The 72089-nt window shown below is 35.5% G+C and overlaps 1 protein-coding gene, 3 long non-coding RNA genes and 2 pseudogenes across 5 annotated transcripts; 4 read left to right on the top strand and 2 right to left on the bottom strand.

The window, feature by feature from the left end:
* Positions 1 to 8261: 8261 nt before the first annotated feature.
* On the top strand, positions 8262 to 13236 carry LOC139769514 (uncharacterized; annotated as a pseudogene).
* Positions 13237 to 33899: 20663 nt separating this feature from the next.
* On the top strand, positions 33900 to 35300 carry LOC139769312 (uncharacterized). The gene is made up of 2 exons (XM_071700258.1): positions 33900 to 34674; positions 34764 to 35300. Exons 1-2 carry the CDS (start codon positions 34252 to 34254, stop codon positions 35124 to 35126), a joined length of 786 nt encoding a protein of 261 aa, XP_071556359.1. The 5' UTR covers positions 33900 to 34251; the 3' UTR covers positions 35127 to 35300.
* Positions 35301 to 42997: 7697 nt separating this feature from the next.
* Positions 42998 to 44790, bottom strand: LOC139769321 (uncharacterized). Its single transcript, XR_011717533.1, has 2 exons — positions 43901 to 44790; positions 42998 to 43566 (listed from the first exon to the last, which is right to left on the bottom strand). It is a non-coding gene; the product is annotated as an uncharacterized lncRNA (long non-coding RNA).
* A 170-nt stretch (positions 44791 to 44960) lies between these two features.
* LOC139769322 (uncharacterized) lies at positions 44961 to 45725 on the top strand. Of its 2 annotated transcripts, none has more exons than XR_011717534.1 (3): positions 44961 to 45107; positions 45201 to 45347; positions 45521 to 45725. It is a non-coding gene; the product is annotated as an uncharacterized lncRNA (long non-coding RNA). The 2 variants fall into 2 exon arrangements; XR_011717535.1 differs by having other exon boundaries at positions 44969 to 45107; positions 45179 to 45347.
* Positions 45726 to 50943: 5218 nt separating this feature from the next.
* Positions 50944 to 54658, bottom strand: LOC139769320 (uncharacterized). Its single transcript, XR_011717532.1, has 6 exons — positions 54536 to 54658; positions 53665 to 54067; positions 53478 to 53529; positions 51562 to 51696; positions 51322 to 51468; positions 50944 to 51148 (listed from the first exon to the last, which is right to left on the bottom strand). It is a non-coding gene; the product is annotated as an uncharacterized lncRNA (long non-coding RNA).
* Positions 54659 to 60376: 5718 nt separating this feature from the next.
* LOC139769319 (2-aminoadipate transaminase-like) lies at positions 60377 to 71248 on the top strand (annotated as a pseudogene).
* The last annotated feature ends 841 nt before the right edge of the window (positions 71249 to 72089 follow it).

Raw genomic sequence — 72089 nt, 5'->3', positions numbered from 1 at the left:
ACACTGAGAAAAATGTCCAGCAACGTTAATCGGAAAAAAGCGTTCAACTACTCTTTCCGATCTATTTCGAACGGATTTGGAGTTGTCCGATGAAGCAACCCGAGTCGAAATTTTAGACCTATTTTCGACCTGAATTTTCTAACATCTGTAGATGCTAGAGGATCAATGTAGGTTTAATTTACACGGAAACTTTAGTCCTACTTAGCGTCTCTAAGATAGCAAAAAACGCACAAAATGCCGCTTGTAGGTTCTAAAGAGGACTTCAGTAAAGCCTCGTAAAAACCTCCAGGTCCTCTGGATGATCAGGTCCAGAGGACCCGGAGGTTTTCACGAGGCTCTTACTGAAGTTCTCTTTAGAACCTACAAGCGGCATTTTGTGCGTTTTCTGCTATCTTTATAGAGACGCTAAGTAGGACTAAAGTTTCCGTGTAAATTAAACCTACATTGATCCTCTAACATCTACAGATGTTAGAAAATTCAGGTCGAAAATAGGTCTAAAATTTCGACTCGAGTAACATATGTTGCAATAATTAGTTGTGGCGCGCGCATTATTTAGCTATAAAAGATATAGTTTTGCAAAGACAACAATAAGTGTTTGCAAAACTTATACACAGAAAAAAATATTACCTTATTTAGAGAATATCTTTATTTTTGACATGTAAATCGATCGAAATCGAATTTGCTTTTCGCTTCGCAGACGGGTCTGCTTATATACGCGGCTGGATGTATTTTAAATGTGAGAAAACTTTTCTCGCCATGCGCCGCCTAGCGGCGTGTTGCAAACTACCGTCGACTGACAAGGGAATCTCGCAAACTCGAAAATTCTGATTTTAACTAAACTTTCCACACACGTAAGGAGAAGGAGGGTAAAAAATGAATTGAAAAATTTTTCGTTGCTGCTCAAAACCGTTCTAAGGGGTGAAACCACCCCTCATATGTAGAGCTTTTTACTTTTCTCGATATATCTCGAAAAATATTTGAGATATCAACAAATGTTTTATATGAAAGTTTTATGGTAAAATCTCCTCTATTCAATAACATTAATATTTTTAAAAAATAATTTTTTAAACAAAATTTTTATTAAAAATTAGAATTTTTTTTTCAAAATCTCATTAATGTGATTAATTAGAGATATTAACCATAAGTTTTATTTACCATAAAACTTTTATTTGAAACATTTTTAGATATCTCAAATATTTCTCGAGATATATCGAGAAAAGTAAAAAGTCGCTCTACATATGAAGGGTGGTTTCACCCTTTAGAACCGTTTTTGGGCAGCAACAAAAAATTTCTAAATTTATCTTTTTACTCCCCTCCCCCCCTTACATGTGTAGAAAGTTTCATTAAAATTAGAGTTTTCGAGTTCGTGAGGTTCTCCTGTGATAGAAACATGTCAAGAGACACGGTAGTGTCTCGTGCCAAGTACACGCGGAGCGAGACCGACCGTGACTCTTTTACGCGACGCGACGGGTTGCGAGTACCCAAGATGTTGAGATCTCGATAACGAGTGAACGGATCAAGTTCTAAGTAGGCTTGATCGATAGCTTGGGGTCGACTTTGGGGGGGTATCTCCTATAATATTTTCCGCTACGTGCCCTACGAGCGGAGATATTGCGACGCAAAGTCCAAATGTGAAAATTTATTTTTAAGATACGGAGATACGTCGTCGTCTCTCAATCAATATAACATATATATATCAGAAAATGTCACTTTCACTTTTTCGACGCTGGCGGCGCAGGTATCGCCAGTTTCGATATCGCGCGCGTATTTCGATCGATCTAGTAGGCAAATTAAATAAGGTCGATAGACTTATCGGTCAGGAGGAAGATTTCTATTTAGGTAAATTAGGTATTAGGTATATAATACATATTGAGTCAATTGCTTCATGTTTATCTGGAGAGATTTCGTATCCTTACATCGTATTACCACCGCTGCCGGAAAAGAAGGTTCTCTACGCTTGGCAGAAAGTGCCGCTAGGGAATTTTTAAGTCGATTCTTATGAATCAAGCTTGAATTCGACGTCTAGGTATCCCAGGTTGCCGATGACGAGGTCCAGATAGTGCGCTTCATAGTTTTCGGTGTCCAGGTGTAATAATACGTTGAATTCGATGTCTACGTGTCCCAGGTTGCCGATGACGAGGTCCACATAGTGCGCTCCGTAGTTTTCGGTGTCTACGTGTATTAATACTTTGAATTTGATGTCCACGTGTCCCAGGTTGCCGATGACAGGATCCAGATAGTGCGCTTCATTGTTTTCGGTGTCCAGGTGTAATCGTACGTTGAATTCGATGTCTAGGTGTCCCAGGTTGCCGATGACGAGGTCCACATAGTGCGCTCCGTAGTTTTCGGTGTCTACGTGTATTAATACCTTGAATTCGATATCCACGTGTCCCAGGTTGCCGATGACGGGATCCAGATAGTACGCTTCATAGTTTTCGGTGTCCAGGTGTAATCGTACGTTGAATTCGATGTCTAGGTGTCCCAGGTTGCCGCTGACGAGGTCCACATAGTGCGCTTCGTAGTTTTCGGTGTCCAGGTGTAATAATACGTTGAATGCGATGTCTAGGTGTCCCAGGTTGCCGATGACGATGTCTAGATAGTGAGCTCCGTAGTTTTCGGTGTCTACGTGTATTAATACGTTGAATTCAATGTCTAGGTGTCCCAGGTTGCCGATGACGAGGTCCACATAGTGCGCTCCGTAGTTTTCGGTGTCTACGTGTATTAATACCTTGAAATTGATGTCTAGGTGTCCCAGGTTGCTGATGACGAGGTCCAGATAGCGCGCTCCGTAGTTTTCGGTGTCTAGGTGTAATAATACCTCGAATTCGATGTCTACGTGTCCCAGGTTGCCGATGACGAGGTTTACATAGTGTGCTTTGTAGTTTTTGGTGTCTAGGTGTATTAATAACTTTAAATCTGAATGTAGGACACGTAGATATCGAATTCGAGGTATTAATACACGTAGACACCGAAAACTACGGAGCGCACTATGTGGACCTCGTCATTCGGCAACGTGAGACACCTAGACATCGAATTCAACGTATTATTACACCTGGACACCGAAAACTATGGAGCGCACTATCTGGAACCCGTCATCGGCAACCTGGAACACGTGGACATCGAATTCAAGGTATTAATACACCTGGACACCGAAAACTATGGAGCGCACTATGTGGACCTCGTTATCGGCAACCTGGGACACTTAGACATCAAATTCAAGCTTGATTTATAAGAATCGACTTAAAAATTCCCTAGCGGCAGAATTAAAATTATGTCATGACATAATAAAAATTCGCTAAATTAAAATTATGTCTAGACATAATAAAAATTGGACGAATAATAGTAACCTTTCGGAAGTAGAGGTTTTAAGCTTGAAATTTAAATTTTATTCATTTTTAAAGATAAATTTAGTGTTCCTTCAATTTTTGTGAGAAATGTATAATTTACTTTTACTTAAATATTATTAATTTTTATGTATTTTTGGTATTGCTAATTTTGTGAATAATTAAAAAATAAAAAATAAAAATGTTTTGCAGATCCTTGCTTAACACTACAAAATAGGTGATATCAGTACAAAATTACCTTTTTCAAAAAAGGTAAAAAAAAGTGCCAAGTACACGCAATGTATTTTGTAAATTCAAAATTTAACCTAAGTGGTAGCTTTATATCTTTTTCACAAAATTATATTATCTAACTTAACTCAAGTGACATGTATTTAAAAAAAAAAGATGTAAAATCTTTAATTTCTTCTTCACAAAATTATATTACCTAACTTAACTCAAGTGACATGTATCTAACCTAAGTGGTAGCTTTATATCTTTTTCACAAAATTATATTACCTAACTTAACTCAAGCGACATGTATTAAAAAAAAAAGATGTAAAATCTTTATTTTCTTCTTCACAAAATTATATTACCTAACTTAACTCAAGTGACATGTATTTCAAAAAAAGATGTGAAATCTTTAAATTAAATTGCGCCAATTGTAAAGAGAATATGTATATTGCTTTGAAAGATAATTGTTATGCAACTACTTTAAAGAAATAAAACCCAAATGGTATCTTCGTATTCCTATTCAAGGGTCTTCCTATTCTAAACCCAAGTGATAATAGCTTCTTAATTCTCTTTAACAAATTTTTAATATTACAAAGAATTATTTTAATTACAAAGAATTAAAGAAGTAACAGTACAAAATAAAAATATTTAATTAAAACAAAATAAATAAATTTTTCTTGTAAAAAAACTTGGCGCTGCTTTTTTACTCCTGTCGCATTCTTCCCTAAATTATGTTTATTGTTTTTTATTCAATCAAAAATTAGTACTAATGTTTAAATTTTAATGTTTAAATTTCAAAGTCTAACAGCGCCAAGTTTTTTTACAAGAAAAATTTATTTATTTTGTTTTAATTAAATATTTTTATTTTGTACTGTTACTTCTTTAATTCTTTGTAATTAAAATGATTCTTTGTAATATTAAAAATTTGTTAAAGAGAATTAAGAAGCTATTATCACTTGGGTTTAGAATAGGAAGACCCTTGAATAGGAATACGAAGATACCATTTGGGTTTTATTTCTTTAAAGTAGTTGCATAACAATTATCTTTCAAAGCAATATACATATTCTCTTTACAATTGGCGCAATTTAATTTAAAGATTTCACATCTTTTTTTGAAATACATGTCACTTGAGTTAAGTTAGGTAATATAATTTTGTGAAGAAGAAAATAAAGATTTTACATCTTTTTTTTTTAATACATGTCGCTTGAGTTAAGTTAGGTAATATAATTTTGTGAAAAAGATATAAAGCTACCACTTAGGTTAGATACATGTCACTTGAGTTAAGTTAGGTAATATAATTTTGTGAAGAAGAAATTAAAGATTTTACATCTTTTTTTTTTTAAATACATGTCACTTGAGTTAAGTTAGATAATATAATTTTGTGAAAAAGATATAAAGCTACCACTTAGGTTAAATTTTGAATTTACAAAATACATTGCGTGTACTTGGCACTTTTTTTTACCTTTTTTGAAAATATCAATTAGCTGAGATAGCTAATTGTATGTTGCTAAATGAAATAATCGTGTTAGTTACAGCAGCAAACACAGTTGCAGCAAACTATGATTAGCTGCGGTAAAGAATAATTTTTTTCCGTGTGGATTTCTCATTAAAACGGTTAATAATTTGTAATATTTAAATTATTATATAATATTAATTATATATATCAGTTAATAATATTATAAAATTTATGTAATAATACTTTTTCTTATAAACAGTAAAAATCTGTTAATAAGAATAAATATTGTAAAATAAATTTTATAATATTGATTGATACACAATATTATATGAAATTATACAATATTTTTTAATTGTAGCATACAACTCACAGAATTGTGAGTAAGAAAATAATGTGGCGTGTATGCAAAATATCTTTGACGAGATTCTTATTAATTTTTTTTGGGTTATTCCTGAGGTGAGGGAAATTTAGGTGCCTTCTGCACAAAAAAAAACATTTTTATTTAAAAAATATCTTCATTATCAAGAAACTATTAAATTTAATGTTTGATTCAAAATATAGTGCACAACCTTTTTCACTTTATGCAGTTAAAGATATTATAAATAATAAATTAACGTCAATAAAACCGCCACACTTTGTTCATCGCAAAATACGTTCCATCGATGAGTTACTTCATTGGAAAGCATCAGAATTAAAAATGTGGTGCTTTTTTTATTCCATTCCTGTCCTTAAAGGTGTGATGCGACAGGATTATTTTGAGCATTACCTTCTTTTAGTGACAGCAGTAACTCTACTTAATTCTGAAAAAATTACGTTATTTATGATAGATGTAGCTTGGGATTTTTTAAACAAATTTGTTAAACAATTTGAAACTTTATATGGTTTAAAGTTCTGCTCAATTAATGTACATCAATTACTTCATTTAGCAGACTGTGTAAAAAGACTTGGACCATTATGGGCGTTTTCGTGTTTCGAATATGAAAATATTAATGGTCAATTATTGAAATTAATTCATGGAACAGGCCACATTGATACACAAATTGCTAAATCTCATGATCGCTATATTAAAATGATACGATTAATAGATGAAGTACCTGAAGGTCCTATCCGAGATTTTTGTGTAAATCGAAAAAAACAGGTTAAAATTATTGAAAGAGTTTCCGAAAGTTCTTTTAGTGTCGGTACATATCAAATTATACCATTAATACCCAATAATCTCATTAATATATTACGTAATCTTCGAATTCCTGAAAATGTAGTAATTCATAAATATTTTTGTTTATTAAAAAATGAGAAATTATACATATCACAAACATACCAAAGAAATTTAGAAACTCAATCTTATATTATTCAATATGTAAACAATAATCTATTTCTATTAGGATCAATTATTTATTTTATTAAAATTAGTAATTGTAATTGCATAAGACTTTGTCGATGTAATGGAGATCATTACGCTGTAATTAAAAAAATTATAAGACTATATATTACATGTTGAAGGGGATAATTTTATATACGATAGCAATACTTTTTTACATAAATGTCACGTACAAAATAATATTAAATTAATTCCTATTGACAATATTGTTGCACCTTGTGTTCACATGATTATTAATAATGAAATGTATGTAGGTATTCCTGTAAATCAACAAGAACTTGAATAATGATGTTAACTTAACGATCAGAAATTCTCCCTGCAATTCTTAAATTGTAATAATAATTATGTCTTCAATAATTTTATATAATAAAATATTTCTGTTTTATAAAAACTAATACGTTTTGCTTGTCTTTCTTATAAATATTACATATTTTAATATATTTAAATTTCTATATTTATTTTATTTTATTGTAAAAAAAATCAAAAATGATTTAAAAAAGAAGAGAGTTTTGATTAACTATATTTAATTTATATTACAAAAGATTAAGAAGAATTTAGAAGTATCACAGTAGGATGAGTACCAATCCATCAAAATAAAATTTATAGGTTTTAAGTAGTAGCTGTAGGTTAAATAGAATCAATAGAGGTTGTTATAGGCTTCAGAGTACTAAAGTAGACGTTAAGTTGAATCTGAGGTCGAAAGTAGGACCAAAATTTCAACTCGTAGGCTTCAGAGTACCAAAGTAGACGTTAAACTGAATACTGAGGTTGAAAGTAGGATCAAAATTTCGACTCGGGAATGCATGCCTTTATCAGATGAAATGTAATTTCCGATAATATGTGAATGGAAAATGAGTCGCCGTTTATTTAGTCGTTCAAATTTCATCGGATTAATATCGGACATTGATTTCATCGGGAAAAAACGAACTATTTCATCCGATTAAGCCTAATGTCCGATGTAATATAATCCGATGTAATATAATCCGATGAATATATGTTATATCCAATCAAAAAATAGCCGATGAAATATAATAGCCGATAAAATCGAGTGATATGCGATGAAAAATTATCCGATGATGCAGACATCTCAGTATAGATCAGAAGAAAAAGACACGTTACACTTTACTGGGGAGGTTATGTCAAACACCGTTGATGTTTCCACGCTGCCTCTTACAGCAGGGGTAGGTCTATCTATCACTATACGTTTACACGACCCGATTTACACCGAAAGTTATAACATCGATATTATGCCGCGTGCAATGTAAACGCTCTTTTATGACAAAGTTATACTACATCGATGTAATAATTTCGTCGTAAAAGAGCGTTTACACGGCATTTAACGTCAGCAGTTATAACATCGATGTTATAACTTCGGTGTAAATCAGACCGTATAAACGTATAAGTCTACATAAGGCTAATATAATTTTTTCGTATTTTTGAAACTCATATTTCGCGCGCAGACATGCAGACATCTTGGCTAGGGCCGAGACCGCCGAGCCCGCCGAGCCGGCGGCGCGGCCGAGCGACAGCCGAGCGTACGCGTACACGGTCGTCCCTTGTTTCTGGCCTCTGCTCGGTCCTCGCGGGAATCGCGGATCTCGTGTCTCGTGTCCTGCGTTTCGATCTCGAATCTCAACGTCTGAACAGTGGGCACGGATTGCCCACGTGCTGAGTTAAGTTCCGTTTTGCAAGTGTAGTTTTGCAAGTAATTTTTCACCTGGAGTCTGACATCGCAGTGGCGCGGATTGCATCATCTACGCGCGCGAGTTGGCGAGTGCCGGTTCCCGCTATAATTTTCCGTTATAAGTTTGCATCATTCTTTTTTCGTGTAATGAGCGTAACAATGAGTGATTCTATTAACCGTCTAACAACAATGAGAGCTGTGCTGGAAAACTTGAACGTGGAAGAAGAAGTTATGGACATTCTCGTAGGTGAGTAATATTACGTTTCTCGTATGCATATTCAACAATTAATAGATATACTAATAATTAATTTTTTACGGGTTTTGTCATACATGCTTGTTTTAACAATAACATTTTCATGTGCATGCATTGTCTATTCTTACTTTATTTTATTGTGTTTTTTTGTTCATAAGAGTTATCTGTACTAAAATAAGTCAAGGATCGGAAAATTTAAAGAATCGGAAAATTTCCGATGAAAATTGTCAAAAAGATCGTTATATTCCGATAAAAGATATCAAAAAGATCGAAGAAATTCCGATTACAAGAAATAAACTTTCAATGTAGAATAAAGCTCGACTAATATATATTCGAATATATATATATATATATACATATCTTTTTTCCACGTAATTTTTCAGAGGAAGATATAACGATCAACGATTTAAAAAGCTTTAGAAAAATTGACCTTGATAACTTAATAAAAAAATACGGCCAAAGAAGGAGATTTGGAAAAATTTTAGTGGAATGGATGTCGGCATGCCATCTTTCTATAGACCCCGAACTTTTGATGGTATATACCTATATAATTTTTCTCTCTATTTTATTTCTTTATTTACTCTATTATCTTCTCACATTAGTATTTATTGTTCTTTAATTATTTATTTGTGGTTTACTTAATTCTATACTTATTATTACTTTTTTTTATAAAAGAAGCACAAGTTTAAACAATAAAATAATAAAAATAAAAAAAATACTTTCCATATCTTTGATCTATTGTTTAATTTTTTTGCTTTGTTTCTAGTAATTTTTGCTTCAAAGTACTTTTTAAATTATTCTTGTGAAATTAAAATGTTTTTTAATAATACAATTTTGCATTTTTATTTACAATTAGTGCTACATTCTAACTTTATTTTATAACCTATTTTTACTATTAGTACTTCTTTATTTGTATATTGTATTTATTACAATAATTGTAACTATCGTTACTGTGTTAATACATAAACCACATACGAGTCGGTGGTCCGTCGTGCGTCGGGTAACAGTGGACGCGTTCGCGCTGTATATCGAATCGGATTGTGTTTCGCGTCACGCCGTCACCGTCACCCGCGGATCGCTATTCTCCCCAACCCCGTCTCTCGGTACGTTGACGGCTGCGGGCTGTCGACGATCGGCCAAACGGACGGAGTTCGACGAGACGGAAGAACGGTGCATGGGCTCGAACGTCCGGAAAAATGCGCGCGCGATGTTACATCGATGCGTTTCTCTCGCTTAACGCATGGATCTCGTTCTGTATGGATTAGAACTTAGAGGGTCGATTTCGTGACGAGTTCACGACCGGTACTCGATTCCGAAATGAAGTGCGTCGAATATCAAGGGATAATCGGAGCGCCGGCGAAGTGCGGATTCCATCGTTCGCGCGGATAAGTGTGCGCGTGCTCCGAATCGGTCGATTACACGAATTGACACGAAATCCAAAATGTTACAATGGTGCCACGTGAACCGCCAGTGACCGTGCGCGAGGGTGATTGACGGGACAATCGAGGATCGAGGCGTTCGAGAATCCGAGTGTCGCGTGAGGGAGAGAAGTAGCGCGCGAGGGGGTGCTTCGGGGAACGACGTGAAGTTGGCGCGGTAATCACGTGACTGCGCGGCGGGAAGGCCCGCGGATTCGCGAGAGCGAGATAACGCGCGCTCGCCGGCGTGTCGAATTGTTAATAGTCCGCGCGTTTTTGCTCGCGGGACGAAATGAGGGTGGCGACGGAGCGGCGCGGCCGTCGATGAGCCCGAAGTGGTGGAACGTGGGGGCCCGTGGCCCTGCAAGTCCGTTAGCAGCCCCCAGGCTCGTACGCCGCTCGCCGTCGCCGTCGGCCCGGGCATGATGCCACGAGGTCTGCCGACGACGAGACGTGGCCTGCGGGCGCTGGCGCTCGTCATCGCTACCGCCTGCGCCACGATTCTCCTCTACCAGGCCGTCGCACCGCGCCAGTGGGTCGACGAGATGAACGTGGCGAAAGTGAATAGCCGAAGCGTGATAGTGGAGGTGCCGGCGTTGAGAAAGTTAATCAGCGAGGAGTCGGCGGTGACGCCGCCGGTGGCGACGGCGACTATGGCACCGTTCGCCACGAATCTCGACGACGTGTTTATCAGCGTGAAGACCACCAAGCACTATCATCACTCCCGCTTGCCGGCCATCGTCGATACGTGGTTCCAGTTCGCCAAGAATCAGACCTGGTTCTTCACCCAGGGTGTCTAGTCGAGTCGAGCGGTAAAATTCCCTGACTTTTCCAGGTTTTCCAGGCTAAAAATCTTAATTTTCCATGACCATTTTCTAACAAATATCTATGTTCACGAGGGCATTAATCCATAATTTGAAAGTTAATAGAAAAGTGACTTTTCAGTAAAATACAGATAAAATAAATTATAATACTCCAGAACGGAAGAAAACATTGTTTTATTGGCGAGGAGTGTTAATTGTCAGAATTTTACAACACATTACATCATCAGATTATCAAAATAAACATTAATATTAGTGTTTTTTAACACTTAGCTATAATTTGTTTAAAATAATTTTTATATAAACACTCGTTTAAACATTTTATGATTAACACTTAAAATAGTAGTATATTTTTCAATCGAAAAATTACTCGTATCATATCAAGTACCAATTCAACTAGTAATAGTATATGTCAACTGGCGAACTAGTGAAGAAAATCATATCTCATGTAAATTACATAATGAGATTAGAAGGCTTAACATAATAGTGATTCGTAATAGTAGTAGATTCCGTAATAGTTCCGTGATTTATTTGCGATGGTTAATCGTGGAAAGAATGCACTCTTCGGAGGGTCGAGAGACACTCAAACAATTTATTCTTGCATATCTCTTTCCTTGATTTTCACGTGCAAGCTCCTCTTTGTACCACATATGCGCATTACGAGCTGCATGTATCAAATCTTTCGTTATGACGAAATTTTCAAGTCCTCCCTTGGCATTGACTGTATCATAGATGGTTCTTTGAGCGATCAACGACTTTTCTTTTTGATTTTCGATGAAACATTGCTTATTTACGGAAAAACCTCGTTCTACGGCAACGTTTCCGTGAGAAAGAATCATAACGCTTTTCATGAAACTTGACAAATTTTCGTAATCTTTCTTACTGCAACTCGTGATAAGATCGACCCAGAAATGATCCAAACGAATCTCGGATCGCTTGAAAGTTTTAAACTTCTCTTGAACGACGGGGATATTATACTAATGAGATGTCCGTACTCGCGGTCAATTTTATCAACCGTTATTTCCGATATCAAATTATTTTCCACATAAATCCGTAATGCGAAAGACAACCGCTTATAAGCGATTTCTCCTCGACTCGCTATGGCCGGATCCATGCAAGAAACGGCTTTTGTTAGAGGAAATTTGAGAGGAGAGCGAACCATAATCTTCTCTACAAAGATTTGAAGACATTGGCGTACTTGGTTTTTAAATTGTAGTATTTCGAGATCCGAAATGCCTTTTTCGTGTTTGAGTGCAACTTCAGTCGCATATCCAACTTTTATGTATTTCGTTGTACCAAATTATCCTTCTTAGTAACGTCGATTTTGGAAAGATCCGTTTCCTTCAAGTTCAGGACATCATCCTTTACGAATCTCCTCATGATAGATCACAAGTGCATAAATTTCATCGTAAAGAAATGAAGTCAACGGATGATCGGATTGAAATTCGGACATAAATAGCTGTACATCGCTCGCGAGGGATTGAAAAAAGGTCAATTTAGGAACGAGTAATTTGTCATCTAACGCGGTCGAAACCGTTTCAAAACTAGCGCATTTTGGAATCTTTTTTTCTTTGATAACTTTTGCCACGTATTTACATACATTCGGTAGAATGCCACGAGCTCGTTCAGCAACAGCGATATTCTCCAACCATCGAATTCCACACAAAAAAAATATATATATACACGTCATCGATGTCGTGACTCTTTCTGTCTCAAAGTTTCTGATTTTAATAATTTTTTGCGAGATAAAAAAAGAACAGAAAATGTCATTTTTTAAGTTTTTAACGAAATTCCAGAAAAGTCACAAAATTCCATGACTTTTCCATGACTTTTCCAGGAGCACGCAAATTCCCTGACATTTCCAGGTTTTCCAGGTTTCCATGACCGCTAGACACCCTGGACTCACCGACAGTGATGACCCTTACTTCCAAAATCAAACCAACAGCCACATGATCAACACCAAGTGCTCATCCTCGCACAATCGGCGGACCCTTTGTTGTAAAATGTCGGTGGAATTCGACAGATTTCTCGACAGTGGCCGAAAATCGACTAATTCAAGACGTTCCGGTTGGATAACGAAGGCAAGTAGATACTCACGTAAAAAGGAGCAAAGAAGTAGAAGGAACAATGGAGTTAAAGTAGAGCAAGACGAGGAAGAAAGGAAGGAACATAAAAGAAGAACGGAGGAACAAGTGAACATGGAGGAAGAATCAAAAACGCAAAGAGAACGGAGTAATGTGGAATAGAAGCGACCGAAAGAAAGTGAGGTTAAGAAGAGGACAGGAATGAAGACGAGGGAGAGAGAAAAGACGCCAGAAAAAAAACCGGAAACAACGAGCGTAGGAAGGGTGAAAAGAGATGGCACGGAAGTGAGGACTAGTAGATGGCAGCAGCGGTGAGTCTAGCGATAGCCGAGTCAGTGTGGGGTGCCGGCCTCTCCAAAAGAGTAGGTTGGCACCACCGCATGACGTGAGGCGAAGCATAGGACAAGCAGCGATAGAGGGCATAGCCAAAGCCGGGGCGGTGCGGGGTGCCAGCCTCTCCAAAAGAGTGGGTTGGCACCACCGCGCAGCGTAGAGGCGAAGCAAGGACAAACAACAACAGAAGGCACGAAAATAACCAGGAGCCGGGAATGGAAGGAAGCGAAGGATAGGTGGCGGAGAGGTGAGAGACAGCCAATGAGAGTGGCGGGGAGAAGAGAGAGCGGGGGGCGCAGCGCAGGATGAAAAATGAGTTGACAGAAGCAGTTGGTACACATGGAAAACGAAAGCCGTGGCATCAAAACAGAGAAGGAAAGGTTAGAAGTAGTAAATAAAAGTTAAGAACGGTAAGGTTAGAAGGCGGTCGAAAGGCAAGAAATGAGAAGAAGAAAGATTGCGGAGGTACAACCTGAGGAAAGTAAGTAATAGCCAAATTTGAAAGGTTAACAAGGAGAGGACAAAGAAAAGAGAGAAGGGGAAAAGAGGGAGGGGAAGGAGGGAAGGATAAAATAAGCACAAGAATAATATATGATTCCCCTTATTATAGCAATAGGAAAAGAGAGAATGCAGAGGACAGAACAAATAATGGAAGAGAAAGAATGGAGGAAAGAAATACTGAAGGAGATAAGAAAGGTAGGACAAGAAGTCAAGGAAGATATAAGGAAGGAAAGAGAAGAATTCAAGAAGGGAATAAAGGAGATAAGAATAAGGTTGGAAAAGCTAGAGAAACAGCAAGTGCAAAGCAAAGAGAGCGAGGAACAGGAGGAAGAAGAAGAAAGGAAGGAGAGGGAACATGCCAGGCAGAGTCAAAGGGAGAGAGAGAGATAGCAGAAGCGAAAGAAAGCAGCAGAAAACTGAAGAAAAAGAGAATGGAAGAAGAGATGGTGGAAAGCAGTGAAGAAAGGTAGAGCGAAAGCGAGTGGGGAAGAGACTGGTGGGAGGAAGTGGCGAACGAAGAAGAAAAAAGAAGCAGAAGAGGAAAAAAGAACAACGAGACAGAAAGAAGAAGGAAAGAAAGTGACAGGGAAGAAGGTTATACGACAGGAAAAAGCAGAGCAAGAAAAATGGCAGAAGAAAGAGAGGATGAAGTAAGAAGAAGGAGAGAGGGGAAAGAAAGAGAGAAAATGCTGAAAGAAGAAAGGGAAAGAAGAGAGAAAGCGGAAAAGAAAAAAAGGACAATATGGAAAAGAGTGACAGGGGAAGAAATAAAAGACAGGAAAGAACTAATAGAAACAATAATGGAGAATATAACAGGAAAGATAGTACCAATAAGAAGAATGACAGAAGGAACAGGAGCAGATAAAAAAACAATAATTTTCACAGAGTTAGAGGAAGAAGAAAATAAGGAGGAGATAATAAGAAAAAGACAAGAAATCTGGAGAAGATGGGAAATAGGAGTGGATGAAGAACTAACGCAAGAAGAAAGGGCATATAGACACAAGCTAGTGGAAAAGGCAAAGGTGGAAAGGATAAACGAAAAAGCGGTAGTGCTGACGAACAGGAGGTTATGGATCGAAGGAAAAGAAATAAAATGGGACGAGGAGAAAAAAAAATGGAGGAGAGTATGGAGGTCAGAGGAGACGAGGGAGGGCTGTTTCTATTGAAGGAAGGAAGGAGGAAACAGAAGAATAAAAAAAGAAACGGGAAGGAAGTAGGAAATAAGAACATAATGTATAATGTATATGTGTGTATATTTTGGTTTTCAGGAAAGAACGCTGAGTACAAAAGAAAAAGGAAAGAAGCTAGAGGAAAAGGAAAGAAAGAAAGGAAGGAGGCAGGGAACACAAGAGACAGCAGAAAATAAACAGAGCAAAGGAAAAAATGCTGGAAGGAACGGAAAGAGGGAAGTCAAAGAAAGGAGTAGGAAAGACATAAAGGAGAAAAGTTAGGGTTCAGTATGTAAGGTCGCAAAATGGCCAGGTTAGATGGAACAGAAAGAAACCGTACAGGGTTGGGAAACGTCCCTACAAAACGCCATTGTAATCCGAAAGGAAACAATAAACCTTGAATTGAATTGAACATAAACCACATACATTGTAAATGTAAAATTTACTAAGTATTTATGTATTTATGTATTTATGTATTTATTTGCACATTTATGACAAGCGTTCTTGAACTTTCCATATCAATTTAAAATTTATAAAGTGTATATGTATTTATATTATTATTTCTGCACAAACGTTTTTGAATATTCCATAAAAATTTCAGTTTACTAAGTATTTCTATTTTTCATATATAAGTTACTAAGTATTCCTGTTTTCATTTGTTATGAGTGATTTGTCGAACTTTCTTTACGAAACTGTTTGCTGCTTGAATGTTTGTGCTTTTTCTAACATTTTTTTCAATGAGCGAGCTAAATGTTTTGCTATGATGGGAAATCAGTTTCACAATACGACTCAGACAGTACAGATCGAAATATTGTGTCAGCATTCAATACAGTAATTTTATTTATAATAAATAAAAATATATAATATATATTAAAATACTTGTATATTAATAGAAAATTACTTTAAAAAATATATGAAACATATACTTTTAAATACTAAAACAAATGATTTTTTTCAGGGAATTTGGATGTCCAAGTTAGAGTGACTGGAGCTTTACTCCTTCTCCCTTTCATATTTTCCCATGCTTTTGTGGAGAAAACGTGGAAACCAACAAGGTTAGATGTAGTAGATTCCTTCATCGCTAAAGTTTGCAGCGAAGCGGGCGTTAAGGGACATATTGAGCGTCGACGTAAGTCACTGTCCGAAATAAACAGATCAAGTAAGACCTTTCATTCCGTGCAACCGTATATGTTTTTGGCAGTAGGCCCAACGTGGGAGGATATTAGTCACGTGCATATAGTAGTAGATGAAGTTTTATATACGTGCGATACTGTAGTTGAAGCGACGGAACTATGTTTTAAGTTATTTCATGCTTTCCATTCCGATTATCCCGCTGAAAGTAGGCATGTGTGGCAACTAATACAACAAGGTTTTTATAAATTGTTTATCAAAGATCACGATTTACACAGACAAACAATTACCAAAGCCTTAGCTGATATTGGTCTTGAGTTGCATATAAAAAATAAGAAAACATTAAAATATAAAAAAAGTAAAAAAGTATAGTTCTGATATGTTTTAATTTCATTTTATGTTTTTACGTGTCTTACATTATTTACATATTACTGATAAGTAACTGTTTTTTCTTGTGCTAGTATATCGTACATTTTCCATTCTTTTCTTTTTTTGCCACATTTGCTAACTTTTCTTACTTTTGCGAATTTATCGAGCGATTGTCACAGTTTTTTTTCTAATTTGTTCTTTGAAAATAATATTTCCATTTTCATTTAAAACATATTTTGATTGCTCTTTCTTTTTTTCAAATATTGCTGCTTTTCGTGCATTATGTTAACGTGCTACTATTGTTCAGCTAAGTTTAAAGTCACTTCAGACCTATTTCAGCATTTTCAATATACTTGTTCCAATTTTTCTATTTCAAAGTCTTCACGTGTTCAACGTGCCAACGTCTTCCATACAACTAAGACCAGTGGGTGCTGGGACTGTCCTCTTTTGTGGACAGAGTCCGCACTGGTCTTAGTGTGCTATGGAAAACGTTAGCTTATCTCATCATGTCCACAGGATATTATGAAGCGATAAGCCAATGTCTTCCATACAACTAAAACCAGTGGGTGCTGGGACTATCCTCTTTTGTGGACAGAGTCCGCACTGGTCTCAGTTTTATGTGGAAAATGTTAGCTTATCTCTCTGTGATGTTTCTTAAGAGAAAATTATGGTAATTGACAAATGAGCAAACGTTGCATTAAGTTGTAAATCGGAATAGTTCAAGAAACAAATTGTAATGCGTTGATTCGAAAAACATGTTAAAATATAAGTAATGCCACAAATTCCAAAATTTTCTAAAGCTAAAGTTAAAATATATCATTTATTGATCTTATTTAGTCGCGATACCTGAGAAGGTAAAGAAATACAATTATATTTCCTTTGCTATTATTTGTTTATTTTCTGATTTTTCAGAAAAACGACTATTAGGTCACGATCACGATTCAGACTTTATGATTTATATTCAATTCATTATTTTTTTTATTGATACCTCCTTTGATCTTACAATTAGAAACAATTTTTGAGACTTTTTAAAATAAATAGTCTGTATATATGTTATATATGTTATATATATCTATATATCTATATATATATATGTTATATATATATATATATATATATATGTTATATATATATATATATATATATATATAACAGACTATTTTTGTTAAACCAAATAAGTTTATATAAGATGTGTGCGTATGTATATAATAAATGTATTAAGCATGTAACTGATGTACGTTTTATTTAAAAAAGACATTAATTTTTCATGTTAAATACATAAATATAAAGATATGCAGTTATTATGTATTAAATTAGAATTAAGTTTATACTATCAAAATATTATGCGCGTTTATGTAAAAAATTATATAATACATGTAAAAATGCAGTTTTCGTGATGATTAATAAATATGTAATTTTTATTTTTATTTTCAGTGTTATATTTCTTCAGCGTACAAATAGCCTGAGATATTCCTAAAATATCCGATAAAATGTGATCGTATTTCTATGTAGAAATTTCCGATCAGGTCTATTGATCTATTGATCGGATAAGATATACTCGGATTATCCGTCCAAAAATTAACAAACGGATTTTTTGGATCGGATGTTTTTCAATCGGAATTTTTTGATCGGATGTTCTTTAATCGGAATTCTGGAATCGGATGTCTTTGGTCGGATATAATTTCAATCTGATCGGCTTTCTTTTCCGATCGAAAAGATCGGAAATATCCGTCTGTTAATTTTTGGACGGATTATCCGATTATTTCGATCGGAAAAAGCCTGGATTTTTTTCTCAGTGTAGTTAATATTGATTTATTTTATTACTGTTTTGACATCTTCTCAATTTTATGTATTTTATAACATAATTTGATCAAATTTATTCTTTTACGTTTCGAGGAAGACTAATTATAAGTAATAACGAATTCGATTGTATTCTCAAAGTGCGCACTAATGCACATTGAAGCCGTACACAAATTAACGTAAAGTGTATGTTTAATATAAACGAGTTAAATAACGAAATGCTCAATATTCTTTATTGTGCTATTTAGTAAAATATGTATTGAGTATTTTATCAGTCAGGGTATTTGTATTTTACTTTAAAGATTAGAGGTTAAATCATCAGTGTACAACGGCCGTAATATCCACCGGTGCGCAATGAGTACATCCAATCGAATTCGGTATAAGTCAAAACGTAAACTATTTGTATTTGTTCGGATCCGTACTCCGAACGACGCGCCTGCGAAAGCGGCAACCAGTTCTGCGCTGTCAGGCCCGCCAAACCGGGCGCACGCGGAACTACCCCACTCCAAGCCGCGAGCGCGAGTAACACCTGTCGCTGCGGGGCGGCTGTCATTACTCGCATTTAAAGTTTGAACGGAAACGTTCATAAGGGCGAGCCTGCCCAGAGGGAAAGCATTCTTCTCTCGCATTGAAACTCCTCCGGGCGTTAAATATAGCGGCTGTAGAGACTGCGATCGAGACGAATACCGCACCAACCTGGAGCGAGCGGAATACGCTTCCCATTCTTCGGAACGACGTGCGAGGGACCAGCGCCTGCTGTCGAGCCCGGAAGAGTCCGCCCCTCCCACCCGCCGAACAAGACACGTTCGATCCGTGGTGGTAGTAGCGAAGGGCCACTCTGCCCGAGGCTCCAGCAGAGGACGCCGACGACCAAGACCAAGGAGAGCCAGGAGGGTCCTCGCGGGCCGGTCGTCGCACGAGCCCGGTTTGCCGTACGGCGCCTCTGCCCGTCGACGACGCGTCGTCGGGATCTCACCGCTTACGACGGCACGGCGTCTAACGGTCGAACATGAGTTTCGCGAGTTCGATGTCGAGACTCGGAATCGTCTATAGACGACTTAGGTACCCAAGGCAGGACCGGCGCCTCCACCAGAGCCGTGGTGGCCTTTGATCAGAATAAGCCTCCCCGAGTCGCATAGACGACTCACACGCCCACCAGAGCTGAGTCTAGCGCCGGGTGACCCCAGGGCGCGAAGACCCCTACCATCTGAGGCCTGGAGGACCGTGGGCACCCAAACCGAGAAGAGGAAGAAGACGAAGAGGAGCAGCGAACCGAAGACACGCGAGCCGGCCCTGCCCTCCCCTGAGATCCCGGAGTTGCCCCTCGATCGAACTCCCACAACTCCGGGAAAGACTGTAGACGTCAATAACAACGACGATAAATCAATAACAGCTAAGCAAGCAGCAAAACACAAGCTCTTGCTTTAGACCCTTTCATTTTTTAAGAAGTCCGGCGCCCTTGTGCGCCGGCATGAGATAAGCCAAAAATAAAGACCGATTTACCTTGTACATACTGACGTAATAAAGCTCACTTTTACCAGAGCTTCGAGATTCAAGTTTACTCTCCTCAGACTTCCTAATTCCCTGCCGTTTCGAAACAATATTATTATAACAAAATTGTATTTTGTTGGTTTAAACTAGCATCCTTCGTCTTGCTCGAAAGTTGGCCGTTCGATTTTTACATTTAGCTTTGCTTTTATCAAACGTAGAGTTTTTTATTTATTGTATATTTAACATGTCATCCATGTAATAGAAGGAGGAAAAAGAGAGCTACAAGAAGAGATAGAAAAAGGAATGTCGAGGATAAGAAAAGTAATAGAGGAGAATGAAATTGAGGATGGGAGAATGGCTAACAAGAACAGAAGAGTCCCTGTAACGCCATGTAAAAAATGTAAAATGTATGTTGTATGGTCGTTGTACAGGGTTGGGTACGTCCCTTTAAAACGCCCTTTAAGGCCCCTTGGGGCGAATAAAGTATCTATATTCATTCAGAACGCGAGGATAGAAAACGCGTAGAATATGATGAAATTGTTACAGAAAGTAGCTGGACTACGTGGGCAGAAAATATATTCCTTGAAGCTCAAAGATCTGCCACACTTTCAAAAAACGGAACTGTCGTAAATGCATTTTATAATGTCGAAGCCGCAAAAAAAATAAAATATCTTATATGTTACCTTCCTTTGTAGACAGGCATAATGAGATCGCATTTCAAGCGTGGTTCACAAATCGCTACGTCATCTTTTGTTGAGGCTGAATTTGCCGAATTAAAGACCAGAGTCTTTAAAAATCAATTACCCATGCGAATAGATAAATTTATATTACGCACGGAAAAAACAACCATGGTTGAATTAACAAGATGCGTTTTGTTAAGCAATTTTTGGTTAAAATAAACAGAATTTCTGGTTATTGTAATCAAATATTCTGGTACGTAACCAGAATGTTTAGGTATGATACCGTTTAAAATTTGGTTAGTGCATTTGTAGTAATAATATACAAGTCTATGGTCCGTAACCTCAGTAGGGGCATGGTGGAAGAAGTGGTGGAAGTATAGACCACCATGAGTAGGGGAAAATGTCGTCACCCGGTCCGCACTCCGTGGGAAACTCGCGCAGTTACCAGCAGTTACGAAACGACGAAGGGCCGCTGACTCGTCCGTCCCACGAATTGCTGGTTGGATTCGCCTCGCAATCAGGACGAAGGACCCTATAACGTTCACGCCGATCATGCCCAAAAATGACAACGTGGACAAGACGGTGTTGAACACGCCTCAGCCGCAGGCGTCGTCAACCGTTTGCAAAAAAACACACGTACGTTTCTCATCCTCTCAGGCGGTCTGTCAAAGAAAAAAAAGTCCCACCTCCGCGAATCAACAAGCGTCAGGGCCTTTCCCTTTTGGACTGCGTTCGACCCGGGCCCCGGGCCCCGGGATTATATTCAAATAAATAAGTACATTAGAATACTATTTATTTGAATATAACATACTTTTATTTGTGCGAACAAAATTTTTATTAGATTGTGAGTATGAGAGTTACTTGATGCAACTGAATAATTTTATTTATGTATAGCTGTGCCATATAAAGAAATATTCTTTTGGTCTGAGATAAACGCGATATTAAAATTGAAAATTTAAATAAGTATTTCTTTTGGTCAAATAGATAATATACTCAAGTCGGTAGAATCAAGTTGCGCTTGCTAATAGATGTAGCTGGCTGCGTCGCGCGCGCCCGTCACTTTTTTTTGTTTCTCGTCCTGTATAGACGTGTGCAGTGCAGTTTTCTCGAGAGTTATTGTAACAGTGAAGATGGATCATGAGATGGTGACATTCTTACAAAATTCAGGCTTAGAGAGCTACATAGAAATTTTCACAAGTAAGTATATTCTAAATTCTAAAATGCACGAAACTTATATATGTGAGATGTGACGAATGACCGACGCCCTATTCTCACCTTTCACTAAGAATAACTTTTACAGTTATTCTATCATAATGGGTTATTAGTCGTTTATAATAAAAAATGTGTGTCGGTCCGTCTTCTTTCGCTTATACACAGAGAAAACGGTTTCTTTGGATTTAGTAAATTTTATGAGATTCAAACAAATTTATCTTTTGGAATAGGTCTAAACAAACAAATTTTTGATTCAACAAATACGATTGTTTGATTTTTCAAACAATATATATCTTTGTCTTAAATAAAAAAATTGTTTGAAACAAAAAACATTCTCTATCGCTTTTATAATACTATTGTTTCATTTAGATATCAATGCTTTATAAAAAATGTTAAACATTTATTTATTATTTATTTATTTATATATGATATATGTGGTAGTCAGTTGACTGCTACATATATAAATAAATAAATAATAAATAATTGTCATATCTCCATCACTCGAGTGACCGGTGTGATGGATTCCAATGATGTGTACAACTGCGAGTGATAGACGCTTTCGCCGCGGGGCCTTATATACGGTCTCTGGTCGAATTTGACTTACGAGTTTAGCAGCCGCCTAGCGGTAAAAACGCTTATTACATTTATTGTAACCAAATAATATGGGAGATATTACTTCAAATAATAGTGTCTTTTCCGTTAAATAATAGAGTTTTCTTTAATAAAAACACAAATTTTTTCATTCAAAAACATATTATTTCGTCTAAGCATATGTTGTTTCAATGAAAGAAATTTCAATCAAACAAATAGGATTACTAAATCCAAAGAAACCGTTCTCTCTGTGTAGAAAGCTCGTACAATGTATCGATGATCAATGAATGACGAATGCGAAGCTTTTCGTCATCTCGTGTCTTTGATCTTATTCAAATAAACAAATATTTTTATCAAATGAGAGGTCATGTGTGGTTCAAATAAATTTCATTAAAATAAAATAAATTTTTTTATTTTAATAAAATTTATTTGAATAAAATCAGTTTTCTCGAATGTTCCGTTGTTTCGATGTCGTTTCAGTTTTAGGAAATGTATGATCATCAGTTTTATAATAATGTTTTTATAATTGCGATTACAGAAAACAAAATTGAAATTAACCAAATTGGAGAAATCACGGCGGATATTCTCCTTTTATTAATTGCCCCGACTGGTGATCAATTACGATATAAGAAGACTGTCGAACCTCTTAAAGCTAAAGTAAGCTTATAACGTTTCTCTTCAACGAATTATTACCGTTGTTTTCTCATCTAATAATGTTGAAAACAGTTATATATCGTATTTGTGATAATCATCTTTGATCGTTCTCAAATAAATTTTAATAATCGTACACAGGTATAGTTTATATACATACTTCTTTTTTGTTATTCGATTAAAAAATGTGAGAAATGGAAAAAATGTCGACATTGGTTAGTATTCATATAGTCCTTATTTCACAAGCCTGTCTTATAAATAATATCTTCAAACGCCAATACGGCTTTGTGATTCGCAATAATTTTTCTATTTGGTATGATATTCTCCAAAGATATTTTGCATACTTTATTGACTTAAGATGGATAAGATTTACAAAAAAATATTAAAAAATTGAAAAATTGAATGAGGTGAAGCGAGAGAAATAATTATAGCAAATTAAAGTAAATTTTCAGTAAATCTAAAGTCGTTGAGATAAAACGCATTCTACTGAAATAAAACATATAAGATTGGAATTTACTACATTTAACTTGGACAAATAAACTGTATTGCATTCGACTAAATGGACAATTAAATTTTGAAAAATTTGTATGATTTGTAAAATGTTGTCATTGTGCTCTAAAATTGCGTTCTTAAAATGATCCTTTCTTTACAGATTTCGATTGATTTCTTGAAGAGTCCATTTTCCAAAAACGCAACAGAATATAAGAGGATACAATTGATGGAAAAAACAGGATTTTATGTAGCTTTTAGAAAAATATTCATTTGCCAAAGAATCGATGACATAGCTGTCGACGGTACAATTGTGAGAGTGCCGGTTGAAGTCACCATAACGTTTGTGCCTTTACGGATACTATTCAAAACTATTTTCAGTTCGCCGAGAATTTTTCAAATCGCTTATACATATATGCACCAGCAGAATCATGCTAATATAACTAGCTGATTACCCGGGCTTCGCCCCGGAGGACATATGTAATAAGACTCTCTCTCTCCTTTTCCCCCTCCCCCTCCCTCTCCTTCTCGCCCTCTCCCTCTCTCTTTCTCCCTCTCCCTCTCCCTCTCGCCCTCTCGCCCTCTCCCCCCCTCTCTCTTCCCCCCCCCCTCTCTCTCTCTCTCTCTTTCTTATAATGTGCGAATATTTTCTTAATTGCTCGTGACAGTCACGAATTGAAATGACTGATTTATCAGTTTTGACATATCATATGTGAAAGCAGCAACTTCATAACATAATTCACTTAAAATTGCTCGACCTATGAACGATATCATTTGTTAATTTTTAAAATTTATATTTATTTTTTTAATTTATATTTATTTCACATATGATATGCAATTCTTTGAGATTCGGTCAATTATTCCCAAAAAATTGTAAAAATTTCTGATACCGGTTTCCAAAAAATCGGTAACAAAAAATTATACACTTTATAGTTTCACATATGATATGCAATTCTTTGAGATTCGGTCAATTATTCCCAAAAAATTGTAAAAACTTCTGATACCGGCTTTCAAAAAGATCGGTAACGAAAAATTATACACTTTATAGCACTCCCCGGGAAATTCTACTCCTGTTTTATATACAATTCTTTAAAATTCGGTAAATTATTTCTCGAAAAATTAGGAAAATTAAAAAAATCGGTTTTCCAAAAAAATCGGTAACGCAAAAATATACACCCTATAGCACTCCCCGGGAAATTCTACCCCTATTTCATATACAATACTTTCAAAATCGGTCCAATAGTTTCTAAGATTACCCCGAACAAAAAAACTGCAAACCCTGTTGCTTTATAATAATAGTATAGATTGACGATACAATTCACACCTCTTCTTGGAAAACTCAACAGCGTCAATTCTTTTCAGATAAATTCGTAATTCCTTTATATATGTATTATGATGAATTCGAATGTAATAATCCAACCGATTCTCATACTAGAATTCACAAAATAAGTGCGGTTTATGTAAATTTTCGATGTTTCCCATTAGAATTCCAATCTCAATTGAATAGCATTTTTGTAGCACTGCTTGCTCATTACCAAGATATTGTATCCGAAGAAAACGAAATTTTTCGCGTCATAGTTCAGGAACTAATATTTCTCGAATCTGAAGGAATCTCTGTTGATCGAGGCAATGGAGTATCGCAAAAGATTTATTTTTCATTGGCCATGATACTCGGTGATAATGCTGGTTTAAATTCTATTCTTGGTTATTCAAGTTGTTCGAGTAATTTTTTCTGTCGTATCTGCAAGGGGCATAAGCGCGACTTACTGACATGTAATGACATTTGCTACGCACCTTAGAAAATTATGACGATTAAATAATGACGATCTTATAATTGACGATTACAGATTGACCGGGTTAAAAAAAAACTCAATTTTTAACGAAATCCCGTCATTTCACGTCGATATAATGCACGACTTACTCGAAGGAGTGTGTAAATATGACATGATTCTTATAATAAACTATTACACGACAGTTCGCATAATATCTTTACATACCATAAATTCTTGTATGCAGTCTTTTGATTATGGATACATCGAATTCGGTAATAAGCCGCCAGTAATAATTCAAGATGCATTAAGGAAGAAAAATATTAACATTAAAGCCGCGGAAATTTTGGACTCATGATTGGGCATCTTATCCCGGAAGGCGATAACGTATGGTCACTTTATACTACTTTGTGCAACATAATGGATATTGTTCTTGCGCCATCCTATCAAGTCGGTACGCACCATTTATTAAAAGTTCTCATAAAGGAACATTATAAACTATACGTCGACATTTGTAGGCTATTATAATAGTTCTGTGCTATCAAGCTGAATATAACCTTACATCGAAATTTCATTTCATGGTGCACTATTGGCGCATTATCCATAACTATGGTCCTCTACGTAACTTCTGGTGCATAAGATTTGAAGGAAAACACAAAACAAAGTTACAAGTGGCTCGAAACTCCGCGAATCCAATAAATTTGACTCAAACCATTGCAATCGATCACCAATTGCGTTTAGCATACAAATTATCGAATGAAGAAATCCTAAATAATATAATAAACCAAGGATCTCGGGATACATTTGTAATCTGTCAATTTGATGAAAAATTCGTTGCTATTAAATGGATCGATTATAACGGGCAATTGTATAAAGCAGGGAAATGTGTTGTACGCACAGATACACACGACGATTTGCCACATTTCGGATTAGTAACAGCTATATTCGTAAAGCAGGAGACAGTATTGCTTTCATATCAAAATATACGCACCCTCGGTTTTGACGAACACTGCCCATTCATATGTTGTTGTACCTAATGAAGTTGATGTTCAGAATCAATGTATTAATGTCGATAATTTGCCAGATTCAACACCTTTATATTTGCGCAAAATGAATGACAAGCATTATATTACTGTTCTTTATGCCGTATAATTAAAAAAACTTCGATTTGTTATTAAATTAACTATGTATAAAACTGTAATTGCACACTTTTATACTATATACTATACGTATATATTTTATACTTTAAGTTTATTTAAGAAATTGTATTTCTTTAGTTTTAAGTTAAAATAAAAAAATTTTAAGCAACGTTGTTTTTTATTTAATTTTTGCATAAAATCAGAAAGCAATAGGCCTATATAAAAATCAAATATATTTTTTTTATTTAAAGAAAAAAATATTGTTGCTACAAATAAATATTTTACTAGATACTAAGTCATTAAGTTGACATTAAATATGTAAACTTAGTATCTAATAAAATATTTATTTATAGCAACAAACATGTAGCCAAATAAATAAATAAGCTTGAAATTAATAAAATGCTATTAGGCCGATATATAAATAAAAGAATTTATTAGTCTGAACAAAATTTTATTTGTTCTGAATAAATCTTCTCTCAGGGTATACTTATATGGTGTAAATTATACATTGGCTTATTATAATACAATGGCTTGGTACTGAGCAGTCTAATGTTGCATACTGTATTATATTATTAAATTAAGGCTATTGATTTTGTAGCCAACGAAATTGATTATGAGGCTATAAGAATTATGAAGGCATCCGATTTTCAGCATATAATACCGAAGGCAGGGCCTAGAGCCAAATTTTGTGATAAGCTTGAGATTCATAAGCTTGATCCATTATCAACAGAAGTATGTTGTAAAGATTTTAGTGGTACCTAGAAAATCATAAGAATATTAAGATATCTTAAGGGCCAATTTCTTCACCGTTGGATAACTCTATCCTTCGGTTAACCTCACTCTTCATCTCCTTCTAACTGCCTCCTTAGAAAGAGATGAAGAGTGAGGTTAACTGAAGGATAGAGTTATCCGACAGTGAAGAAATTGGCCATAAGATATCTTAAGTTTTCCTAGAATATTTATGACAATTATCTTGAATATTTTTAGATATCAACAGGTTCAGTGTCACGTTTCTATACAGTGCATATGAATGACTCAGATGTAACAAATATAACAGATAAAGTTTGTCCCTCTACTTCAAATAGCGAACCTACTATTATTTTTGATAACATTATTGATGTCTCACAATCAGATAAAGAAGAAACGACATCAAACGTGAGTAAAATGAATATTATACACTACAGTTTTTAAGTTTACGACAGTTATCCTATTCTTAAATCTTAAATACTTCCTATACTGTGTTGTATTGTCAAATCTCTTAATATTTAAAAAGAAGTAAGACTTCTGGATTAAAAGTTACATAAATAATTTGATTTACAAATGTCGTACAGTATTAGTCCACACGTTAATTATTTTTTTCATGGATTATAATGTATTTTACACACTTAGCCTAATGAGGCAGCACCTTTGAGTGGAAAGCAAGATGAATTGAATTTAAACTGCAAGAAAAAGACACATTCAAGAACAAATGTGAGTAAAACCATTTTTAATTTGCATTGACACTTGCATTGTGTGTTGTATAATATATGCACAGTAATACCTTCTATATTTTTATCTTCTTTATAACTGATATTTTTTTGTTTTATGTGCTTTCTCTACTAGCTTGTTCAACTTCTAAGTGACACAGATTTAGATGTAAAAGCTGTTATAACTGTCTTGACTGGAGTACAGGATAATAAACAGAAAGACACAGCAAGAAATAAACTTTGTTCAGCGACCTGGACCCAACGGGGAAAGCGACATAAATGTAACTCTCGTGAGCGATGCGTCTGAGGGGTGCCAGTTTAAATGGGAAGTTAAGAGTAACTGGGGTATCAGCGACCATAACGTGTTGCTGATACGTATGATTTATGGTGAGAATGTTGAGCGAATGGAAGGTATGCGTAGGTGGGTGTGCAAAGACGTGGACTGGGAACGATATATGAGCGATCTGGTGGAGTATGCGTCTGAAGATGGTGCGATGGATAACTGTGACGCGGATAGCTTGGCGGAACGCGTCACATCATGGATCCTGAGGGCGAATGATAATAGAATGAAAAGGCAAGTGTGTGGGGTTGCGAGGAAACTTGTGTGGTGGACGGATGAACATGAGCGTATGAAGAGGGATGTGAGGAAATGTAGGCGAGCCTACCAGCGAATGCGAGGGAGAGATAAGAGTCGAGTGGAAGGATGTCTGAATGCGTACAAACGTACTCTGAGAGAGTACAAGAGAATGTTATGGAGAGTGAAAGAGGAGAACTGGAGACAGTTCGTGAGCGATAAGGGGAATCCCGGGATCCGTGGGGCGATGTGTACAAGGTGTGTATGGGAAAGTATGGACGAGATAGACTGAGTGCTATGAAAGTGGGTGACAGGGCTACGAGTACGTGGAGAGAGTGTGCTGCTGGATCGCTTCTTCCCGGCCGCGGAGATGGAAGATAGAGAAATGGTTGAAAGGTCGTTTGAATGGGATGAAGTGAATGTGGCTGTGAAAGCGATGAAAGTGGGTAAAACACCTGGGTTGGATGGAATAACTGTGGAAATGTTACGTGCGGTCTGGCGTGCAATTCCGGAATGGCTGAAAAGAGTGTATGATGTGTGTCTGAGTACCAATCGCTTTCCTACGGTGTGGAAGAAAGCGAGAGTGATTGTGCTGTTGAAATCCCCAGAGAAAGTGCGATCGGACCCCGGGTCGTACAAACCGATCTGCCTGCTGTCTGTGCTTGGGAAAGTGTTGGAGCGACTGATGGTGAATAGGCTTGAGCGATTGATGAGTGATAGAATGTGTGAGGCACAGCACGGGTTTGTGAAGGGACGTTCGACCGAGAGTGCGTGGAATAGCATACGTGAGTGTGTGAGTGGGTCCGTGCACAAGTATGTGTTGGGAATTTTCGTGGACTTCCAGGGTGCTTTTGACAACCTGGAATGGCCGTGTGTGCTTCAGAGATTGCGTGAGGAAGGATGTGAGGAGATTGGGTTGTGGGAGAGCTATTTTGATGAAAGATGGGCATGTATGATAGGAACGAATGAGGAAGTGTGGAAGAAGGTTCTGCGGAATGCACCGCAGGGGTCCATCGGTGGCCCAATCATTTGGGACCTACAGATGGACAGGCTCCTGTGGGAGCTCCGCAGACGAGGATGCAAGGCAACGGCGTATGCTGATGATCTGTTCATGCCTGTCGAAGGACAGAGCCGAGCAGATCTGGAAAGAATAGGGAACAAGTGGATGAGAATAGTGAGCGAATGGGGTGCGAGTGTCGGAGTGAGTGTCAGAGAGCAAGACTGTAATGATGCTCCTGAAAGGTAGTTTGTCTGAAGCGAGACACCCGAGCGTTAGTGTGAATGGGAAGCATGTGAGGTATGTGAAGTGTGTGAGGTATCTGGGTGTATGGGTGAGCGAGCGGATGAGCTTCAAGCCGCACCTGGAGTGTATGAGACAAAAGTGTGTGAGTGTGGTGGGAAAGCTGAGACGAGTGATGAGGAGCGAATGGGGATTGCGGAAGAGAGTTTGGCGCGTTATTTATAAGGGTTTGTTTGCTGCGTGTGTCATGTATGGTGCGAGCGTGTGGTATGAAGCCATGAAGTATGAGTATGCGCGTGAGGCGATCAACATATGCCAAAGAGTGGCGATGAGCGCCTGTTTGAATGTCTGCAGAACGGTCTCCACGAAGGCCATGCAGGTATTGATGGGTGGTCTTCCGTGGGATCTGGAATGTGTGAGAAGAGGTATGAATGCGAGAACTAAGAATGGTTGGAGACTGGGTGAAAATGATATTATGAGTGAAGAGGAAGTGAGTGCGAGAGGTGTGGATGAGAGCCTGGAACTAATGAGTGTTAGGCTGTATGAAAGATGGCAGAGTAGATGGGACGACAGTGTGAAAGGACGTGTGACATATGGCTTCATACAGAGTGTGAGTTTTGCCGAGGGATGCCTGGGATTTGAACCGAGCTTATGGCTCGGGTATATCCTGACGGATCACGGCAGTTTGAATGAGTTTTTGTATAAAAGGGGATTGTCTGAGACCGAGAGCTGTATGTGTGGTGCTGAGTGCGAGGACTGGAAGCATGTGCTGGTTGAATGTGAAATGTATGAGGATGTCAGGAACTTGGATAAATGGGGAGTCAGGGTGAGTGAGGATGGCAGAGTGGATGTAAGCAATGTTTTGGAGTGTAAGGAAAGATATGAGAGTCTGAGCAGGTTTGCGGCATGTGTGTTTCAGAGAAGACTGAGTGGGAATGTGTGAGGTGTGCGTGGTGAGTGCGGCTAACCAGTGCCGGGTCTGCAGGAGACCCAACTGGGAGTAGTCTCGGCTACGAAGATCCGACCGGTAATCTAGACTGGTACCACGGGGACCGGTGGCCCAGGGAGCTCGCTCCCGCCGGTCGCGGGTAGGACCATCGTGGTGGCAGTGATTTACAGCTGCATGCTGGCTAGGATACTCGAGTTACGTACTTGGGTGTCCAACGGGTGAGCTGCGTCCCAACAGCTCGGGTACCAACCTGCACAGCTGGTAGAGCGTGGATAGTCGCTCGCCCCAACCAGTGGGTTGCTGCCGGATCCTGTAGTCCTGCAGCGTACTGGTAGTACAAGACTTCGGTCGGTACGCGCCGATTGGGCGTCTCCCAATCTCACGCCCATGAGGGCCGTGTGGATTAGGCTCTACGAGTAGGTGCCGCACGTAAAACTTACGACAAATCTGTCCCTATCTACTATCTAGCGAAACCACTGCCAAGGGAACGGGCTTGGAAAAATTTGCGGGGAAAGAATTGAGCTTGACTCTAGTCTGGCACGGTTGAACATGAAGGTTCAAACTTTAACGAAAATAGCTTATGACGACTACAATTGTAGGATTATAAAAAACATATTGCTAAAAATTAATGCAAAATTAAATGGTATCAATCATACATTTGATAAAATGCCAGCATGTCTGAACGATGCTTGTATGCTTGTTGGCGCCGACGTGAGTCATCCCGATTCTAAAAATTCACCATCTATAACATCCATATATATATCAACAAAGCCATAAAAATAAAATAATGAATTTTTCCAAGTAATATTAAACTTATAATATTGCCTTGTTACAAAAGAAAACAAGTTAAAAAACATCTTATTTTTCGGATAAACATTTTAATTGCTTACTCATTTGAGGTATTGTTTTGTCCCACTGTGTACAAAAAATCAAACGAAGAATTAAACAAAGAATTAAAGAAATCAAACAAACAGCTCAAAAAATCAAACAAAGAATTTAAAAAAAATTAAAGAAATCAAACAAACAGCTCAATTCAAGGCTTAATGAGTTCGAAAAAAAACTGGCTGAAAGTAACAAAAAAATTAAAGCATTTACCAACTTAATATGGATTTTGACCTTAGGCGAGGACGCACGAATCATTAAAAAAATTATTGACAAATATCCACGACAGATCAAATTCTTTGAAGAAGAATCCAGTTTTTCTATAGAATCTCTTATTAGAGATATACGCGTAATAATTAAACATCGAAACAGAATTGCGCATTGCAAGAGAGAGGAGGTAGATACAATTTTTAATGAATTTTATAACTAGACTATTTCGTTACAAGAAATTGAAAAAAAATTTCATATGCTATAGCATATACTCTATATAAATAACTTGAGTTGTCGTGAGAGAATTATTATATTTTATTTACTAGTTTATTTTATTTAGTATTCTTCGACAGTTTTTAAAGAAGCAGTTATAGTTCCTTTTTCTTTAATTTGGTTAATGCAAGTTTTAATTTTAATACATGGTCATTGTGGTGATTGTTATCATGTCTCGCTGTATTATAAAAGATTGTAAGCATGATCCGTTTCTGTCCGTTAAAGCACTCTATCTTCATATTCAAATGAGTCATCGATGGCATGTAAATAAAAAAATTATGTGTCAAGAAGAAAAATGTTGTAGAGATTTTAAAGGATGGCGTGCCTTTCGTAAACACTTGATTTCATTTCATAAAGTTCCCGCCATATCACATTCTACTAACAGATCTGAAACAAATCTTGATATTGATTGTGGTAGCATGCCTCATGATCAAAATATGAAGATAGTCGCTGTAGCTGATTGTCAGAATGCGATCAATAGTGATAATTCCGAAAAGGATGAAAATATTTTGATTAGGGTACAAGACTTTGCTTTGTATTTCATAACTAAGCTTTATGCCACTCCAAGTCTTCCACGTAGTATTGTTCAAAACATAGTGGATGAAACCCATGATCTTCTCAATAACATTTCGTCACTTTTAATACCTTCAATTAGAAACAATTTGGAAAATGTGATCTTGAGTGAAAATGTATTGACTGCGATAGGGTGCTTACGAAGAGGCGCTCGGGGTTAGGTTTTGGTATAGTGCACGTAACATATGCTATACCAAAATCAAACTCCGAGCCGGCCCCGAACGCTTCTTCGTAAGAACCCATAGAGAAAGGATTGGAAATTCTTAAAGAACCTTTTAGGAATATGGAAACAGAATACCAAAGACTGCAAAAAATGAAGAACAGTGGACAATAGATCGTTTCCGTGCGTAAGATATACACTCGATTTTCGCGAGTCGGCGAAATAATAGATTCACACCTCGAGCGGCATCGCGAGGTTACACCGGCCAATTCCGGTATTGCGGAAAGAAAAAGATATGACTCTGAAAAATTTATTTGGCTTTACTTTGCTGACCCAATCAAAGCTGACCAGATTGCTTTCGACTGATGTAATAAAATCTAGATCATTCAAACCTCGAGCAGAGATTGAAGAATTAAAAAAAAACAGAATGAAAAATTGAAAAAAAAAACAAATTAAAGAATTGAACTCAAAGTTTCATCAGTTTCATGCACAGATCAGAGCACAAGAAGAAGAAATTCAATATTTAAACCGACAGATCAGAGAGTTCCAAAATGTGTTTTGGTTATTAGTATTGGGAGAGAATGCACGGCAAATACGAAGTGTTTTAAAAAAAACTTGACTAGTATGGACAGAGGGTTTCTTGAAAACAACCTGGAAAAACATAAATATTTCATAAAATTACTTGAAGAAGATACTTCCCCCAGAATAATATAAAAAGAAGAGTGTTTAAAATATAATTAGACGACAGCGACAACGGCACCGAACACGAGACCGAATCGGTGACGACGATCGACGCCACCAGCGACTCGAGCAGTCGCTGTAGCAGCGGCTACGGCGGCAAACTGTACAACCGCTGCCCGATATGCGACCTCCACATCGACCCGTACACCCCGATATACATAGCAAGGCCAAACACATGTACCTGCGGCTGCGGCAGCGACAGCAGCCTCGACGAGACGCACTGCTGCTTCGCTCCCAAGCGTATGTATATGATCGCAAAGATATCGCGTTACGTTCGTCGTCGATGTGTACCGCGCGATTGTTCTTGATTGTTGTTAAAAATTGTTTTTTTCCTTTTCACACAAGCGGTCAAGTTCCCGTTGAAGCTGACGGGCTTGCGAACATTAAGGATTACCTCGCGCAATACTGAGCACGCTCCGTAAGTACTCAACGACACACACGCGCGCGTGTGCATATCACACCCCCCCATATCACATATCACAAAAGATACGTGCGATGTTACAACTAAGTTTATACCTATAAGGAAAGTTATGCAACAGTTCCTATCTCTTCCTGGAGTATTGGAAACTATTCTCCATTATATGGATAGTGTGCAGAAAGAGAAAAAAGTGTTTTTAAATTTTATTCAAGGTGAGATATGGCAAAAGAAAGTGCAACTCCATTATAAGAATAAAATCGTTATTCCTCTTTTTTTTCTTTGATGACTTAGAAGTTAATAACGCACTCGGTTCTCATGCTACTGTTCAAAAACTTGGCGCTGTTTTCTATTCTATACCATGTTTACCTCCTCAGTTTTCTTCTCAATTGACTAACATTTTCCTTGCTTTACTGTTCCATTCTGCGGATAGAAGTCAATTTGAAAATACTAGTGTCTTCGGTATTCTCGTAGATGAAATCAATTATTGGTAAATCTGAAGAATAGTGGCCTCCTCACCGATTTCGTTGAACTTAGACTTAATCGACGCGTTTTTGCACAAAACGACCGAATCTGGCAGAAAAAAGTGTCGCTCTGCCCCGCGAAGCGAGATATTAACAGTTAAAGTTGACAGGAATCAGGTTATGATTCCTGTCATACCGACGAGCTGTAGCGACTACGAACATGCCCTGCAGCCATATGCGCATGCTCAGTGGCCGCACGCGCATGCAGGCCATGCAGCAGATCACGTGACAACTGTTTGGTTGGTAAGTCAGAAGTGTAACATAATTCGAAATGATATTCTTTTGTTTTATCTTAAGTTATCGTGTCAAAATGCAGCTGCACGAGTTTTTGGCAGTGACTCACGATAAAGACAAATTAATAAATTATTTAATGGAACATAATGTGATAAGCAACGAAATATATTGTCCGAAGTGCAATAATAAATTAAAGTTAAACAGAGATAATTTCTCATTTCGTTGTCGGAAAGTATTTTATGAGAAAAATAAACATAAAAAATATGTGAAGAAACAATGCACATTTAGAGGAAGTGTTAGATTTGATACATGGTTCAGCAAATCTAAATTAAGCCTGGAAACAATATGCAGGATGACTGCATATTTTATTATGTTAAGACCTCCGAGACTTATGTTTATGTGCACAGAGTTACAACTTTCTCAGCACTCGGTTGTTGACTGGATTTCTTTTTGCCGAGAAGTAAGTATAATTTAATATACTTAATACAATGAATATATGTTCAATAGATATATATTTATAGAATTTGTTATGTTGATTTGTTATAATAGGTTTGCATATATTGGGCCGAAAAGAACTCAACGAAACTTGAAGGGCCCAATATAATCGTCGAAATAGACGAAGCAAAAATCGGCAAAAGGAAGTACAATCGTGGCCGAATAATCGAGGGAAAGTGGATCTTCGGTGGATACAAACGTGGCACAAAAAAAATTTTTATTGTGCCAGTGCAAGACCGCACGGAAAAAACTCTGCTTGAGCTGATCAAGGAGTGGATTCTACCTGGGACGACGATAATGTCGGATTGTTGGAAGTCGTACAACTGTTTAAACAGTGAAGGCTTCCAACATCTAACAGTAAATCACTCGATGAATTTCGTCGACCCAGATACCGGTAATTACATTGCAAATATATAAAGAGCAACATATGCATTCGAAATACACAACACTAAACTTAGCATTACTCATTTCTATTTGTTTGTCTATTCAGGAGCCCACACTCAGCACATTGAACGTGTTTGGAGAGAAGTAAGGGCTAATATCCCACGGTATGGAACGCGTTCTTCGCATTTAGTATATTTAGCTGAATATCTCTTCAAACGCGTTCATGCTTATGAAGATCGCTTAAGCAGTTTTTTCCGTGCAATTGCGGAATTGTATCCACCGAAGACTGTGGACGATGAAGCAGATGTCTCGGAGGCTACATAATTACAAGTTTAAGTTAGATCTGCTAAACCATGTATTAAATCTAACACTTCCTTTAAATGTGCATTGTTTCTTCACATATTTGTTACGTTTATTTTTCTCATATAATACTTTTCGACAACGAAATGAGAAATTATTTCTGTTTAATTTTAATTTATTATTGCACTTTGGATAATGTATTTTGTTACTTATCACATTATGTTCTATTAAATAATTTATTAATTTGTCTATCATAAATTATGTTAATATTATTGCATCCCTACTCGTCAATATATCCTATATAATATATCAAAGTACATGCGTGGGCGGATGGGCTTCGCCTCCCTGGAACCCCCCCCCCCCCCCCATGATCGGTGTGAGTGAACGTAGAAGTGTGAGCGGGGGAGGGGCTTGGCCTCCTCACTGATTTTAGGACACGCCTTCGGCGTATAGATTAGTGACGCGCTTTAAAAGTATTTAAGTGTTTAAAGCGCGTCACTAAAACCTAAGCAGGGCATACATGTGTGTGCCCTGCTTTAACGAAAGTCACAACTTCTATAAAGCAGGGCATACACACGTGTGTGTGCCCTGCTTTAACGAAAATCACAACTTCTATAAAGCAGGAAATACACACATGTGTGTGTGCCCTGCTTTAACGAAAATCACAACTTCTATAAAGCAGGAAATACACACGTGTGTGTGTGCCCTGCTTTAACGAAAATCACAACTTCTATAAAGCAGGAAATACACACATGTGTGTGTGCCCTGCTTTAACGAAAATCACAACTTCTATAAAGCAGGAAATACACACATGTGTGTGTGCCCTGCTTTAACGAAAATCATTAAACAGTTAAATACTTTTAAAGCGCGTCACTAACCTACATAGGTTAGTTGACGCGCTTTAAACACTTAAATACTTTTAAAGCGCGTCACTAATCTATACGCCGAAAGAATATCATTTCGAATTATGTTACACTTCTGACTTACCAACCAAACAGTTGTCACGTGACCTCTTGCATGCGCGTGCGGCCACTGAGCATGCGCATATGGCCACAGGGCATGTTCGTAGTCGCTACATCTCGTCGGTATGACAGGTCTCATAACCTGATAGTCGTCAACTTTAACTGTTAATATCTCGCTTCGCGGGACAGAGCGACACTTTTTTCTGCCAGATTCGGTCGTTTTGTGCAAAAACTAAAAAGATCGAACACACACTTTTGGCACCTGAATCCCCAATACGAGGCCTCTCACGCCAGAATACTATCGCACTCGAAGCATCGTGATACGAAGGAAAGAGGTCGAAATCAAGCAAGAGCGACAAATTATTTCGCAGGATGATCTTCCCATAACTGATGATGAAATAATAAAAAAGAATTTAAAATTTTCGGCTAGTGAAATGAGTAATTTTATACTACTGTTTCCTTTTCTTCTTGGTGAAGATGTCCTTCATGATGATGTATGGCAATATTTCTTGATTCTTCGTAAGATACATGACATTGTTAATGCTTAATCTCTTCAGACGGAATGTACTGAGTTATTAGGAGTGCTAGTAGAATAACACCATGAAAAATATCTTCACCTTTTCCATGATAATCTTAAATGTAAACACCACAATATGACTTATTATAAAACAATAATGAAAAAAAGCGGGCCTCTGTCTCATTTGAGTGTTATGCGGTTTGAATCAAAAAATCGTCTACTTAAACTTGCTGCAAATGCAACTTGTTCCCGCAAAAATATTACTCATACATTAGCCGTAAAAGAGCAGCTTAGTTTATGTCACAAATTTTTATCTACAGCCATATTATGTGAAAATCAGAAGATGGGGCCTATTCTTTGTACTGATCACATTTCTCAGATTCATGGATTTCATTCATTCAAATCTTCTTTATCCCCTAGTTTCATGGGAAAATGCATGGAAGTTGCCTGGTTACAGCATAAAGGTGTAACATACAAACATAATTTCTGTGTGGTTATTGATATTTTGGATAGTCTTCCTAAATTTGGTGTTATACTGAAAATTTTGTGTAACGAGAACAATGATTTGTGCTTAATCTGTCAAAATCTGTATACTATAGGATTTAACGAAAACCTTCATGGTTTTGAAGTTCAGGATACTATAGGTTTAACCGCTGTTAACGTGTCTAATTTATTCAGTCCTTTCCCTGCAATTATAGCACCTTTGCCACTGAGTGGCATTCTTTTAGTTACGACTAAGTTTGCCTTGTAAGCTTTATCCAATTTATAAATTGATAAAGCTTATCAATATAGCTTATCTTATTGTAAGCTTTATCAATTTATATATTAAGTTTAATTAGTTAGCTGCGAACGATTTCTGATTAATTCCATGCAACAATGTTTTATTATATTGTAAAAGAGACATGAATAAATTACTTTCTAAAAATACTACAGTAATTTTATCATATATATGTCATCTTTTATTTTACCCTGACACGAATAATACACCCTTATTTAATATATACATTGTTGCGTGCGTGCCGCCCGGTATGCTTTTCGTATCTCCGAGCGGAAGCGTGCAGCGAGCAGTCTTTCCGTCAAGTCGCGAAGCGTCCCCTTGACAACGGGCGGCTGTTTAACAACGGAGCCTTTTCAGAATTTACCGGGCTTTTAAGTTATACGAACGTGTATTTTTAATGTTCCTTCTAATTAAAGAGATTCGTTCATTTAAATACGTGTCGTTATTTCCGTGAGTGCGCGAGTGTGTGTGAGTGCGAGAGAGTCATCCGAGGAGTCACGGGCTCAACGTCGGCCTGGGCGTAACATTTTGGTAAGCCCAATTGTGGAACCACGGTGACTAACAAATAGACTCATAGAGAAATCAAAGCCCTCGAGTCAATCGAAGAAATCGAGTTGTACCGACCATCGACATCGGAGGCACCTATCATAGAACTTCCAGAGTTGAAGGAACTAGTGATCGAGGAACAATCAATAGTACCCAAATGACAGAGCAGACCGAGACCGCTGGAGACCAGCTGTTGAATGCTACGGTTGCTTATCTGGAACAGGGCATTCATTTCGCAATCCTTGTCTACAGAAGAGAAGAAACTTATGAGAGAACATATGATCCCGAAGAAAGAAGACCCAAGTGCGCAAGATACAGGAGGGAAGAGGAGCACCGGCGGCAGAAGGCAGGAGTTAAAGTCTTCGTCATGGAGCCTGGCCAGCTCTATGAGAAGAAGAAGCTCCGGAGTGCGGTTGGGACCGAGAAGAGAACGGCACCCGGTAACCTGTGGCAGCAGCCCAGGGTAGGGCAGGAGGCCCGTCCCGGTACCCTGGAATCGCACGATTGGAGAGGACCTGTTGTGGAGGCTGGGATGGACGGAGCCCGGTAACTCGTTGCAGCAGCACGAGAAGGGCAGGAAACCGTCCAGGAGTAGCGGCCTCCCAAGGAATTGCAGCAAGCTGCCTCGCTGATTGTCGGGACGACAATCTGAAGAAGGGGGGCAGTGTTGCGTACGTGCCGCCCGGTATGCTTTACGTATCTCCGAGCTGAAGCGTGCAGCGAGCAGTCTTTCCGTCAAGTCGCGAAGCGTCCCCTTGACAACGGGCGGCTGTTTAACAACGGAGCCTTTTCAGAATTTACCGGGCTTTTAAGCTATACAGACGTATATTTCTGATGTTCCTTCTAATTAAAGAGATTCGTTCATTTAAATACGTGTCGTTATTTCCGTGAGTGCGCGAGTGTGCGTGAGTGCGAAAGTCATCCGAGGAGTCACGGGCTCAACGTCGGCCTGGGCATAACAATATTTATATACATTAATAAGGTTGTATTATTCGTTTAATGCAAGTAGAAAATAAACATAAAGCAATAATCAACAGTCGACACAGAGTACAGGTCGTTGCGTGGAACGATGAAGTCGATCGTATAAAATATTTTTTGCAGCCTAATCGAGTAATTATTAATTTATAATAAATACTTTTTCTAATAATTAAGTAAATAAATTAAATCAAAATTATTTCTTATTTTATGATATATTCTTTATTAATTTTATTTCATTTTTTACATAAAATTTTTTGGTTTTATTTCTTTTTATTAATATTTTTATTTAAAATTATTATTAATGTTTTAAACGTTTATTTTTTAGATAATTCATATTGATGGTGCAAAAGCTAAAAAACCTAAAACAGATGATTTTAATATTGGGACTCTTCCATACGAGCTCATTATAAGATCAAATACGTTAATAAATCATTTGGATACATTTGATAGTAAGAAAAATATATCTATGGAAGCTCAAGAAATAAAATTTGAAGATATTTGTAATCATTTGAATTCATATATACGTAAGTAATGTTAAAGATTAATACGTTAGTAATAAGATACGGTCTATAACTATTTTTTTACATTATTATATTAGGTTTTATTATTATATCTTTTTTATTAAAATATAATACGTTTTATGACTACGTTTAAATTCTTTTCATGAATATAGGTAGAATGTATTAAATACATAATTCTTTACCGTTTTGTATTCTTTATAATAATTAAGTATTAATTAATCAAAAAGAAGAGGTAAATAAGTGTAGACTTTGTTTAATTTTATCGTGAGTTTGTTGGTAAAACATTATGGTTATTATATTAGGAGCAAATTGTTTTTAAGAGATGATGAATTCCAGTTAATGTTTTACATTTTTTTAAAATAATGATATTTCTAAAATCATGTTCATTTTTTATAGTATTTCAATTATTGTCTTGTAATGCGATGATATTAGAAATATGTATTTATTTCCTTAATTTATTATTAACTGTTACTACGTTTACGCGAGCGTTATTTCTGTAGTAACTTACTCAAATTATCATAACTTACGATAATTCTCATCGCGTAAACGGGGGTCTCTGGCCGAGACTCCCGTTTACGTGGAGTGACATAAAATTATATTAACCTTACTATTTGGATAAATGAACCAGATTGCAGTTGTTCATCGAACAAAAAGTCTGGTTACATTAATGAGATATTGTCATCGTATTACAATCAAACGTTTTGTTGTTTTAATCAAAACACAATCAACCAAATGCGCCTGGTTGCCGAAACCAAGATACATCCAATCCAATTTGTCCGGTTACTTCAATCAGAATGCGACTAACCAAATTTGTCTGGTTATTTTAATGAAAATTATGGATCGTTCATTTCTCACCAGACAGTCAAGTTATTTCAACCAGATTTCCAATTAATTCAACCAAATTTTTTTTTCCGTCCGGCATATCGAATACTCTGACGGTAGACTGAAAATAACGTGTGGGTCATCCAATGAGAGAATCGATATAAATGAGACAGAATCGAATCCAGCAAGAACATCTCAAAAAGACCATGCTCCAAAAGATAATGCTGATTTGAGTGAAAAAGAATGGAGTCCAGTAAAAATGCCTGATGAAGACAATCTCATAAAATCACTTGCGAAAAATAATAATGCTGATCTGATTGCAAATGACGAAGAATCGATTTTAATTAAACTATCAGACCAAAGCAATCTAACAGAATCACCTTTTAAACGAAATGATAATGCGAATGAGTCGTTTTCATATACAGATAAAGATTATCCGGAGCAAGACTCATTAAACAAAATAGAAAATTGGCGAGGTAAAATAAAGAGAAAAACATCCGAAAATTCTGAACCACACGTTTCGAAACGATTGAAACCAAATTATCTAACGCCATGCCCCGATTGGGATTTCAGCAATACAAACAAAGCTATAGGTCTGCCAGTTTTTAAAAATGGCTGCATGTGCAAAGCGACTGTTATTAATAAACAATCAATAGTGCTGACTGAAACTTGTGCATTTGACTCTATCTTTCAAGTAGTTGCAAATGGTATGGGTATGCATAATACTTACAAAACAAATATGGCTGCATTAATTCCATCGAATATCTTTGTAAAATTTACAATGGACATTTTAGAACGCGGAAAAATTATTGCAAACGATTACAGTACAAGAGCATCAATTTTATGGAACCCATCACTTTTCGTAGAGAAAAAACGTCACACGCGTGCTAATCTATCACTTAATGCAAATTGTAATGTTGCGCATTTGACAGACTTTTTATTTGAAAGCATCCCGAGCAACTAAGTACAATTGTGACAAATGTGGCTACAGTCGTAAAAGAACATCACCAACGTATAACATAAATGTTGACGAAATTTTAAAGAACGGCTTCAATAATATGTAACAAGCGATCGACGACACAATTATTTGTATGAAAAAAACAACATGTTATAAATGTAAAAATACTACTACTCGTACCATAACATATGAACCTCATATAATTATTGACACAAGTATCACAACTGATAAAAACTACATGAAAGATAACGAAATACAACAACGGAAACATACGTTAAATGATGTAGCCAAAAAACTATTACAATTGAAAATAATAACTATTCTTTGGTAGGCCTTTCATCATACATAAAATATGGCCGTCAAGACAGTGCCGGGTTAGGCGACAGTTTCCCGAAAAGTAGACCTCCCGTAACTTAGCCGGTCAACTGCGACTTTATTAATTTTTTTTTTTTTAATCGTTTGTTGGTCGTTTGTTGGTGATTGTTGGCCTAATTACAACGTTTGTTGGTTCTTAATTTTTTTTAAATTAAAAAAGAAAAATTAGCCTTAAATTAGCCGGAAAAATTTTATTTTTAATTTAAAAAAAGCCTAATCGATGCGTAATCGTTTGCTGATGTTTGTTGGTCTAATTTTAGCGTTTGTTGGTTTATTATTAGTCTTAAAAACGAAAAAAACCGAAAAATTATCTCACGTTAAAAGCCGCATTTGCAGTAATCGAAGGTTTATTTATATAAATGTAAGGCTAACATCTATAAAACTGGCTATGAATACGGGCCTTAACATCTCGATCTAAAAATTATCTATTTCTTTACTACAAATAAAGTTAGAACAAATATTTGAACGTAGTCACTTTGAAAGTATTCTTAGATTAGAAAATGCATCTGATATATCTACATTTCAAAGCATTTGAAGAAATATAAGTTTATAATTCTACTTTAAACATAAAATTGTATTTAAAATGGATTAATTATGAATTTATCATTTTCTTCCCATGAACTCTCTTCATTCAAGACGCCTAGTTGTCAAAGTACGTATAAAATAAATGTCAAACTTACCATATGTGCTAAAAAAAATGATAGAATAAAGTAAATCATAGATACCTAAATGTGATCACTTAAAAACATGATACAATGTTTCATGATACGCGCATTATGTTTGCGTTTAAAGAACTAAAATTTAAATAAGTTGTATTTTTATAAATAAAGATTATTTATGTGATCATTAAAAGTATATGTTATTTTATAAGAATATAAGCTTCAACCTGATTGAATTTATATAAAATTGAAGAAAATTCTCGTATTCATACGTGAATATACGTTTCCTAGTAGAATTCTCTTAAAAAAAAAACCTACTTCTCAAATGTATATATGCTTCCGTTTCTCACTTGTGGAAAGTGTTTTACTGTAAAATTTATAGATTTGTTTGAAGTAACAAAACGTCATTTTTTTAAGAACCTTATTATTTCATACAATTTTCAAATAGATCCTAATGTCCATGTCTTTTACAATAAATAAGTACTATATGTATCTCAGGTCTATATTCCACTTCTTAGCAAGGACTCATCTTACAAATTATCTGCACAAGTTTCTTAAAATATACCTTACTTACAGCTAGGAACTCGAACTGGAGCTTTACGTTACATTGAAGTGCATTAGAAAATAGTATGTTTATATATAGTGAAAACGAATCTATAAGCAATATAATACATATATAGAGTAAGAGTTAGAGAATAGAATTAAATTCGCAGTTTACAAATAGTTTCGATTTACGCTGTACAAAATTAATGTATATAATGCATATAAACTATGTATATTCATATATATCTATATATATGTATAGATTATAAATAATACTTTCCTAGCGTCTAACTTCTCTTTATCATCTTTCATTTTTCAATAACTTCCTGAAAGCTAGCGTCAGGTATGACGTAGATAAGAACAGGTGACGAAGAAAAACCACCGAGATTTCTCTTCTGCGCAAATACTTGCTCGTGCTTCTTTCTTCTTAATTGCAACAATTGGTTTCTACGTTCATCTTTCCGAAGATTCTTCTCAAAATGCTTAGATGACTTTCCGATAACATTCTGTTTATCTGTGCAAGAAAAAATAAGATATATCCTCTTATAGCGTTTTTCACTGGCAGAGCTGGTGCGCACTCAATGCACATTAAAGCTGTTTATACACTGATTTAATCTCTAATATTCAAAGTAAAATGCAAATATTTCGACTGATAAAATACCTAGTACATATTTTATCAAATAATGCAATCATATGATTTAACCTGTTTATACTAAACATACACTTTACGTTGGTTTGTGTATGACGGCTTTAATGTGCACTGAATGCGCACCAGCTCGAAAAACGCTATTAGAAATCAAAGAAAGTTCTGCTTAAAACATTAGCATATAGAATTATACATTAATTACCTTAATCTCACTCGGTCTCTCGTTCAAACGATGGCTTGGCGCAAAAAGACAGGAAATACCACCATGTTTCATGTTTCTTGATCTTTTCGCGATTTTCTGCCGATGTTAAGGCCCGTATTCATAGCCAGTTTTATAGATGTTAGCCTTACATTTATATAAATAAACCTTAAGTCGTAAGCAAATAAACCAATCTTCGATTACTGCAAATGCGGCTTTTAACGTGAGATAATTTTTCGGTTTTTTTCGTTTTTAAGACTAATAATAAACCAACAAACGCTAAAATTAGACCAACAATCATCAGCAAACGATTACGCATCGATTAGGCTTTTTTTAAATTAAAAATAAAATTTTTCCGGCTAACTTAAGGCTAATTTTTCTTTTTTAATTTAAAAAAAAATTAAGAACCAACAAACGTTGTAATTAGGCCAACAATCACCAACAAACAACCAACAAACGATTAAAAAAAAAATGAATAAAGTCGCAGTTGACCGGCTAAGTTACGGGAGGTGAAAAGTAGAGGGGATAATGTTGGTACGAACGAAAATCTCTATACAATTAATTTTATTTTCTAAGAGTTAGTACCACTGTGTTAGTAGTAAAGCTGTCAGTTTAAGTAACCTCTTTGACATATGTGCGCGCGTGTGTATTTAAATAGCATAAATCGTATTACTGCTGTACATCCAAATGTAAGTATAAAATACATTGTAGTATTTTATTAAAATAGAATTAAATAAAGATGATAAATTTATAAAAATATAAGTAAAAAGACATTAAGTGAGAATATAAAGCGAATAAGGTGAAAAACGATTCTAGTCGACACAGAGCATCAGTGACATTACATGTATATTATAATTTTGCATTCAACAATGTAAATGTAATTAACATATGTTGTTGTATTACATTAAAATTACTGAATGCGAAATTATAACAATAGAGGTAATGTCACTGATGCTCTGTGTCGACTGGGATGATATTTAAATATCATCATATGTATGTACGATTGTGTATGTGTATATATGTATGCAAGTGGATTAACAATAATTATATGTAATTAATCATTTTTATTTTTCAGTGTTTTGACCTGTCGCAGTAAATACCACTTATAGTTGTGGCATAGTTCTTCGCACTGGAATCAATTCGCTTGCACACTAGAATCATTGTCATCAACAAATGTATATCAGCTAATATTCATAAAAGAAAAGATTAGGTATCTATGTGCTTTCTGTAATTGTAGGTGTTGAACCGATTCTTTTCTCTGATTTTTATTCAGTTTTCCAGCCATCCATATATATGCTTGCAGAATATCAATCGCTGGAGAACAATTCTGTACGGAGTAAGGTTGCCAAATTGTGAGGCTACTGTCGAGTGCGTCCTAATAAGCAGAAGTCACATTCTAACGTCAAATATCTATCAGTAGCAATGCGACGACAGATTGACGAGAGAGCAGGTTTGTAAAATCATTTTTATTATCATTTTTTCATAGAGGCTTTTGACAGATATAATCAAAGTTTATCACTATCTTGTCATGTAGGCTACCGAATGATGTATGTTTATTATCCTTCAACAAACAGGATTTATTGCCAATATTTGACTCAACAAATATGGTTATTTGGATTTCAGATCTGATATGGAAATATGAAGTTTCTCCAAAAATTGAGGATCGATTCTTGAAGGAGACAACTGTGTAGCAAAATGAAAAATAGAAATCATGTATTGCAAACAGAAGATCAAGAAGAAGTATGAATTATGAGAAATTAAAGAATCGCAAGTCTGTATCTGTGAAAGGACAAGGAAAATTAAAATTAAAATTAATATAAAATAGAAACATGTTCATAACTTTATTTCTCTTCCCACTAATTCAGACAGCTCGTATAGTGTCAGTAGCAAATCTATCTCTGCTAAATTTTCAAATTTCTGCCAAATTTTTTTAATATGTTTCTCCTTCTCAAAGTTATTGCACTGCGATCTTGCCCAAAACGTGGGATGATTGAACATGCTATTTATGCTTTTTTGATGTTCCGTCAAGTTTGCTGTAAATAATATTTCATTATAAGAACAGTAAAAATATTTTTGAAATAAGTGTAACACAGTGTTAACAACATACCTAAAAATGCGACGATTGTAGAATGCGTATTCAGGCTTTCCTTCAGCTCTCTATTATGTCGCTCTGATATGTTGTTCGTTCTATCGAACTGCTTATATACGCAGAACGACTCGGGTTTGAAACCCTTAATCCACGTATCATAATAATAATTAAAAAATGACTGTACATATTTACAATTGGCAAAAATAACCGTGGAGATTATATTAAAGCCTTCCTCTATTAAAGCCTCAGGCAACAAGGCTAAAGATATGAGCAACCTCACTGCACCATACCCTAATTCTTTTTGTTCGCCCTTTAATATCTATACTATTATTATAAAGCAACAGGGTTTGCAGTTTTTTTGTTCGGGGTAATCTTAGAAACTATTGGACCGATTTTGAAAGTATTGTATATGAAATAGGGGTAGAATTTCCCGGGGAGTGCTATAGGGTGTATATTTTTGCGTTACCGATTTTTTTGGAAAACCGTTTTTTTTAATTTTCCTAATTTTTCGAGAAATAATTTACCGAATTTTAAAGAATTGTATATAAAACAGGAGTAGAATTTCCCGGGGAGTGCTATAAAGTGTATAATTTTTCGTTACCGATCTTTTTGAAAGCCGGTATCAGAAGTTTTTACAATTTTTTGGGAATAATTGACCGAATCTCAAAGAATTGCATATCATATGTGAAACTACAAAGTGCATAATTTTTTGTTACCGATTTTTTGGAAACCGGTATCAGAAATTTTTACAATTTTTTGGGATTAATTGACCGAATCTCAAAGAATTGTATATCATATGTGAAATAAATATAAATTAAAAAAATAAATATAAATTTTAAAAATTAACAAATGATATCGTTCATAGGTCGAGCAATTTTAAGTGAATTATGTTATGAAGTTGCTGCTTTCACATATGATATGTCAAAACTGATAAATCAGTCATTTCAATTCGTGACTGTCACGAGCAATTAAGAAAATATTCGCACATTATAAGAAAGAGAGAAAATCATTAAGAGGATATTCGCACATTATAAGAAAGAAAGAGAGAGAGAGAGAGAGAAAGAGAGTTTTCGATTTTGGTCTCGGAAATTATTTGACCGAATTTTTACCAAAAGTATATGAAATAGGGGTAGAATTTTCCGGGGAATGTTATAGAGTGTATATTTTTGCGTTACCGATTTTCTGGAAACCGGTTTTTTTAATTTTTCTAATTTTTTGAGAAATAATTGACCGAATTTTAAAGAATTGTACATAAAACAGGGGTAGAATTTTCCGGGGAGTGCCATAAAGTGTATAATTGTTCGTCCGAGAGAAATGGCTCAACAACAACCAGCTCAAGGACAAAGACCTGCTGGCAAAAGACCATTGCCACGCACATTGAACAGGCCAACTAATCTCCCAACGCCAGAACAACTAAAAAACGTGACACTCGCAGCAGACGATCCCGCTCGTAACACGTTGTTTGCCCACGGTATAAATATCCGCGAAGTTAATGCAGATTTACGCATTACTCCAGCTGCCTCATCATTAATCGAGGTAAGTCGTGATATGTACCGGGAGTATATAACGGACGATCCTAACATTCAGAAGAGCATAGTCCCTGAGTTCCTCGACTATTATTCAACTGCTCTCCTCTGGGTTAGAATTGTCGCCCTTAAGCGTTTAGCTCATGATCAGCTAACGCCTGATGAAGAGCGATTTATTCGTCTTGTCGAAGGATGCTCCTAAGGCCAGCTCAGCGAGGACAGAAACCTCGCGTAGAGCAAAAGGGCAAAAGCTGGCTTGATCTCGATGTTCAGTACGCATAGAGACTGCGAAAGCACGGCCTATCGATCTTCGGCCTTCTTTTCTCTTATGAAAAAGAAAGATATTCACACATATATGATAAGAAAGAGAAAAGAGAGAGAGAGAGAGTTTTTGATTTTTGTTTAAAACAACACATATATTGCGCAATATATACATTGAAAAAAATGTATGTTACCTGTCTTTCCATTTTTTAAGAAAAAGAAGGATATTCACACATTATAAGAAAGAGAAGAGAGAGAGAGAGAGAGAGAGAGAGAGAGAGAGAGAGAGAGAGTTTTCGATTTTGGTCTCGGAAATTATTTGACCGAATTTTTACCAAAAGTATATGAAATAGGGGTAGAATTTTCCGGGGAATGTTATAGAGTGTATATTTTTGCGTTACCGATTTTCTGGAAACCGGTTTTTTTAATTTTTCTAATTTTTTGAGAAATAATTGACCGAATTTTAAAGAATTGTACATAAAACAGGGGTAGAATTTTCCGGGGAGTGCCATAAAGTGTATAATTTTTTGTTACCGATCTTTTTGGAAACCGGTATCAGAAGTTTTTCGAATTAGCCTTTTTTTTGTTCGCTATGATCTCGGAAACCAATGGACCGAATTTTTACTAAAAGTATATGAAATAGGGGTAGAATTTCCCGGGGAGTGTTATAGAGTGTATAGTTTTTTGTTACCGATTTTCTGGAAACCGGTTTTTTTAATTTTTCTAATTTTTCGAGAAATAATTGACCGAATTTTAAAGAATTGTATATAAAATAAGGGTAGAATTTCCCGGGGAGTGCTATAAACTGTATAGTTTTTCGTTACCGATCTTTTTAGGAACCGGTATCTTTTTGGAAATTGGTTATGAAATTTTTCCAATGTTTTAGGAAATAATTGAGTGAATCTCAAAGTATTGTATACGACGGAATTGCATTTCAGTCGATAAAAAAGTAATATTTTTCAATTTATAGCATTTTAGAGAGAGAGAGAGAGGGGGGAAGGGGAGAGAGAGGGAGAGAGAGGGAGAGAGAGAGAGAGAGAGAGAGAGAGAGAGAGAGAGAGAGGGGGGGAAGAGAGGGAGAGAGAGAGAGAGAGGGGGGGAAGAGAGAGGGGGGAGAGGGCGAGAGGGCGAGAGGGAGAGGGAGAGGGAGAAAGAGAGAGGGAGAGGGCGAGAGGGAGAGGGAGGGGGAGGGGGAAAAGGAGAGAGAGAGTCTTATTACATATGTCCTCCGGGGCGAAGCCCGGGTAACCAGCTAGTTTTATGCATAAGAATACAGCAATCTGCAATGCAAGACTACAGCAGCCTAAAGTGGAACATGAGGGATATCATTTTCACTTGAATAAATCCTCTGGTGATACGATGTAAGAAAATATCTTACAGTAAAATTATATAATCATGTGATATCATAAGCAAATTGAGAAAAAAATCGCTTCCCTGCCACAGAATGACGTTTAAAGATATCATTAAAACGTCTAAAGACGTTTTTCATATATCATTTGATGTATTTAATTAAGACTATCTTTCTCGCAGGTATTACGAATGTAGTTATAGAAGAGACAAAAATGTAAGATGTCAAGCCCGTTTGAGAGTAAAAAATGGCAACTACATTTTAACCGGACATCACAATCATGTTAAGCCTATTTTCCAATTGGCCGATATTAAAAAAGCAATAGAGCAGTCACATCCAGGTGAAACGACAAGAGCGATAAAAAGAAGAATTGTTTCAACGTGAGTAAAAATTAATAAAGTAGAAGATACTAAATGCTGTTAGAAAGATAATTAGCTACTTATGTATTAATACACTTATATATTTACAATTAATAACTTTTGCATAAACACTTAGATGTGATAACGCGCTGGATTTGACGAATATTAAAAACATTGAGAGATCAATAGAACGCTATAGAAAGAAGAAATGTTTTGGGCAGACTCGAAAAAATTTAAACGAATTAAGAAGTAGCCTTCAAGAAAATTGGAGTCAATTAATGCAGCTTGACGAAACAAATTCATTTAAAATAGAATTTGTTATTAAAAACGACGACGTCCAAGCTGTCATTTTTATAGATACATGCTTGATAGAAAAGATAACAAAAGATAATGAAAATTTGACCATTTTCATTGATGGCACATTTGCGACCGTGCCTCAATTGAACAACAGTAACTGTCAGTTATGGACAATCGTCATTAGATACAATGACAGAGTAAGTAAAACAATTTAAACCGTATTGCTTAAATAATTAGTTAATATCAATGTAAATATGTGACTAAATAAAATGTTTTTCAAATTTTAGACGTTTCCAATCGTTTACACAATAATGCAAGGTCGCACTACTGAAAACTATACAATGTTTTCAGTAAAATTTGCAATATTGTGCAAATCCATCCAACAAAAGCGATATCTGATTTCGAAAGAGCGGAACGAAATGCGCTACAAATAGCCTTCCCTGGCATTAAAGTCATTGGCTGCTTTTTTCATTACAGCCAGGTAATAAGAATAACAACACACATAATAATAAACATGAAATGCACTTTATCTTATGTCGCTTCCTTATTACAGACGTTGGTACATAATGCAAAAAAAAAGCATAAAATATTAAAGGGCGAACAAAAAGAATTAGGATATGGTGCAGTGAGGTTGCTCATATCTTTAGCCTAGTTGCCTGAGGCTTTAATAGAGGAAGGCTTTAATATAATCTCCACTGTTATTTTTGCCAATTGTAAATATGTACAGTCATTTTTTAATTATTATTATGATACGTGGATTAAGGGTTTCAAACCCGAGTCGTTCTGCGTATATAAGCAGTTCGATAGAACGAACAACATATCAGAGCGACATAATAGAGAGCTGAAGGAAAGCCTGAATACGCATTCTACAATCGTCGCATTTTTAGGTATGTTGTTAACACTGTGTTACACTTATTTCAAAAATATTTTTACTGTTCTTATAATGAAATATTATTTACAGCAAACTTGACGGAACATCAAAAAAGCATAAATAGCATGTTCAATCATCCCACGTTTTGGGCAAGATCGCAGTGCAATAACTTTGAGAAGGAGAAACATATTAAAAAAATTTGGCAGAAATTTGAAAATTTAGCAGAGATAGATTTGCTACTGACACTATACGAGCTGTCTGAATTAGTGGGAAGAGAAATAAAGTTATGAACATGTTTCTATTTTATATTAATTTTAATTTTAATTTTCCTTGTCCTTTCACAGATACAGACTTGCGATTCTTTAATTTCTCATAATTCATACTTCTTCTTGATCTTCTGTTTGCAATACATGATTTCTATTTTTCATTTTGCTACACAGTTGTCTCCTTCAAGAATCGATCCTCAATTTTTGGAGAAACTTCATATTTCCATATCAGATCTGAAATCCAAATAACCATATTTGTTGAGTCAAATATTGGCAATAAATCCTGTTTGTTGAAGGATAATAAACATACATCATTCGGTAGCCTACATGACAAGATAGTGATAAACTTTGATTATATCTGTCAAAAGCCTCTATGAAAAAATGATAATAAAAATGATTTTACAAACCTGCTCTCTCGTCAATCTGTCGTCGCATTGCTACTGATAGATATTTGACGTTAGAATGTGACTTCTGCTTATTAGGACGCACTCGACAGTAGCCTCACAATTTGGCAACCTTACTCCGTACAGAATTGTTCTCCAGCGATTGATATTCTGCAAGCATATATATGGATGGCTGGAAAACTGAATAAAAATCAGAGAAAAGAATCGGTTCAACACCTACAATTACAGAAAGCACATAGATACCTAATCTTTTCTTTTATGAATATTAGCTGATATACATTTGTTGATGACAATGATTCTAGTGTGCAAGCGAATTGATTCCAGTGCGAAGAACTATGCCACAACTATAAGTGGTATTTACTGCGACAGGTCAAAACACTGAAAAATAAAAATGATTAATTACATAGGGGAGGGGGTTTAACAAATATATATATATATATATATATATATATATATTTGTTAAAACGTAAATAGCATCTAAAAATAATAATCGGAACAGAGACAGGTACACGTGGATCTGAATACAAGTCGCATCGTTCGTCGTGTCTGTCTGCAAGTCACATCGTTCGTCGTGTCTGTCTGCATGGTCTTCGCTCGAGTTTATGCGAAAGTCCTCGTGCTATCACACGTGGATACTATCCACCGTCCGGAGAAATGTGTCAAATGTGTAATCGAACAAACAGCGCATGCCAGCGCATCCCCTCCACATGCTGCCAACGCACACCAAAGCGCGAAGGCACATCCGTGTGCTGTCGAGTCGGTCGAGCGTCCGAATGTTTCCGAGTCTAACCGAACTTTGCCGAAATTTGGGTCTATTTCCCCTCCCGCGCTATCACCTACCCCGCAGGCTTACGCTCCGTCTATCTTATCCTAGGTCTATGAGAGTAACATGCAATTTCAAAGTTAGTGCATTCCACGGAATATGGTTTGAACGAACACACATGAATCTGGTTAAAATTTGTCGTTTTATTGCCTATTTTCTACTGCTGCAGCCACCGCGACACAAATGTCTGATTAATGAAGTAGAATTAAATGATAGAAATGTAGTCGATTGGATAAACTTTTGTCGAGAGGTAAGTAATACTTAACAAAATTATATCACAAAGTTACGTTACCCAACTCAACCTAAGTGATATGTATAAATCCAAAAATCCAATTTAAGTGGTAGTAGCTTCAATTTTTCTTTAACAAAATTATTATATCACAAATTTGTGTTACCTAACTTAACCCAAGTGACATGTATTTAAAATAAAAAAGTGAAATCTTTAAATTACGCCAAATACAAAGAGAATATATATATTGCTTTGAAAAATATTTTTAAAGCAACTATTTAAAAAAAATAAAACCTAAGTGGTACATATCTTTGTGTTCCCATTCAAGGGTCTTCCTATTCCAACTTAAGTGATAGTAGCTTTAATTCTATTTAACAAAATTATAATATTACAAAGAATTATTTTAATCACAAAAAATTAAAGAGGTAACAGTACAAAATAAAACTATTTAATTAAAATAAAATAAATAAATTTTTCTTATAAAAAAAACTTCGCGCTGCTTTTTTTACTCCCGTCACATTCTTCCCTAAATTATGTTTGTTTTTTTTATTCCATCAAAAATTTTAGTACTTTATTAAATTTCGAAGTCTAGCAGCGCCAAGTTTCTTTACAAGAAAAATTTATTTATTTTATTTTAATTAAATATTTTTATTTTGTACTGTTACCTCTTTAATTCTTTGTAATATTATAATTTTGTTAAATAGAATTAAAGCTACTATCACTTGGGTTGGAATAGGAAGATCCTTAAGTGAGAACACAAAGATATGTACCACTTGGGTTTTATTTTTTAAAAATAATTGCACAACAATTATTTTTCAAAACAATATATATATACTCTATGTATTTGGCGCAATTTAAAGATTTCACATCTTTTTTTGAAATACATGTCACTTGGGTTAAGTTAGGTAACACAAATTTGTGATATAATAATTTTGTTAAAGAAAAATTGAAGCTACTACCACTTAGGTTGGATTTTTGGATTTATACATATCACTTAGGTTGAGTTAGGTAACGTAACTTTGTGATATAATTTTGTTAAGGTTATATGAATTTCTTGAATGTAGAATAATATTGTTGCCTTGACATTAAATTAAAAAAATCACTCACCGGCCGATGCGCAACAGCGGAGTTGTAATACTACGTTGATCAGATAAATTATCTGAAACATACAAATATTTTTACATTAAAGCATTACAGTGCCCAAGATAATCCATATTTGTATTGTACAAGTAATTAATTAATGATTCGAGTATAATGGCACGGGACAGCAAAATAATAAACGAATATTACTCACCTTACGGTCGTTCCGCCGTTGCCCGATGCCTCCCAGGCCCCCTCCTCCTCTCCGTGGTCCTTCACCGATGTCGCATCTCCGTCGACGCACTCACTCACGACATTCACGAGCGAAAATCGACGATATCGTGGCTCATGATCGCGCGACACTTTGCACGGCACTCCCGGTATTAATCTCGCGACGCAGCGTGTACTTTATTACACAATGATGGAAGGATTACGTCGGAGATGCCTGTACGATCCGCCCGACGATCCCGTCGGCCCGTGATGACCCGCAGATAAACGCGACGAGCGAGTCTTACATGGCGGAAAGAATTTCGTAAAATCACATGGCCAACTTCACTCGCCAGGAACAACCGTCGCGTGGACGCTACACTTGCTGCTTGTCAGGCGATCTTGCTTAACTGTAATCATAAATAATCGATTTATGAACATTGTATCTATCCTCCATGATCGCCAAATATTAAGACACGATTAAATTACAAGATTGAACATACGACAGACTGCGATCGCTAATTAAACACGATATCGTCGCTTACGATCGCGCGACACTTTGCATCGGCACTCCCGGTATTAATCTCGCGACGTGGCGCGTACTTTATTACACGACGACGGACGACGGAAGAATTACGTCGGAGATGCTATGAACGAAGCTATACAATCCGCTCGACGCCCGATTTAGCATCCGCTGGTGTCCTTTATCCGTGTTCCGAAATCGACGGTAATTTCATTCTGAAACCGCGCAACACGACGACGACACGAGACGCGCGGCGAGTCGAGTCGCGAGTCAAGTTGACGATTGCAAAAAACGAGACCGATCGTCCGAAAGAATGTCATCGGAAAGTCAATATTATCGAACGCGATATACATACCTCGGCATCCGTATAAATTCCGCGAAGCACATGTATTAAATGAGCATTCGATATATATATCACAGTTTTCCGTAATCTAAACCGGCGATTCGCGTATTATTCCGCACTGTGTTCCGAAAGCAGTGACTTCCAACGGATCCGCGAGCGCCGCGAGCGCCGCGAACGCGCGCGAACGGCAACTCGAATAGTGGGGGTAAACTAACTAGGTCGAGAGAACCAATCGGCATCGCGGAAAAGGACCGAGCTACATCTCGAGATTTTCGAAAGAACTTCGATATATTCGAGTATCGATTTAATTTCTATCTATCTCGGCCATTATTCAAATGAAAAACGAAGCCACTTATAAAGCCCCTTGCACAATGTCAGGCAACAGGCAATGAGAACAGGGAATAGAAATCAGAAATCATGTATAAATGCAGAATAAACAGTGATACAGGCAATAGACACAGAGTTTCCGTCACGTTGGAAATTCTGTGCCTATTGCCTGTTGCCAACCAATCATAGCATTCAAATTTTTTAGGTTGTAATTAACAATTTTTTGGTTATTTCCTATTCCTATTGCCTGGCATTGTGCAAGGGGCTTAACGATCGATACGAAACACATGGCGCTATCTTCGAGCGTCTTGGCGATCAAAAAATTCGATATAATCTATTATTTCTAGAATATCTCTTAACATTATACAAGAAATATTAGTATACTTTATATAATGTCAGTTTATAATTCTTAATGTTCTTTGTAGTTTAAAAATATTCAAAATACTAAAATTTTTCAAGAAACATTAAATTTCGTACGTTTTCAACATGCTATATTTATAATAGATGTAATAGATTTATGATAGATAAGCTGTGATCCAGTTATCTCTTACTTTTACGGTATGTGTAAGTACATATAAAGCATTTATCGTCTGGAAAGTTAGTCTCATGTAAATGCAATTTATACAAGGTGTTTCAATTGAAACGGCGATTACACCCTATATGTGACTATTATATATATACCGTGTGTATCAAAAACTGAGGAACAGCCAATTATCTCAGAAAGTATTGGTTTATGAAAAAATATTTCATATAAAAGTTGGAGAGTTCAAAGGGGGCCAATAAATGATCTTATTAGATTTGGCCGTTCCGGAACTTTTGGTACGCACGGTATATATCATATATATGTATATACATATACACCTATATTTTCTAACTTATTAAACTGCGCGTCGATTCTTTGTCGGACTCAAAACTTTATCTTAATATTTTTAATTTTAATATTATATTTCAAATCTGATCAATTAATTTTAATATTTTAATAGTTTTCTATTATATGATACCAAAAGATATTCAGAAATCAATTGATTGATATGAATCCTTTACAGGTATATTAAATATAAAAGATAAGACGAAAAGGTATATTTTGAAGTTCTCGCCCTAGAAGTACATCTACATCTACCTATTCAGTAACGTTTAAAAAAATCATTGACGGATGACGAATGAGAGCACGATATAATAGACACAATATAAGTAAGAACAGTAGGTAGTAGGTACTCCGTCAAGAAGTTGGAAATAAATATGGCGATTTACACAACTAATAACATGGCGATTGTCATGGTAACTAATAATAACCGAAGCTGGAAAACACAGGCAACAGGAACAGAGAATATTATTCTGTTCCTGTTGCCTGTGTTTTTCATTGTGTATGCAGCTTGAAGGGCGCTCGCACAATCAACAACATGGCGGATAGTTTACCACAAAAATCAAAGGCACAAGAAGTGTACCTGCTGTTCTTACTTATACTGTGCAATAGAGCTGTTTTCTTTAGCTGCAGTACGACAAATTTTGCATTTAAAATAAGTGTTACAAGAAAGCATTAGAGAGTGAAAGAGGATAGTTAAAAACTGTTACAGAAAAAATACAGAATATGCAGCTGAAGAAAACGGACTTGATGATGCGATAAGGCGGAATAGAAGCTAACAAAAAATGAAAAACGGAATCCGCCTGTACCCCTATTCTGTAACTCTTAACGACTCACCTCTTCGTGACTTTGTTCACGTTCGATATTAGCCAGACTGGACCGCGAGCTACGTCTGGTGCACGGAGAAAAAGTTACGGTTGCTACAACAGAATAATAATGTTAATTTTCGCCCATCCATACAAAAGGGTTATGGAAACCATAGTACTCTGGAAGTGACCTATATGGTTGCCCTAACCTTAGTGAGGGTAGCTACTATATGGATGTTGCAACCATAATATATGGATGTTACAACCATAATGAACAAATATTCACCCGACAAAAAAAATTATTTATTTCGAAATTTTATTACTATTTTTTAACTAAATTTGTTTCTTAAGATGCATCTATGATTATAAATATTTTCTCGTATTTGAAAAAAACACTTACCTTGGTGGGATTCGAACTCGGGACCTCTGGATCGTGAGCCAACTGCCTTACGTGGTAGACTACTTCTTAATTTAATGTAAGTGTTATATATAGTCTACATATGTCATAATCAGCGCAAATATATAATTTTTCAAAAATCATCTTAAGAAACAAATTCAGTTTAAAAAGAGTAATAAAATTTTGAATTAGATATATGATATAATATTTCTTAATGTCGGGTGAATGTCAGAAACCAGTGTCGGCTCATTACGAAATTTTGTGTTCGTAAATATATTTATGAAAAAAGTATATTTATAAAGTTAAAACATCCTTATCAAATCCACTTTATTCTATGCAGAAATTCTTTTGCGCGCGCAATGGAACTAAACTCTCAATCATGCAGTGATTCAGTGCTGTACCGTGCAGCTATATCTTATGGATCTCTCAACCATAATACTTGTGCTGCAGACCACATAAGAGAGATAGCAATAATCCTTTGGTTGAGGCAACCATATACGAGGGTATTGTAACCGAATGTCACGTATCGTAAGAACTACGGTTATGAAAACTGTATAAATGAGCATATCTTAACAGCTACATTCAATGTAATATCAATTTAACTTGAATTCACATACATTTCTTTTTCAATCATAGAGAATGTTGTTGTAACAACCGTAGCAATTTTCTCCGTGTGGAGCTCTTTTCGTCACTCAGCAGCTGTGCTACTTGTGCCTTGTTATCCAGCTCTACCAGCTCTATCAACTGCAAAAAAAATAAAAACAAATGGTCATATTATGAATCCTTATTATTATACAAATTCAATCAAATTTTAATTTCTATATTACTTTTTATTGTATTTGTATATATATATATATATATATATATATATATATATATATATATTTGCAAATTAAAATTAATAATATACCGTATATATATACACACACATACGTACGCACGCGCACGCGGTATGTATATTACAGTATATTATTAATTTTAAATTTGCAAAGTTTATATGGTTATTGATTATATGGTTTTAAGTTTCAATATTTGATAATCTAAACATTTAAAATTATTTAACCTCTGATAGCAAAGCGTGAGTGTGCAAAATCATGCAAACGTGTTGCTGAAACCAATTTATGTATTGCCACAAACTTTGCGTAAACATAAGTCGTATATCATCAAGAGCTAGAGAGAATTCCGCTAGAATTCATACTTATAATGCTTTTACAGCAAAGATATGTAAATTATTTCCATCAATAACATATAAACTGTACACCAATGGAATCTCCGAGCATAAAAAACTAGACACTGCTGGAAAAATGTGATAAATATTGAATAAACCGTTGCTTGAAGCAAATTCAATATTGTTGCTGAGCATTGGCGGACGCAGCTTTACGTGTTATTTGCGCGAACGCTCGTCACGAGTTTACAAACATATTTCATACATATGACAGACGTTTTGCTGTCTGGGACACAGTATAAGTAAGAACAGTAGACACACTTTGTGGCAACTATCCGCTATGTTGTTGATCGTGCGATCACGCTTTATTTTATATGATATTATTATCTTTTTATCTTATCCATAAACGTCTATGATCTTATCTTAATATCTCATACTCAGTTACCAGAAAGTTACCATGACAATCGCCATGTTAATGTTATTAGTTGTGCAAATCGCCATATTTATTTCCAACTTCTTAACAGAGTGTATCTGACGAGCGTGGCCTAGTAGACAGCGCACTGGTCTATTGAGCCAAAGGTCCCGGGTACAATGCCCGGTAGAGCTAGAAAAATTATATTCGCTCGTTCTCCTCTCGCAAACCACCGAGAGTATGTCTTGCCAAGAGAATTTCTCTAAAAAAATCTAGCCGTTTGGAATGGGCGTAGGTCCCATATACAATGTGTATAATCTACGTGCGTAACACATGTATATGAAGAGAAGTCACCACGCGCTGAGACACGAGTAATAGGATGATGATGAATAGAGTTTACCTACTGTTCTTACTTATACTGTGTCTGAGACATGTTGACTGTCAATGCTTCAAACAAACTTATTCTTAGGCTAATAAAGAATTTTTCAATCACAGGTTTCTTTACTTTATAATTATTAATTGTTAAAATATTGTTTGTGCATAATTATACATGTGTAACTTGGAGAAAGAAATTTTGTCAAGACCATGTGCGTATTAATTATATATCATTATTACACATGATAGTTAACATTATATGTTAACGTAAATTAAAATTAGAATAAAAAATTAATAAGAAAAAGGATGTTTTAAACGCAGATAAAAAAATAAACCGTGTAATTTTGCAATGTGCAAAGATCATGCAAGATTCCAGAATAGTGCTAAGCTTTTACTAACTTATTGTACGTGCTGCATGCTTGAAATGCAAAAAACCTCGTTAGTTGTATTATTTGCAATTCTACACGCGTATTATTTTAACAAAAGAATTAATACAAACGTTATCTACCTCTCTTTGAGATCTCATGGCGCAATCTTCGAGTGTCTTCATGGCCTCGCATTTACCTTGTCTTTGATATAGGGCGCCGAAGTTCTTTAAGGTAGTAGTAATAGTAGAATTCATCTTTACGGCCTTGTGCCAATCACCATACTCGCCATATGGTATGTTCTCCTTGTTTCTGTGCTTATTCTCCTTCCTCTCTTCAGTTACCTAAAACAAAAATCAAGATTAATCAGAAAACAATTTCTAAAAGCTTCAAGAATTCAAAAAAGTTAAATTAATACAAATTTAGTCCCCTCAACAATAAAATGTCTTGATGTAGAACAAATCTTAATATAAAGTAGCAAAAAACTTTGTTAACAGTGAACCACTGCCATATCTTAATTTTCACATTAGGTAATGTATTTAAAAATACAGGAGTTGAAATAATAAATTAATGCTGACCGTCACGTTTCCATTATTAGTTGTGTAATGTTGTCAAAGAGAGAAGTTTTATTGTTAATCCAAAAGTTTTAAGCTTTTTTTCATGAATCAATCTTTTAGAAGATATGTGATAATTCATAAGCTAATAATAGTTGATAACGACAATGAATAGAAGGGAAAAATAATTTCTGCATTTATCTACAATACTATTATAAGCGAAAATATAGGACACTTTAAAAGAACTTATTCAGATCTATCGAAATTGATATATCAATATCTATTCAATTTAATATCTCAATATCCATATCATATTGCTGATACTGAATTTTTTATTGTTTTTTATGATTTAAATATTGATTATATTAAATATTACGTTAAATAGTATAAACAATGATTAAAAATATTCATAACTGTGATCAAAAAATTAATTTTGTCCGAATTGTAATTTGTAAACTACTTATATGTATATACATTTTATTATTACCAGAAATTATTTTATTTGTAAAATAAAATAATTTCTGGTAATAGCCTACGCAATGTAAAATTGATTTATAAAAATTAAAACAGATTACACAACTTGAACTGACATGGATATTGTTCATGATCCACATTTGAGACACTTGTTCGATAGTGACCCAATATTTAATGTCTACAATCAAGAAGCTGTAAACTTGTCAGTCGGAGCACCTAGTCCTGACTTATTAAAACATTGTGCAGAAATGCTGAATAGATCCACACGACATAGACTGGTAAAAATAAAGTATTTTAATATTGCATTTATCTTTGCGTTTGACAGACAAAATATACTTGAACAATCAATACATATTCTCAATAACTTTTTGTATCTTTTTAAATTATTATCTTTAAAAACAATTTATTATCATAATGATATTTAAAAATAAGTTATTGTTAATCAAATAAAATCATTTTTATTTTTACTTTGTACTTTGTACATATGTCCGTTGCATTTGTTAAATCGTGCAAGTAATAATGTGACTACAACTAATATTAATAATTATTATTATGACTTATAGAAAATGGAGTCATAAAAGTTAAAAAAAATTACTTCTATAAGTAAAAAAAATATCTATATATTATAAATTTTTTTCAGAATCAGATAGCAGATTCAATTTTATTCATTCAAGTTAAAGTCCAATTAAAGCTGATTGTAATTAGTAATTATCAAATATTTTGATAAAAGCAAATCTCATGCAAATATTTAACAGAGTTTTAAATATTTTTTAAGTTAAGATTATAGATATATATATATAAAATGTAACAAAATGATACTTAAATAGTTAATGAACATTTTATGAAGATAAATAAACATTTTAATATTTGTTGCTTACATTTATGAAATATTTCATGACCTATTTCAGAAATAATATCCTAAAGTATTTATTGATACTTTGCAATCCATATTGATCAAAATAAATGTTGCCTTAGGAAGAAGAAGAAAAGGAAGGAAAATATTATCTCTTTCAATATAGTATCACAGCAAGTCTTTGGGAATGTCGCAATGGGTTAGCCAAGTTTTTGAGCAAACGGTATGGCAATTCCGTGATGAGAGAGCATCTAATATTGACATGCGGAGCATCGCACGGTCTTCAACTATTATTAAATACTCTCACCGAATGGAATTATCTTTGTAGAAGAAGTTACTTATATGATTGCTCTTGATGCTTTTAAACAATTTCCATTAATGAGAATAGTTACAGGTAGACGAGGTAGATGATACCTACTATAAATTTGTTATATATTTGTAAAACAAACAAAATAATGTCTAATGCCCGATTTCACCAACGTCGTTTAACTTTAACCTTAGTTTAACTCACTCTTTGTCTAATGTCCATTTCTATCAACGCAGGTTAATTTTGATCTTGGTTTAACTTACCTGTCATCTTTTCCTAGTTCTAAAAGTTAGAAAAAGATAGAAAGTAAGTTAAACCGAGATTAGAAGTTAATCTACATTGGTAGAAATCGGCGTAACAGTCTCCCTTATGCCCATTTTTACCAATGTAGATTAACTTTAATCGCGGTTTAACTTACAAGTATTTTTTTCAAACTCTTAGAACTCTTAGAACTAGGAAAAGATGACAGGTAAGTTAAACCAAGATTAAAATTAACCTGCGTTGATAGAAATGGACATTAGAAACAGACGAAGAGTGAGTTGAACTAAGGTTAAAGTTAAGCGTCGTCTACAATACACGGAGTAAGCGTGGAGTAAGGAGTAAGAGTAGACATAAGAGGGCTATTTTCGGTTTAAGAAAGCTGGCGTAAGAGCGTAAGCGAAATAAATTAATTTTATTTCTTACTCCTAATCTTATTCTTACGCTTAGTCCTGCCTACTCTTACTCCTTACTCCAGACTTACTCCACGTATTGTAGACCGGCCTTTAAACGATGTTGGTGAAACGGGCATTAATGTATTATAGATTTATAAAAATAAAAACTATACAATAAAAATATATATACATATAGTAAAAACATATATACTATACAGGGTGTCCCATTTTAAAAAACGCACCTCGATAATTCTTCAACGAAGCATTTTCAGCAAAAATGTTTGAGACAAAAGTTGTACGGTTTCGAGGGGCACATAAGATGGTGTCATTAGTTTGACCTTGAATAGTTGCTTAAAGGTCACGTAAAGGTCACCTTCAATTTCTTAAATAGAACCCCCCATATTGTAATATATCGTTTGAAAGGGCATAAGATAAGAAAAATTTTAGCGCAAGTTAGAGGTCGATACGTTGACCCATTCAAAAGTTATTTAGGGTTGTACACGCCCCAGTATAAGACGTGGGCTATATTAAGGCCAAGAAGGAGACACTGGTAAGAAATTACTTTGAAAAGAATATCTTTAATAAGATTGCACAAAATATCAAGTGCGATTGATTTTCAACATATCAGCAAGAATTCATAAATTATAAACGACATACATGATAAATCAGTATATTATAATTTCCTCTGTGAATAACTTTATAATCATCAAGTATGAGACATGTCTTATAGTCGATATTTCAATTATTTTGCGTAATTCACTAATGTGAATGAGATAAGTAATATCAAAAAGAAGAATACACACTTGTGCAAATGTCTCGTATTATTCGGTCACAGAGAATATTATTTTTGTCCAAACACAATAAACGAAATCAGATCAAAGATAAAAGCATAAATACAATAATTATATAAATCAGTGTGGAAAATAATTGCATCGAATAATGACTCGTATTCAAATTAAATGTAAAGAATTGGTAATTTTAATTAAGAAAGAAGTTAAACAGATTACTGTCGACAAGGTGAAATAAAGGAGTTGGTTGAATCCTTCAACAATATCTTATCTAATTATGAGATTTTTCAATAGAGACTGTTTCTTAATAAGCAAGTCATTATTTCATGCAATTTCAAAGAAATAATTATGACGCATCTCAACAAATTAAATTGCAGATAAGAATAAATTACTATTTCGTTCGTGAAATAGATGGAATATGAATTAACGCTTCAATGGAAATTGAATCAATCTGATAAATTAGTTGAATAATTAACACTTTATGAAATTGATGAATGTATTCATCAACGCATATGAATAAACGATGTATCTTATAAGCAAATTTACAAACTATTGAGTAAAGCAATATACGAAGCCCACTGAGTATATGTATCGTTATCGCAAAAAATTTATAAACTGAAATGTTTTTTACACTCTGTGTTAAGTCTTTTACCCAGAAAATGGATAAATAAACGTATCGAATATTAAACAATTTCACAGTTGAAAATTAGGAGTTGTCAGTGACTAGTATGACGAAACGCAAGATAATTAGAATCAAAATGTACTTAAATGTGGTTGCAACCAGCATGTAAATCCCTATCTAGTCATGTGGTTGCAACCAGCATGTAAATTTTAGTCCCTATCTACTATCTAGCAAAACCACTGCCAAGGGAACGGGCTTGGAAAAATTAGCGGGGAAAGAAGACCCTGTTGAGCTTGACTCTAGTCTGGCATCGTTTCATTACAGTGCCAGACTAGAGTCAAGCTCAACAGGGTCTTCTTTCCCCGCTAATTTTTCCAAGCCCGTTCCCTTGGCAGTGGTTTCGCTAGATAGTAGATAGGGACAGTGGGAATCTCGTTAATCCATTCATGCGCGTCACTAATTAGATGACGAGGCATTTGGCTACCTTAAGAGAGTCATAGATGATTTACATTGTAAATCATCGATTACTGACGTCCTTGTAACAAACAGACTATTAATGAATATTTGAACTTTTATACGGTATGTCCTGCCGTGAGGACTTATCTGAATTGGAAACTAATATGTCTCGCCGTGAAGACGTATATCATCTAAGATCTTGTATGTCCCTCCTTGAGGACTTGTTTCAACCAAGATCTATGCTTTCCCGCCTTGAGGACTGATTTCTGAAACCAAAGATTGTATCTAATGCAAACGTATATTTGCATTCCACCACTAGACGTATATCTAGTGGAATCAGTGGTTTTTACTCAGAAATCGTAAAGTTACCTGATTATAGAGATCCGCAGTATGCAGGAACTCATCTATAGAATAATTGGAAATGGCCAAATAATACAGTGTGCTCAATCTGAGGCCAGGGCGGTTGCCCTGCCTCGTGTACGTGATATCTCAATCTCCAGTAATGACCGCCCTAGGTCGTCAAGTCCTTTGCAGAAATGGCGAGAAGCCATAGAATAGCTGTAGGCACCTTCCTTCAACGTTCTCTGACGTGCGTAGAGATAGTGATGTGATGTATAGTATGCGTAGACAACCGCGTATCTATTACTTAACTTCACTTGTATCGATTACTTTCTCGCTTCTAGATAATTCGAATGGCGGAAGGCCCAAGACGTGACTTGTGAAAAGATGCGTACGGAACGACTGACTGTTTTCGAATGCCCGAATCGCCGGGCTGCACGAGCGCGCTTGCGCTTCCCCATGGTATAAATACAAGGGTATGCTCATCCCGTGGACACCCACTGCGCAGTCAAAGTGTGACGTCACATTCGGCTAGAGTCTGATTGGACCACAATTAAATATGGCCCTGGTGCTTGTTTAGATCCGGAGAAACGTGATTGTGGACATTAAGTATACAATGTCCTGTTCCGTGAAAGGTTGTGGCAATTATTACCGAAAAACAAAATTGCTTAACGGAAACAGCATAAAATATTTTTCGTTTCCAAAAGATTTTACGATCGCAGCTAAGTGGCTTGCAGCATGCGTAAAACAAAACGTTAACCTCGACGTTAACATTAAAAAAAGTAAGATTTTATATTTCTTGTAAATGTACAAATATAATGAAGTATACTGCATATAATTTTGTGTTTAGATATGATATGTTCCCAACACTTCGATGCATCATGCTTCGTACAGCCGTCGAAAGAAAAGTCCCTTTTCTATGCTCAAAAAAGACTAACAAAATTGAGACCAGATGCAATTCCTACGTTGCGTTTAATGTGTGACGCGCCGCAAATGGAAGCTGTTCGTTGTAATAAAAGATCATTGCCATTAATTGATACGTCGGATATGTCAGAATTAATATGCAATGACACATCAACTTCGAAATCAACATGCAATGACACATCAACTTCGGAATCAACATGCAACAATACAGTGCTATTTGCCACATTTGGCGATGATATACCTGTGTCAAAAGAAATCCAGTCGATCCACAATACTATAACAGCGTTACCATCTACATCAAAGGATGTAACTGCTCTCTTGAAGAAACTGTGAGTTACAAACTAATATTTAGAAATTTTTCAGGTCATTATATGAAAGAATAATGTTGGTTTTTATTGTTTACTTTCAGTAATAGTGTTGAAGAGCAATTAGCAGCAACACAAAAGAAGTTGCTTATGTACAAAGAAAAAGAGAGGAAAGGCGACGAAAATGCGGAAACAAAAATATACCAGATACTCGGAAAAATATTTACTCCGGGGCAAATACGGATGTTACTAAACCCATCTAAGAAACGTATATCATGGTCTCCAGAAGATATAGCAAGTGCTATATCGTTACGATCTATCAGTCCGAAGGCATATCGCTATTTAAGGAATGTTTTGCAAATACCGCTCCCTGGTCCATCAACGCTCAGAAGGTGGGCAAGTTCTATCAAAGCAGAAACAGGTGTTATATCGTGTGTGCTCGAGTGCATGAAACAGAAAGGGAAATGCTTGAAAGATTCTGAAAAACTGGTAGTAGTAACATTCGATGAGGTCTATTTATCTAATAAAATTGCTATAGATCACAAATGTGAGCAAGTCGTTGGACCTCACAAGACGTGTCAATGTATCATGGTACGAAGCTTGTTTTCCAATTGGAAGCAGCCAGTGTATTACAACTTTAATGAACCTATGTCTAAGAGCACGCTTTTGCACGTTATTTCGGAAATGTATAATATAGGCTATACGGTTATTGCTGTGACGAGTGATATGGGTTCGGGTAATATGGGATTGTGGTCAGAAATGGGAATAGGAATTGCACCTAAAAAATGTTACTTTCAGCATCCTGTTTGTATTGAACTCCAAGTTTTCGTATTTGCAGATATGCCCCATCTCGTTAAGCTGGCGCGTAATCATTTCCTCGATAAGGACTTCAACGTTAACGGAGTAATTTTAAGTAAAAAAAGTTTAGAACGATTGTTAGCTATTAATATTAAGGATTTGAAAGTGGCGTTCAAAATATCTCAGTACCATTTAGACCTGCAAGGTACTGAGCGACAAAAAGTACTTCCAGCTGTGCAGCTACTGTCTGCTACTACCGCTGCTTCATTACGATGGTGTGGACAAAAAGGTTTTCTCGAAAATGTAGAGTGGATGGAAACAGCACGTATGATCAAATTGTTGAATGACTGGTTTGATATATTCAACTCAAAATCGATGTACGGCAATCATTCAGGAAAAAATGCATATGGCAAAAACTTAGAGGAACAAAATGCAATACTTCACGAAATGACGTCTTTCATGTACGAACTAAGAGTAGGAAATCACAAAAGTTTAATGTTATTTCAGAAAGGGTTCATCGTGAGCAGTAATTCTTTGGAACAATTATTACCGTATTTAATTGAGAAGTATTCCACGGCTAATATTGAATATGTGATAACAAATCGGTTAAACAAAGATGTATTAGAAAATTTCTTTTCTTTTATAAGATCGAATGGTGGTGGTGCGAATGATCAACCAACAGCCTTAGATTTTAAGTATAGAATAAAACGCTATATATTAGAAAAATTTTCTACGACTATTTTCTGCAAAAATACAAATGTCACAGAAAGCGAACGAAATGTATCCTGTTTAATATCTCCGCTTAACGATGATAATTGTGAAGAGTATATTTTAAGTAATATGTTAGCACCGTACACAAACGAAAACGAAACAACCGATCTTCATATCGAAGAAGAATTCTTAACAGAAAATGAAATTAATAATAATAAGGAAAATCGCGTTCCATGCTTCAATTCAGCAACATATATTCCTACTTTAGAAGAAGAACAAATACTAAAATCATTAGATGAAATGGAAATTGTCGACAATATTGAGGATCAAGGTTTATTATATGTAGCTGGCTATGTAGCATATAGATTCAAAAGTAAACATGACACACTAGGTATTAAAACATGCGAGCTACCAATTGTCAATGATCTAGATTGGTTACAATTTATTTCCCGAGGGAAATGCATGTACCCATCGCCTGATCTTTTAAAAGCTGGACATGTTATGAACACAAAATTCTCCAAGTATCACGGTTCAAAGCTTAGGAAAGACAAATTCATCTTCAAGAAACTTACGGATAAAATAGAAATTGCATTAAAACCTATCGAACTGCCAAGAGAGGTCTTGCTATGTCTTGTTAGGACAAGAACCTACATTAGGGTACGCGAAATTAATCGAACCATTGCTTTAGAAAATAGATTTAAGAATAAGAAAAAGAAGTTAACCAAATTTACGAATAATAAATCTTTTTCGTAGCATCTTTATATATGTTGTTATTATTATTGTTGTCATTTAATCCCTATAAAGTGATATGAGGAGGAAAGCTGTCAAACAAAGCAAAAAAAATATTAACATTGTATTTGTTTTGTAAATTTTTCTATATTTATTAAGTTTATAATGTTTATTTATGTTATATTTTATTACAGGGTATTTATTAATTCATAAACTATTACTTTACAACAGATTTTTTCTTTGCAAACTTGAAATTAAAATAATATATCTGACGAGAATGCCGCTAACATAAGCTGTTTGGAAACAGCAGTTTTAAATTTACCGCTTATCTGTGACGTCACACTTCGACAATTCTGATAGGTCGCGTGCGCAAGAGCATACCCTTGTATTTATACCATGCGCTTCCCCACCTTATCCTCAATCACGTGATGCACGCGTGATGCAGGAATCGGTGCGCAGTGTTACCAGCTCAAATGCTCTTGCGATAGTGACAAAGCAGGCATGACCCGCCCTCTCGTGTGTGTTCATGGAACCGTTTAGTACCTTCCGTTAGAAACTAGATGGCTGTAGCGCTCTCTCTCTCTCCCCCCCTCCCCCTCCCCCTCCCCCTCTCCCTCTCCCTCCCCCTCCCTCTCCCTCTCCCTCTCCCTCTCTCTCTCTCTCTCCTACTTATCAACTCTGACGTGCGTTTCAAACAAGGGTCAAAAATTGGCTTTTTCGAACTTTGACCCTAAATAACTCCCAAAAAACTTTTGAATGGGTCAACGTATCGACCTCTAATTTGCGCCAAAATTTTTCTTATTTTATGCCCTTTCAAACGATATATTACAATATGGGGGTTCTATTTAAGAAATTGAAGGTGACCTTCACGTGACCTTCAAGCAACTATTCAAGGTCAAACTAATAACACCATCTTATGTGCCCCTCGAAACCGTACAACTTTTGTCTGAAACATTTTTGCTGAAAATGCTTTGTTGAAGAATTATCGAGGTACGTTTTTTAAAATGGGACACCCTGTATAGTAATTAAAATAAGATATAATGTATCAAATGTATGGCTGAGTTTCTAAATTCATTGCCAGCGCTGAAAATCTATACCTTACGTGTATATAGACTTCCAACTCTGGAAATCTATACTACACGTAACGTATACTATAGATTTTCAACGCTGGCAATGAATTTAGAAACTCAGCCTATATGTATATAATCCTGTATATATAGATATAAAAATATAAATAACATAGATATGTTTTTATAATATTAGACATTTTATAAAAAATTCTATGTAAAAATGTTAACTAAAGTGTCTATTATTGTTTTTATTTCATATAGTGCCAATGAAGGATGATGCAGTAGATCTAGATGCACTTAAAAAAATAATAATTGAAGAGAAAACAAAAGGCAACTTTCTTTTAAATCAGAAAATATTCTGGGCGATGTTTTATACAATACCAATTTTTCATAATCCAACCGGAATGACATTGTCACCTGGTAATTTAAATATTGCTGTAAATGTATATTTTAAATTGTCGTAACCATACAATCCACTGTATTTTGTGTCAGAACAATTTGCGATTCCATTATCTATATTTTTTCAACCAATATACTTATATATGTATACTTAAGTATATATGTACTTTAAATTTTTATACTTTAAAAGAACAAAATTTTATAATCAAAAGTGTTCAAAATCTAAAGTTCAAAAATTTAAAGTACATATATATTTAAGAGTAAAATATATAAGGTAAATATACCAATGCCTGGACACGTACCTATATCTGGACATTTTTATTATTTTAATCCTTAAATAAGTTATAACGTGAATTAAAATCAAAGAATCAAAGATAAAAATATTTTTCTTGTATTATATTTTTATCTTTGATTTTAATTCGCGTTGTATTTATTTAAGAACTAAATTATTTTAGAAACTAAAATGATAAAGGTGTCCAGACATAGGTCTTAAGTGTCCCGTCATTGGTACCTTACTTCTTGAGATACATTAACATAGATTATTTTGTCAATTTTATTTCTCGGTAGATCAATCCAAGCGTTTAGTAGAGATTGCACAAAACAATTCCATAGTGGTAGTCTGCGATGATGTGTACAATTTGCTTTATTATGGGCAAGGACCTCCGCCACGACGTTTATTTTCTTACGATGATCCAAAAAAACCAAATTATAAAGGAGGGAACGTTGTATCAAACTGTTCGTTCTCTAAAATCTTTTCACCAGCGATTCGCTTTGGATGGATTGAATGCAGTCCGCGTGTTGTGAACATTGTGAAAACATTGTAAGGGATCTTATTTTCTTTTTCTTTAAAAAAAAATTGTTCATTAAAAAATTGTAAATTATGCGAAACTATTTAATGTGTCAACGATTTACAAAAAAGTCTAAATAAAGTTAATTATTGAGTATTAGTAATCTTTTATATATTATCGTGCGTTATATCGATTGACGAAAATCTTGTGACTTATTATTGTAACTGTCTTAATTAATGCATGTCTTTTAACTTTTTTTTAAGGGCATAATGTGCAGTGGTGGTGGAGTTAATCATTGTTTCCGGAGTAATTGCAAGTTTGCTTCATGAAAATCTCGAAAATGAGTCTGGATAAGATTATAAAGATCTACAAGGTACGTTACATCATCTGTGTACTATAAATATTTTTATGCTTCAAAAAGTGTATCATTATATAATTTAACAGTGATTATCGTACAGCAAATCTTTAATAGGTATTTAATTATAAAAATAGATTATGTATGCTCTCATAATTTTGATAATTTATTTTAATATGAAAATTGTTCTTACATATTGTTAAACTATTATATAAAAAGTAGATAAAAATAAAATAAATAAAAGTCAACTTACAGGAACGATTAGATATCCTTTGTAAGACACTGGATCAATTTCTGCCAAACTGTTGTTGTTTATATCAACGACCAGGTGGTTATTTCGTCTGGATCCATCTTCCGTCAGGTATAACGAATCTTTTTCCCATACAATTCCTGTAATACAGTATAACTGAGTAAATTCGAATATAAAATTTTGAAATAATTATGTTACAATTTTAATATTGTTTTCTTTTTTAATTATATTTTTATATACTTATAATTTACTTCATTTTTTGTAAATTATCTTTTTTTAAAGATATAGATGCTACCAAATTCATCAAATGGTGTCAACGGGAATATAAAGTATCAGCGATACCAGGTGCTCGATTTTCATATAAGGGTGAAGCAAAAAATGTTTTACGTATAAGTATAGGCTTTCACACGAAAGAAGTTTTGGAGACTGCGACACAAACTTTATGCAAGGCGCTTTTGACGTATATGAGACATGATGTTAATTGTAAAAAGGATATTATAAATAAGAATGATTCAAAGACATAAGCAAAATTGTTTAACCAGATCAGGATTTAGAAAATAGAATAAAATATATACAAAAAATACGTATATGTACAGTAGTTCTAGACTATTACCTACTTCGTATCTTATAAATAAAATAAAGAAAAGAAAAAGTATTACGTATAACATATAAGTATTATAAATATAAATATTATGTACATGTGATAATATATATATTATTACATATACGACAACAATTGATATATATTATATATATATATATATATATATATATATATATATATATATATATGAAGTGTACAGGGGAAAAAACGATCAATGTCCATCCGAAGTAATTTCGAGAAAAACACAATTTTAAGTTTCAAGACATCTTAGGAAACTATTTCAAAAGGTACTGGCAGTGAATATCAGAATGCAGTTACTTAATATGTTTACATCGTATGTTGGACTGATGGTTCTTCCCCACAAGTGTGTGAACTATGATTGTTTTTCCCCTGTACCCTTCACATGTATATTTGTTTTCACGTCTTTTTTTCTTTCGCGCGCGAGGCGCAAGACGGATCAAAAGGGGAAGACGGGAGAGTAAGGACGACGGGTTTCTCGAGCTGTCTCGAGCTGATCCCTCGCCGACCCTCGCACGATTAAAAAACCACACGTTAAACAAATAACTGAGCGCGAGACGCGTACTCCTCGCGTCCACTAATTTCCAGAATTCGCGAGAATCTAGAATCTAGATGCAAAACCGCGATAGCCAATTTAGTTGGTCGTGCGAGGGGCCGGCCAGCTCGACCTAACAAGGGGAAACGTGAAACAGAAATAAACATGAGATAGAATTAAACGTGAAAAGGCAGTAAACGTGCGACAGAATCAAACACGAAATATACGATGCGTTACGCTCGGCGCGCACGGAGTCGATCTCAAAAACCGCGATTACGCGAAAGGATTTCTGTCGCCAGTAACACGAACAGCGTACGTCACGACG

The sequence above is a fragment of the Temnothorax nylanderi genome, unplaced genomic scaffold (genome assembly GCF_030848795.1).
Source record: "Temnothorax nylanderi isolate EJ_2023f unplaced genomic scaffold, tnyl_v1.0 TNYL_tig0022_pilon, whole genome shotgun sequence".
Taxonomy (NCBI): domain Eukaryota; kingdom Metazoa; phylum Arthropoda; class Insecta; order Hymenoptera; family Formicidae; genus Temnothorax; species Temnothorax nylanderi.
The sequence above is the reverse complement of the archived record's forward strand: the minus strand, read 5'-3'. Positions and strand labels throughout refer to the sequence as shown.

Coding starts and splice junctions, on each gene's coding strand:
- LOC139769312 (XM_071700258.1), top strand. CDS start 34,252: ATGATATTCTTTTGTTTTATCTTAAGTTATCGTGTCAAAATGCAGCTG. Junction 34,675..34,763: donor GGATTTCTTTTTGCCGAGAA/GTAAGTATAATT, acceptor TTGTTATAATAG/GTTTGCATATATTGGGCCGA.